Source organism: Canis aureus, chromosome 7 (assembly GCF_053574225.1).
Source record: "Canis aureus isolate CA01 chromosome 7, VMU_Caureus_v.1.0, whole genome shotgun sequence".
In the NCBI taxonomy this organism is placed as follows: domain Eukaryota; kingdom Metazoa; phylum Chordata; class Mammalia; order Carnivora; family Canidae; genus Canis; species Canis aureus.
In genome coordinates, this window is record NC_135617.1 from 2852178 (window position 1) to 2924266 (window position 72089).

The 72089-nt window shown below is 42.7% G+C and overlaps 1 long non-coding RNA gene across 2 annotated transcripts; it reads left to right on the top strand.

Annotated features, from left to right (window-relative positions):
* The first annotated feature begins 24454 nt into the window (after positions 1-24454).
* Positions 24455-46704, top strand: LOC144316963 (uncharacterized). 2 transcript variants are annotated; one of them, XR_013382792.1, is made up of 5 exons: positions 24455-24619; positions 33237-34205; positions 34698-37072; positions 39402-39746; positions 45409-46704. It is a non-coding gene; the product is annotated as an uncharacterized LOC144316963 (long non-coding RNA). The 2 variants fall into 2 exon arrangements; XR_013382791.1 differs by having other exon boundaries at positions 34698-39746.
* The last annotated feature ends 25385 nt before the right edge of the window (positions 46705-72089 follow it).

Genomic DNA, 72089 nt, shown 5'->3' on the forward strand with positions numbered 1-72089 from the left:
CCCACACAGTGAAGCTCACCCCTGAAGTCCTTCAGAATGAGGGGCATCCCTTAGCAGCTCTGGGCCCCACAAGGTTGTGCATTTTAATGATCAACCTCTGGTCACAAGGTTGTCACATTACTCCCATTGCCCAAGGACGAGATTGCAGCAGTGGGGCCTCAAGATGCTCCCCTTCCTAGGATGACTCAGACTACGTCATAAAGAAAATTGGTGATGCAGGGGAAGGTCCTCAACTTCCTGTCCCTTCCCCCCAGTACACTTGTATTTGCATCCACCCCATGCTGTTCCCTCCCCTCTCAGGAGAAGTGATGTCCTCCTCTCTGTTTAACTCCAAATCCATTCCCTACACCCTCTCCTCCCTCTCCTCCCCCTCTGTACAGCCTTCTCAGAAACCTCACCCATTTATTATTTCCTCTGGCTTAGGCTTTCCAGTCTTAATTTTAGTGCCTCTTTCCTCTCGAGAGATAAACATCTTCTATCCCAAAACAGTAAAATGAAACCACCTTGGCATGGGCTCTTTTGTCTTCTGTCTCCTCTCTCTTGTGGTCTAGCTTCATAGTCCACATCCTCTACTTCCGTCCATCATCCTCTATTCTAGACTAATCTGGCTGCTGCCCATGTGTAGCACTGAAGTTCTCTACTGAAGTTACTCCTGAACTCCTTGCTGCTGTTTTTAAGGATCACTATTCAGTCCTTGCTTCTCCCCCAGACGATCCCAGTTTATTCTCTCCTCTGCGGCTGCTTTGCCTCTACTCCTTTCTTGAACGTTGGCTTTCCTCAGAGTTCGTTCTCAGGCTGCCGCCGCGCTCACAGGACAGCTGTCCGGATTGACCTCGCTCTCTCTCACATCTTCAACTGCCACCCGTACGCAGAAGTTTCCAGAAACTATATCCCCAGCTCTCAGCTATCTTCGCAGTCTGGTCTGACGTCCCCTTGCCCCATGGAAACCTCTACTGGAGGTTGTCCCATCTCAAACAACATGAGAAAAAACCCAACTCAGCATCTCCCCCTTCTCCCTACCTTCCCCCACATCTTTACTTCTCCCTGTTACATTTAGCAGAGGTGCCACCATCCATGTTGGTTCTCCATCTGGAAAATTGTCAGGCATCCCTGAGTCCTCCCTTCCTTGCATCTTCCACCTAAAATTGGTCACTTCAAATCTCAGACTCATCCCGTCCTTGTCCTACAGGCACCCCTCCCTGGTGGACACTTATCATGGCTCTTTGTGATACAGATAGTCCTCTAGCCTTTCCTTAACTTCGGATTTCCTCACATCAATTCATTCACACGTTAACACTGAGGAGGTGGTTTTTTCTTTTTCTTTCTTTCTTTCTTTCTTTCTTTCTTTCTTTCTTTCTTTCTTCTTCTTCTTTCTTTCTTTTTTCTTTGTTTCTTTGTTTCTTTGTTTCTTTCTTTCTTTCTTTTTCTTCTTTCTTTCTTTCTTTCTTTCTTTCTTTCTTTCTTTCTTCTCTTTCTTTCTTTCTTTCTTTCTTTCTTTCTTTCTTTCTTTCAGAGAGAGAAAGGGCAAAGAGAGAATCTCAAGCAAAGCAGGGCTCAATTTCACAACCCCGGGATCATGACCTGAGCCCAAATCAAGAGATGGCCACTCACCCAATTGAGCCACGCAGGCACCCCGGATGGGTGGTTCTGAAATGCCGTCTGACCGTGCCACTCTAGTGTTCAGGCAACATGCAAAAAAAGTCTCTGCAAAGTGAGTAAACCTCTTGTTATTTCTTACCACTTCTCCTCTCTTCACATGCCTCTCTCTCTATCCTCCTCACATTTGCTCTCTGAAGCCCTCCAGAGTTACTCCCCCCCGGATTTGCCATGCCTGTGTTTGCACGTGCACCAACATTTCCCTCTGCCACCCACACCTGGTCTTTCTTTCCTGCTCTCTACATGGCTTTCAATGCCCCTGGGGTCATGAGTGATGGAGCTAGCTGCCCTCCCGGTGCTCTAGCACTCTGCACCTGCGATGGTTATAGCTTCTGGCACACACGTAGGATTTCTTACGTGCCCAACTCCTTCCCTGGTATAAGAGCTCTAGGAGGTAGGATCTGAGTCTGATTTACCTCTCTATTCCCAGAATTAGGATGAGGGCAGAGCTGGGCATGGAGGATGTGCTCTATGAACATGGGAAAGAGGCACATTTCTATGGTGGGTCCAGATAGGGGATTCATTTGGGCTGGAGGGGCCTTGCGGTGCTTCTGAGCCCTCCTCTGATTTGGAAGGCTGTGACAACTGCATGGTCTCAGTAAATCTACCCAAAGAACTATTGTAGTATCAGTCAGGGTTTCCAAGAGACTAAACATCTCCCTAATATCAAGTGTTCTGTGTAGACATAGAAGAAGTTAAATAAATGTGTGATAAATTAATGATCCAACAATTCAGTGACTCAAATATTAATTCTTTTTACTCCTAAATAGCCTTGATCAGGGAAGTACCTTATGAAAGAATGAAACATCACCTTTATTCTCTAGGGCAAAGGAGAAATCTATTTTTTTTCAAGTTTTTTTTTTTTTTTTTCTTACAGCAATCAGAATTTATCTGATGTTTGGAGATTTTTCCTATTGTGTCTGAAATGATTATTTGCTTAAACTGTTCTCAGGACACCTCACGTACTGATCCTAAATGTATTGTGTGTATGTGTGTGAGTGTATGTGTGTGTATGTACGTCTGATGCTTGTTTGTTTTCTTATGTTTGTGGAAAGGAAATACTGTATTTACATCTCACTTCAGCTTTCTCAGCACTCCCTTCCTTTAGTCCTAGGAATATGCATCATACGGAAGTTAACTCTTTCTTGACAAACCCAGAGCACGTATTCGCACAGCCCAGGAAGTCAGAATGACAACACTATGTAAGGTAAACATGTCCGCATTGAGACATTATTTCCTCAGAATTCAAGCTTCTTTTGTGGCTAATTTTATCATACTTGAATGGATGGACTTTCAAAAATTAAAATATTGGCTGAACGAATCTAAGAAAAATGCTCTGAGAAAAATTAAGACTAAAGCAGATGATTGGTTCCTAAGATTAAGAACTTGATAAACTATAATGTAGTGATCTATTGAAAAATTCATGACAAATGGGAGCAGATGTGCTAGATATAATTGATATTGAGTTGTTTGCCATCACTACATTTAAAAAAAATTCTGGGAATTTATTGAAAAAAAAATCAGTGACTGAAGATGTGTGAAGGATGCCTTCATTCCTATTGTGACTTGAATGTTATATGAAAATTGAAAAGTTATGACTGATTCTCTGAAACTGGCAGCATAAAGAGGGTGCATCTTGTATATATTATGAAAACCATAATTCTTGTCAAATGGAATACATCTCTTCTGCATAAAGTACTCAAGTATGTTAGTGAATGTGGTGTTTCTTTTTCCTCCCATATTTTGGTGTCAGGCACTCTAGACCATATTTTGTGGATACATATTCCCAAATCAAGATCTCTCTTGGCATGTAGATATGTGAGATTTTTGATTAGTATTTAAGAAAGCTGCCATATCCAAGACTGAAGAGTAGGAGGAAGCAAAAACAAAGGGAATTCTAAAAGTACAAATTCATGAATCTGAGCTACACCATAGGAGTGGGCCTGGGTCTATATTTTTTTGAGTTTCCCAGGTTATGCTGAAGCACTAGCTTCCCAAAACTTGGAACCCAGTTCTCTCTGCCTGGAATTAGTTTTCCCATCCATCAAAATGCCGTAGTGTACTAGGTACGGGTACGAAATAGTGTTCCTAGCTAGTGGCAAGGGAAAGAGCAGGTATTCCCCTCTTCTTTGCCTTACATGATAATAAGTATGTCTATGGTAGGTACATTAGCTGGAGGCAACACTCATGCCCCATTGGAACCGTCAGTTTATAGAGCTAGTGGGAAACACAGAGATTATTTGAGTGTAATTTATCCTTTTATAGTTGAGGACACATTTATATAGATATTAAGTTACTTGGCAAGATCCCATAGATAGTTCCAGAAAGGTTTGAGAAGAGAACCCAGGTCTCCTGAGACCACATTCAGTGCTTTTCTCATTTAGAGAAAAAAGAAGAAGAAAAGCTCTTAATAGTCAAGCCTCCATCTAATTTTCCATTGTCATTTCCTATCACTTTACTCTAGACACACTGTTAACTTTTTCTCAAAGATCTGGGCATTTCATAATATAGTAGACATCAGTTGTAATGCCAGCCCAGTGCCCCTTCTTCCTTATTCTGGTAAAAGTTCTTGACTTGTCATTGCGAAACCACTTATCCGTCATTCTCATCTGGTTTGAGTGGGTTCACCCCAGCCCCTGGCCTAGGAACAGGATATGACTTAAACCAGGGCAATTGAAGGCTAAGCGATTGGTTTGAGAAGGGCAGCAATCCATCCAGGTCAGTGAGAGTCAGGCAGGGACTTTGTTGGAACCGCTGGGAAAGAGCCGCTTTCTCCACTGTGGCCCTCATGATGAGCAGGAAGGAAACCATTGCTGCTGGTGGCCAGGTTTGGCAGCAGTTAGGGAGTCGCTGCCTGAGAATAAAGCAAAAACACAGAAGTATCAGTCATGTGGAAGAAAGAGACTGATTCTTGGGGTTACAACTAGAGTAAGTGGATCCAGTTATGACATTTCCACATCAATTCCTGGACTTTTTACTTATGCAGTCAATAAATCAACTTTAAAAAAATTATTTATTTATTTTAGAAAGCTAGAGAGTCCATGCACATGCAAGTGGGGGTGGAGGGAGAGGGACACAGAGAGAGAAGTAGAGGTCCCACTGAGCTTGGAGCCAGTGATGGGGCTCGATCCCACAACCCCGAGATCATGACCTGAACTGAAATCAAGAATCAGATCCTTTAAGTGACTGAGCCTCCCAGGTGCCCCCATAAATCAACTTCTGACTTAAGTCCGTTTCACTGGGTGTTTGTTCCCACAGATGAGAGAGATCCTCCTGAGATAATTGATGCTGTCACTTGGCAGCTAGCCTACCAATTCATTGCAATACCCATTTTCTGTTTTTCTTCCTATAAAGGTATTTATCAGAAAAGGCATGAAAGTCAAGTTTAACTGTTAAAAAGTAAATAAGAAAAGGCATGAAAGAGTTACCTGCAGCTGTTCTAACATTCGCACAAACCAATCGCCTGGTCAATAGCCTTGACTTGATGTCCATAAGGATAAACAAATGTCTTCATTACTTTTAAAACACTGATCTAGGCCTATGAAATGTCATTGAACAAAGGTTCATGCTTTTGGGGGGTTCATCTTTAAATCATTAAAAAAACACACACATGAAAAACTAAACATATAAATTATTCTCTGGGTTAGTAGGAGATAAGTGCTAAGTTACAAATGTTACCGATGACAAAGAAATCAGAGTAGGGCGTTCTTTTAGGGTTTCTGGACTTCACTGCAATATGGGGGGGGACATTCCCTCTCCAATATAAAGCACCAAGCAAGTCTTGGACACCCTGCTGGTGTCAACTCAATTCTGTTACTATCTACCTGGAGATAGCACCAGCTTTCTGCACGTTGGTTCAGTCCTATATAAGTGGGGGTGAGTTCACTCTCACAACCCCTCCCCTTCCCCACCCCCCCCGCTTCAGAAGCCAGTCACAAGCCCCAGGCTATTACCTGCACTTCTAACCAACCAGCTATAGATTGGAGGTTCCAATAACCCCCTCCTTAGGTACCTTTAGTTTGCTAAAGCAGCTCGCACAGAGCTCAGGGAAACCCCTATGTTTACCTGTTTATTAAAGGATATGGTACAGGTTATGAATCAACAGCCAGATGAAGAGATGCAGAGGGCAGGGTACGTGGAAAAGGTGCAGAGCTGTCATGACCTCTCCAGGCAAGCCACTCTCCCTGTATCATACCCAGAAGCTCTCTGAACCCTGTCCTTTCAGATGTTTATGGAAGCGCCATTACATAGGTTGATTAACTCCTTGGCCATTGGCTAATTCAACCTCCAGGCCCTCTGATTCTTGGAGATTAGGGGTGAGGGGAGCAGAACTGAAAATTCCAACCCTTTAATCACAGGATTGGTTCTTCTGGCACCCAGCTGCTTCCCTTGGGTGGGTCCAAAAATCACCTCATTGACATGACAAAAGACACCTTCATCCCTCTTATCACAGGAAATTCCAAGGGTTTTAGGAGCTGTGAGTGAAGAACTATGCACAAAGACCAATACTTATAAGATATACATGTGTTCATCTGAATGACCTAACTGTATATTTCTGATGGATCCACAATATTGCGCTGGTACTAGAAATGCTAGGGGTGGGATTTAAAACTGAAAATAAAACTTCATTAGAAAAGTAATAATTAAGTAAAAATTTAGTGGTGAGGGTGGGCACCTGGGGCAAGAGTGTTTTAGGTTGTCAGAGCAACCAGAGCCACGGGCAAAAGGGAGCTAGAGGTGGTCCAGGAACAGGAGGCCAGGGCTGCTGCCACAGAGCTAAGTCAGAAAGACCACAGATGTTAGATCACATTCTGTTTGCAGCCATCTGTGAGCACTTTGTCTTCTACCCAGTGAAACAGATAGCAAATAAGGTTTGTTTTATTTTGTTCTATTCTAGCAGAAGAGTGACATTATCTGATTTGGGTTTTTTCAGGAGTGCCTCTGGTGCAGTGTTGAGAGTAATCCAGGAGAAAAGGGTGGAAGTAGGGAGACGAGTTAGTAGGCCGTGGCAGATAGTGTCCCCAGATGCTCAGCTCCACACTCAGGCTTCTAAACTCTCCTCTGTGTACCATGAGTCTGGAAGCTTCAAACCACTATCCCTAGACTCTCCTGCCAGCTGGCTGCCACATATAATCTGCCAATGGAAAGGATGGTAGGAGGATGCATGTAGGAGGAAGAGAAAAGTCATTTTTTCTGCTTCTGATGGCACTTCCAGTCTTGCGGTGGTAGGAGCAGCGGGTGCTGAGCACCGAGAGGACAGAAAAGCCACGAACGGATAGGGACATGAATGCACGTGGGGGGAGTTTGGGGTAGACGTGGTGGGTGAGTAAGGAGGAAGGCAAGAGTGCGATTTTGGATATGGGGAGTGTGAGATGCCTAGTAGCTATGCAAGCGGGGATATCAGAAATGTCTGGATAGTCTGGAATTGGCTGTAGATTCAAATCTGGAAGTTAGTGATGTCATTTAAAGCTGTGAGATTGGGTGAGCTCATTGAGGAATAGATGGGGGGAAAAAAAAAGTACCACCCCTCGGATCCAGGCTCTTTGACATGAAAACTCAAGGAGGAGAAGAGAAATCAACAAAAAAGGTGGAAAAAGAGTGACCAGTGTTGTAGGATGAAGATCTCAGAGGAGAGACAGTGACCAATTTTGTCAAATGAGCCGATGAGTGAAAAAGACGAGGACGCTGAATGGACAGCTGGCTTCAGCAACACGGAGGTAACCGAGGAGCCTGACAAAAAGCAGTTTTTACAGGATGTGGGAGTGAAAAGCTTGGCGCTAGTTTATTCATTCACTGATTCATTCGAAAATATCTATTGAGCTCCCGCTCTGTGCCAATCACTGAGGATGTGAGGTGGTTAAGAAAGATGCTACCCTGGCCCCGCTGAAGTTTAAAGTATTGTCCTGTAGTGACAGGCTGTGATTTGGTGCGGAGACAGACTTCAAGACAGATTCTTAGTTTGTGTGTGCGTGTGTGTGTGTGTGCGTGCAAACACCCACACATGCTTGGAGGTCTAGAGAAAGCAAGACAGATAAGGGCCAAGGAAGTTTACCGTCAGGGCCAAAGGACCCACTGGAACAGGCGCTACCTCTGAGCTGGGACTTGCTAAATGCTATTTATCTTGTGGGTTGAAGCACCTGGCATCTTTCAAAAGGGATTATTGACTCTTTTTGTTTTTATTTGGGCAAGTATTTGACTAGGTGCCATAATTTGATTTTAATCTGATTTTATCTCCGTAGTACTTAGATAGTTTAATTGCTGGTTTGATCCAGCACCTAGAATAGGGGTTTGTGGAAAAATAACACGTTGCATTGTCATAGTAAGGGTTCTCTCTTTTGAATGCAACTGGTTATTCATAACTTTTCAAGGCCTGGGACTTGCAAAACAGTGTTTTGATCAGCTAAATGTCATTTGATAGGACATGGAAAGCAATATCTGAAACCCTAATATTCTCTTGAATAAGTTTCGGCATGAGGTCTTGTGCAAATTAAAGTAATTGAAACTGAAACAAAACTTAAGGGCTAGATGCTCTAGTGTGTGCTTCATTATGAATCCTCAATATTAGTCTCCTGTAATTCTCCAGAGCAAAGGAATCACTAGTAAGACAGTAAGAATGTTCGTGTAGCTCGGAAGTTCTTTCTTTATAAACAGGAGACCTCTTGTAAAGTACAGAGAAACTTTACTCTTGCAAATATAAAGTGCATCAATATTTCGCGTTTTTTAAATTTGATTTCTATAAAGACACCGTTAACAACCTATCGTACAGCGCGCTGGGGCCATGACAAAGTCACACTGTGATAAAGCATGTGCATTTTGTTAATTCGGGCAAGGAGATTGTCCGGCAAAGAATTTCCTTTCACAAGTATTGATATGACCCACTTTGAGCTAATCCTAGGAATATGAACACGTAGCTGGGTATAACCTACTCCTGCATTCAGAAATCTGAAATGTAAATAAATGATTTGTGCCACAAACTTGGACCTTTCAAGAACGAGATTCTGTCTTTGGGAACTTTCATCAGAAAATGGATGAATAAATGAGAAATTATAGTACTGTGTTAACAAAAAAAAAAGAAAGAAAGAAAAAAAGAAAAAGAAAGAAAAAGCTGTTAAATACCTTGATTTTGACAGAAAGCCCTGGAGAGCTTCATGGTCTGGTTTTGGCTCAGAGGATTTGAAACAATTGGTCATGACCCCCATGGTCAAGGTGTTCACCGTGTTTTCTGAGATTTCAGTCATGAAGTCCATGGAATTAGTGGCTAGAATAAAAACTTCTTAGTGTTTTGTTTACAATTCTGTTGACTTTTCCTTAGGGATATATGTATTTTTTAATGTCCTTTATGATGTGGGGAGCAAAGGCAAAGGAAAAATTAAATTTCCCTACTTCTTAGAGCCCGTTGACAAGTCCTTGAAACAGGCAGAGTGACATTCCTCTAGGGACTCAGCTGCCTTGATGTTGATACTTTGCTGAGGGCAAAAGGCAACCTTAGCCCGACCCCCAGAATCCCGTAAGTCTACTTTAACATATAAAAATTCCTTTGGAAAGTTCCTTTATCTCTAAACCCCTCAGATACGTGTTGGCGATCATCCCCCAAGCACATGGCCCACTGATACACATCTGAAGGGCCTCATGACTCTGGTTTTATTTGATGGTAATAAGTGACCTTTTCCTAATATTAGCTGGCCCCCTCGAGGTCCTGAAAACCTCGCTTCCAAAATTCCTTAGAGACTTACGCTCTCCCTAACCCCTCCCAACTTGAAGGTATATAATGGGCTACTTCTTATGACCCCAGTGCAGCTCTTTATGCCCACGGGTCCTATCCCTGTGCTTTAATAAAACCACCTCTTTGCATCGAAGACATCCCAAGAATTCCATCTTGGTCTTTGGCTCCAAACCCCAGCACTTCAAATCATTTTATTCTTGAAATGAAGATGAAAAGTTGTTTCCAGGCATATTAGGCATAATTTGAGCTCATTTCTCCCCCTCCACGGAATTTCAATCTAGAGAGTTTATTAGCTAATGAGACATAATGTTATTCCATTTGTCAAGATTAGATTTGTGAGGAAGAATCACAGAAATATCCTCCCCTTTTACCCTTTGCATCAAAGTGATTATTAATTCACACTTGGCAGGGTGTTCTGCAAGGTCAGAAGCTCTCTCGGAACAGGCCAGGAAATAGCTCTGCTCCCTTGTTCACTTAGCTGATGAAATGGAGGTAAATCAGGACTTGAGGAGGACTTTTCATTATTTAAATGGGAGTAATTTTCACTGGTTGTGTTTGGTGGCTTAGAAAGCATAACATATTCTTTTTCTTTCTTTTTTTTTTTTTTTTTAAAGATTATATTTATTTATTTGAGAGAGCACAAGCAGGGAGAAGCAGGGACCCCGATGTGGGGCTCCATCCCAGGACGTTGGGATCACGACTTGAGCTGAAGGCAGGCGCTTAACCGACTGAGCCCCCCAGGTGCCCCTAACATATTCTTTTTTGACAAGAAATATCATGAGAGCAGTTTCCAAATTTTATTTCTCAGAATTAAGGGACTCCCGTGAAGTGAGGTATGGAGAGAACCGAGGAGACGCAGGTGATTACTCTGGTTCCTCACTTCCAATTTTAACCCTTCAGCTCTTTTAAATAGGGAAATTTGAAAACAGTACCACAAAATGAATTCATCACTGTCAAAATTGGTTGGACGCCTGGAGAAGGAGGTCTTGTTAAATAGGAGAACAGCATCATGAGGAGTGGGGACCTGAACCCAGGTGCAGTAGAGCTTGCTAATTGTTCCCACAAATTCATTCTCCCCTTTTTCTTTTCAATAATAAAGCCCTGAACTCCCTGTTCTCCCCTGATGGTAGCTGGTACAAGGCCACCCAACTAGAAGCCGTGTTTCCCAGCTTTCCTCGAGCCAGCCTGGAGTCATGTGACTAAGTTCGGAGCAATAAGGTATGAGTAGAAGTGATGTGTGTACGTTCTGTATCAATTCTTTGGAAAGAAGAAGCGAGTTGCCCTATGCTCCCTGCGCCCCCTTTGCAATGGCTGGGAATAGCCACCTTAGGCTCTAGGACAGAAGCCAGGTGCTGACGATGTCAGAGCCACCCCACCAGACCTTGACGGCTGTTTTTGAACGGTGACATGGGTGGAAAATAAAATTCCATGTAGTTGAGTCCCTGCATTTTGAGGCTTTTTTGTTGCTATCGTTGTTTGGTGTTTGCTTTTTTGTGTTTTAATAGTGGCTCAGTTGTTATCCACACTAATATAGCAAAGGTCAGACAAAGAGCTGCAAGGTCAGTCTCATTAGAAAGGCTGACTTTAAAGAATTTAATCTTCAACGTAATTGAGTTTAATGTCATGTTTACTATGAAATAACATGGTATAGAAGTATATCACTCCAATCAGTGCTGTATAGGCCCAAATAGATTCCAGTCATTATTGACCTTATTATTTGAGACAGCAAAACGAAAAGCAGGATTAAAGGCCCAGACTCATCTAAACAAACAAACACGGGGCCGAGATTAAGAAGTGGAGGTGGTATTGCCACATGAATGCCTGGCAGTCAGCGTGTCCTAAGAGGAAAGCATGAAATGAAGAGAAGTTTAGGCAAAGTGGCAGCTGGGAGAAATGTTTTCATTATTTATCCCGTACTTAGGTTATATTTTTCCTAGAAGAAGCTTCTGAGACTTTACAAAATGACAGCAGGTATCTTACAGACCGCCCGCCTGGTGCTTCACAGGGGTCCTAGTGTGGTCTTTTACCCAAGGGTTTCTCAGTGCTTATGATACACCTGCCCTCATATGCCCTGCCCCTGTTCCAGAATGAGCACATTAGAACTTGAACTCCCTTTCTTCTCATAGAGATTGCTTCCCTGTCTACTGTTTACTTGTCTTTTTTTTTGGTCATTTCCCTCTAAGATTTTTTTTTGACTCTTCTTCCCCCTTCATTTGGTTAGCCAATGTCAACAAGTCCTCCTTTTCTTCCTTTAGACTGGTTTTTAGACTCACTCGTTGCTCTCTGTTCTCACACCCACCACTTGGTCTCAGACCAGAACACATCAAACCCTGGATGTAGCCCGCAACCCTCTACTTGGTCCAGTCGATTTGGTTGTAACCGAATTCTATTTCTTCCCCATGTCAAGATTGAAGAAATTGCTCTAAAAGCTGCTTTTGGCATTTCACTTCCTTCCTCAAGAACCCAGAGGAAGGGCTGCATTGGCCTATTATTGATAACCGCTATTTACCTTCTTGCCAGGCCTTCCCTAAAATGACCCTAATGAACTCATTCTGGGGTCATAGCTAAGAGCACAGGTTTTGGTGTCCTCACAAACTAGCTTCAAGTTTTAGCTTCACTACTCGCAGGCTCCGTGGTACGGCCTCGATTGAAGATCTGTAACTGATGGTGATGCCCTCTGGCAAGGCTTTTTGGGGTGTCTAAAATTGGGAAGCCTCTGTCCAACGTGTAGACTAGTATATAATACTGAATGGGCATTGTAGGGCAGCTGGGGTAGCTCAGTGGTTTAGCGCCACCTTCAGCCCAGGGCGTGATCCTGGAGACCTGGGATCGAGTCCCACGTCGGGCTCCCTGCTTGGAGCCCGCTTCTCCCTCTGCCTGTGTCTCTGCCTCTCTCATGAATAAATGAATAAAACAAAATCTTAAAAAAAGAAGAATGGGCATTGGATTCGTGTACTTACTGTCATCACCATGCTCCCTCTGCCCCGTCTTCTCCATTAGATTCCTTGCTTTCCAGCCAAACATCTTCTCTCCTCTTTCCCTGACACTTTAGTGCCTGTCACCCTCTGTTCCCAGTTGAAGTCCTACTCTCCTCATGCAGTCTTCTCTGGATTCCCATTGTTTCTCTAACTGACCAATGCATTTTCATTTATTTTCTCCAGCTACAGGTCAAGTGTACCTTGAGGGACAGGAATCATTGTTTTTCTTCTTCTTTTTTTTTTTTTTAAACTCTCTTCAGCATCTGGCTACTACTGGTCCCATATCATCCACTCAACATCTAACAACAAAGATTAAGATAGACAGATTCCAAACCGTAATATTCTAAAATAACAAACTCTTCAAAATTACTATTCTCAGCAAAATTTTGGAACACGTGTCCTAAAGTAGCCTTGATGTTCTTTTGATCCCATTTTGCCTCTTCTTGATACAACTTCCTGTGTGACATGACTCAACCGGACAGTAATCCCTAACATGGAAGCAGCTATTAGGTGAATGGGACTGAGGGAAGAGGATGAACCTGAGGGTTGAAGGGAGAAGAGGTCAAAAAAGAAAGGTACAAAGTTGAGAGAAAGGAAGGAGGGTAACGTAAGTAAGGCCAACACACGGGACTGATTCAGTGCTTTGCTGAAACCTTGATGTGGGTGGTCTCATCAAAGTCCGATCAGAAGCTTGAGCGATAGGTGTTAACGAACCTTGCCTAAGTGAAGCATAAGACTCTTAAGAAAGGGTACATTAGATCTCAAAGCTTCATTATGGATGAATGTCTATGGAGCCACCAGTCGCAGAGGCATAGTAGTCCCAGGCGCTTTAGAAAATCTCTTGATCCAAGTCCAAGGCTGAGGTCCGCTGGGACACCCAAAGCGCTGCAGGTCTGTCTGCAGGAGGGCTGGGTGGAGGGTATCTAGTTACCCTGGTGGTGGTTTATCAGAATCCCCAGTTTTGGTAAAGTCTGGGCTTTAACTTTTCCCTGTCAGTCTCTAAGACGGCCAGAAGCTCAGCTTGGTTCTGCTACTATTTTATTTTTTCTAGATCAGCAGATGACTTCAGAGCAAGAGTGGCTTTCCTTCTCTGGAATCTTGTCTTTTATTTTATTTTATTTTTTTTAAAGATTTCGTTTTTTTTATTCACAAGAGACAGAGAGGGACAGAGAGGCAGAGACACAGGCAGAGGGAGAAGCAGGCTCCATGCAGGGAGCCCAATGTGGGACTCGATCCCAGGACCCTGGGATCACGCCCTAAGCCAAAGACAGACACTCCACCGCTGAACCACTCAGGTGTCCCTGGAATCTTGTCTTTTAGGTTTTGGTCCAGTAATTCCTCGGTATCTTATTATCTCTTTGATGTTTATAAGAAGCAATTATTATTATTATCATCATACATGTTTTGTTCAGCAAGTTTCACTTGTTCTCAATAAAAGCGTGGGTCTGAATTACTTCGATCGTAATTATTAGAAGGACGCTTGTCATTGCATTTTAATAGATATAGGTGTTTAAAGGAAGTTATCCATCCTGCAGAACCGGAATTTGAATCCAATTTGTTCTCATCCTCAACTTGCTCGTTTTGCTCCGTCATTCAGACGGACAAGTGCATTTGGTACAATTTGGCTATCATGTTAATGCATCGGATAAAAGTTATAGGAAGCAGCTGTTTGCCTTTACCTCACTGTCAGCCTTGGTTCACCACGTTCCCTCCTCCAACAGCGGTAGTTACTACAGAAATAAAAGAAAGAAGATTAATAAAGGCTGCTGGCTGTTGCTGACTCTCTACATCATGCCTCAAAGAAAACTGTGCTTTTCTTTTTTTTTTTTAATCATGCACCCAGGTGGTGAAATGATGGAATCCATCTCCAAAGGGCTTAGAGCGCTTAACCAACGCGATCTCATTAATCCTCACAACACGATCCTAATGTCTCTGTTTTATAACGGGTGCAATTTACCAGTAGGAAGTAATTAACTCGACTCAAATCTTGATTTTAAAGACTCTTCTTTTTGGATCCCCTGATTGTTCTGCACACGTCGGGGCTGCCTGTCCATACTGACTACTTGGTGGTTTATCTAGTGTGACATTCAGAAGTAAGACTTTACGCGAACACTTCGTGAGACCCGGGGTAAATGATGTTCAAAGGGTGGAGCTAAAGAGATGTGTTAAAGGGATGATGTTGGGGTGGTGGTTCTGGGGCTGGGACAGAAATTTCTCCTCGTCTGATACAAAATGAAACAGGGAGTTGGAGGCAACTGAGCCACGAATCGGCCCAACACCGCCACATTACCTTCGATACGTGTAGAAAATTGTGATTAAGGGTCTTCTGCTTCCACTCTCTGGACAATTATCCTAATTCTACGCTATTGCTTTGTAGCGATAAACAGATGGGGCTCTTGGACGCTGTGCGCATTATGCTCTGAAACCAAAGAATGTGACACTTAATATTGTTTCTGGTAATGGTACCAAGGAGAACAGATGCTAACCAAAGGCTGTCAGAGTGCACCTGAGGGCAGAGAGTTTTTCCCAAACCTAAAAAGGTCAATAAAACATATTTTCTTCCACATGTTCAAAAAAGCACAGCCCCTCTTGGTCACAGCTTGCTTACGTGCCTGGCATCTGCACACGGGAAGTGCTGCATGTGGGAATCGGAATTTACCCCTGACCCCCCTGGACCTGGGACGGGAAAGGTCACGTCTCCAGAGCCCGGAAGAAGCAGGAAGCTCAGATCGCCTCTTTGCCACATCCTGGTAGTCGCAGGGCGAAGCTGCTGTCAGCGGGCCTGCGAGGTCACGGCGGGGCACCACCTTGACTGGTCCTGCGTCTGCAGCGGGGAAGGCTTGCGGGCCGCCGCCTGGGCCCAGGCCCCTGGCACAGGCCCCGACTGAACTGAGGGATGCGGGGGGGGGAGCAGGGCGACGCCGGCCCCGTCCTCTCGAGCCACGGTGCGGGCCAGCCGCGGGCCTCAGTGCGCCGCGGGCCTCGCCGAGCTGGGCCCGACCCGGCCAGTCCTGGGAGCTCAGGGTGTCGCGGCCTTGGTGGCGGGCAGCTACCCCTTCCTTCCTGCCGTCGGCCTTCTGGGTAGTTCTGCTTCTCAGAAACACATCTCTGCGGCTGCTGCGGGCCGCGTGTGGGTGCAGACAGTGGCCACCCAAGGAAGCGGAGAGAAGGGATGACCTCGTGGCAGGAGAGGCCTTGGGATAAGCTGAGCCCGCCGCATGCCCGCCTGTGAACGCGGGGAGCAGGTGAGCCTTGGCACATGGAAGCACCGAGGTGGTCGGAGAGTCGCCGGGGCCGTGCGGCCCAGTGGGGAGCTGTTAAGTACAGGCTAATGGAGCGAAGCCCTAGAGCCTCCCGGGCCCAGAGGATCCCCAGGCGGCGAAGAGCTGCGAGGCCTCTCTCCTCGCCTCTTGAGACGGCGATAGGTCAGCGGGCGCTGCAGCAGCCCCCGAGGCGGCCCATGACAGCAAGTAGCGCTGGTGTCAGCAGCAGCAGCAGACAGTGAGGAGCTACCGAATAAGACGACGTATTTTGATTTGTTTTAAAGATTTTATTTATTTATTCATGAGAGAGAGAGAGGGGTGGGGGAGGCAGAGACCCAGGCAGAGGGAGGAGCAGGCCCCATGCAGGGAGCCTGATGCGGGACTCGATCCCGGGGACCCCAGCGTGACACCCTAGGCCGAAGGCGGCGCTAAAAGCTGAGCCACCCGAGCTGCCCAAGTATTTTTGATTTTAATGTAGTTTTATGTCAAGCTGGGTTCAAGCAGGCGGCAGGGTCCCACGGCCTGGGTTCCAGTCGGTCCCTCCTATACGCCAGCCCCGGGACTATGGGCACGTTACTCCCTTGTCCTCTCTGAGGCCTGGTTTTCTGTGAAGTGGGGGTAAGACGGTACGTTCCTCATCACCGTATCATCTTTCGCAGGTGGTTTGGCATTGTAAGAAAAATGGGCAGAGAAAAATCCGTGTTAAAAAAAGTCTTTTTCTTTTCTTTTTTCTTTTCTTTTCTTTTCTTTTCTTTTCTTTTTCTTTTCTTTCTTTTCTTTTCTTTTCTATCTTTTCTTTCTTCTTTCTTTTCTTTTCTTTTCTTTTCTTTTCTTCTCTTTTCTTTCTTTTCTTTTTCTTTTCTTTTCTTCTTTTCTTTTCTTTTCTCTTTTCTTTTTTTCTTTTCCCTTTCTTTCTTTCTTTCTTTCTTTTTCTTTCTTTCTTTCTTCTTTCTTTCTTTCTTTCTTTCTTTCTTTCTTTCTTTCTTTCTTTATTCTTTCTTTCTTTCTTTTCTTTCCTTTTTTTTTTTTTTTTTTTTTTTACCAAAAGACTTCTTTTGTCCTTCAAATAGCAGTGTTCTGGGACACTTAGAATATTCTCTCCAATTTATGCAAATCTTGACTTAGAAAGCCTCATGTAATCATATAAAGTGATTGTTCAGTCCCCAGGGTCTGGATTTTGTCCTCTTCTTTTTTTTGTCCTTTCCAGAAGCCTCAGCTCAGTCACCATGGCAAAAAGGTGGCGTTTGGCAGGAGAAATTCTTCAGTTCTTTTCCGTTGACTCCGGCAAGTCAGCACGGGGACGGTGTTACTCTAAGGGTGCGTGTACCATCGGGGGATGCAGATGAACTATAACATACACACTGAGAACTTGAGCAGTGCCTGGAGAAATTTAAGCAATCTCCCATTCTCTGATGTAAAAATGGTGCTCGGTGGGTAAGGCATCTGCCTTGGGCTCAGGCCACAATCCCAGGGTGCTGGGATCAAGCCCTGCATCAGGGTCCCTGCTCAGTAGGAGCCTGCTTCTCTCTCTCCCTTTGTTTTGGTCCCTGGTCTCTGTAGCTCTCTCTCTCTCTCTCTTTTATTTTTTAAGATAGATTTATTTATTTATTTATTTATTTATTTATTTATTTATTTATTTATTTATTTTAGACAGAGAGAGAGAGAGAGAGAGAAAGAGAGGCAGAGACACAGGCAGAGGGAGAAGCAGGCTCCATGCCAGGAGCCCGACGTGGGACTCGATCCCGGGACTCCAGGATCACGCCTTGTGCCAAAGGCAGGCACTAAATCACTGAGCCCTCTGTCGCTCTCTTTTAAATAAACAAAATTAAAAGATACCCTACAGAATGGGAGAAGATATTTGCAAATGACCCATCAGATAAAGGGCTACTATCTAAGATCTATAAAGAACTTATTCAACTCAACAGCAAAGAAACAAACAATCCAATCATGAAATGGGCGAAAGACATGAACAGAAATCTCACCGAGGAAGACATAGACATGGCCAACATGCATATGAGAAAATGCTCCGCATCACTTGCCATCAGGGAAATACAAACCAAAACCACAAGGAGATCCCACCTCACTCCAGTGAGAATGGGGAACATTAACAAGGCAGGAAACAACACATGTTGGAGAGGATGTGGAGCAAGGGGAACCCTCCTGCACAGTAGGTGGGAATGTGACCTGGGGCAGCCACTCTGGGAAACTGTGTGGAGGTTCCTCAAAGAGTTAGACCTGCCTTATGACCCAGCAATTGCACTGCTGGGGATTTACCCCAAAGATACAGATGCAGTGAAACGCCGGGACACCTGCACCCTGATGTTTCTAGCAGCAATGTCCACAGTAGCCACACTGTGGAAGGAGCCTCGGTGTCCATCGACAGATGATGGATAGAGAAGCTGTGGTCTATGTGGACAATGGAATATTCCTCAGCCATTAGAAACAACAAATACCCACCATTTGCTTCGACATGGATGGACCTGGAGGGTATGGTGCTGAGTGAAGTAAGTCAATCGGAGAAGGACAAACATCATATGGTCTCATTCATTTGGGGAATATAAAAAATAGTGAAAGGGAATAGAGGGGAAGGGAGAAGAAATGGGTAGGAAATATCAGAAAGGGAGACAGAACATAAAGACTCCTAACTGGGAAATGAACTAGGGGTGGTGGAAGGGGAGGTGGGTGGGGGGTGGGGGTGACTGGGTGACGGGCACTGAGGGGGGCACTTGACGGGATGAGCACTGGGTGTTATTCTATATGTTGGCAAATTGAACACCAATAAAAAATAAATTTACTATTAAAAAATAAAATATTTAAAAAAGGAAAAAAATCTATTTAAAAAAATGATAATGGATGTATTGCAAGGTCGAATTCAAAATTCACATTAAGACTTTAAAATAAGTTCACACTTGAGGTGGGCACAATATAAAATGTGGAATGTGGAAGTCTTCCTGCCTGGCATTAAGGCGCTGTGAGGCCCTTATGGAGAAAGGCAGTGGGCTCCGCATTCCTGAGCTCAGCTTCCACCCGTCTCCACGGTGGACGACCACTACTCGTAGTCCCATTGGACTCCTGTGAGACTCATCTTGTGGAAGGAAATGGTTTTTGTTTGACTATTTTTTCTAGTGAAAAAGAGATAACTCTTTGCCTTCAACTATGTTTTTTAAAAACTAACCCAATCAGCTGAATTCTTATTAATTACTGCTGTTTACGCTTGTCGATTTGTTGTAATATTGTATACACATGTTTCTCATTCTGTTCCTCCTTCTCCTTTTTTTCATAACCAAACCAAGAATTACCATTATTCCGGTGTTTACGGGAAATATATAATTATCCCTCTAAGGCTATCTTAGGTAACTACTGCCTTTCAATGTATATTTCTTGAATTTTAGACGAATAGATGAAGAACACTTTTTTATTTTTGAAACTACACAATTTTAATTAGGCACTACAATGATTTTCCTAAGTTTACTTTTTTTTTTTTTTTTTTTGAGACAGAAAAGGAAAAGAAAAACTGACAAGTAATGCATCTCTTTGACTTGACACCTTGGATTATATTTTTAAGACATCAAATTTTTTTGTTGTTGTTTTTGGGTTTTTTTGTTTGTTTGTTTTTTTGAGTTTATTTTTTATGACATCAAATTTTTAATCACATTTGAACCGTCTCCTTATTGAGTTCTTTTTAAACAAACAGGACTTTTGATTTCTAAATCTATATTAAAAAAAGAATTTGGGACGCCTATGTGACTCAGTGGTCAAGTGTCTGCCCTCAGCCCAGGGCGTGACCCCGGGGTCCTGGGATAGAGTCCCACGTCGGGCTCCCTGCATGGAGCCTGCTTCTCCCTTTGCCTGTGTCTCTGCCTCTCTCTCTGTGTCTCTCAGGAATAAATAAATAAAATCTTAAAGAAAAAAAGAGTTTATTTGATTTTTATGGGTATAAATTGACTAAAACAGGGATTGGCAAATTTAGAGCCTTTGGGCCAGATCTGGTGTGCAGCTTGTTGGTGTACGGTCTAAGAGTTAGAATGGCTCTTACATTTTGAAGTGTTGTAGGAAAAACAAAGGACAGTATGCCACAGAGACTGTAGGTGGTCCACAAAGCCCCGGGTCTAAGGATTACATGAAATGTTGTCTTTGCATTCCTCCTACTGCGGTCCTCATCCTTTCCAGGACTCGCTGCTGCCCCGTGGAGCAGCCTCCTCATGGAGGACGGCTTCAGTTAACCAGCGCGATATCTCAGTTCTCACAGAAAAAGTTGGGTTTTTTCCTGATTGTTTCATGACTTAATACAGTAACATCTTAAATTAACTCTCTGACCTTATGCTAACTAGGATTACCCTTCCCTGATCCGGAGTAGAATCTCGATTTCTGGCCGTAATCATTCAAGACTAATTCTCCTTAGTGGGTGATAAAGGAAAGCACTGAGGTTTGGAAGACTAACTAGTCTTCGAACTCAATGACCCCACCTGCAAAGAAATCCTCTTTCATAGAACAAGACCGAAGCTCAGGCATTAACCAGTTAAAGAAAAAGTGCTTTTGCTTTTAAAATGCAGATAAAGGGACCCCTGGGTGGTGCAGCGGTTTAGCGCCTGCCTTGGGCCCAGGGTGTCATCCTGGGGTCCCAGGATCCAGTCCGAAGTCGGGCTCCCTGCATGGAGCCTGCTTCTCCCTCTGCCTGTGTCTCTGCCTCTCTCTCTCTCTCTCTCTGTGTGTCTCTCCTGAATAAATAAATAAAATCTTAAAAAAAAAATGCAGATAATGGAGAACAATCCAGGGTCTTGGGAAACTAAACTGCCACTTGTGTTGCTTTTCTCTTAAGTGGAAATGCACACCTGAAAAACAGCGTTCTCTTCCTGCAGGAAGAGAGAAAACCAGTTCTCAATTACTCTCTCGTTTCTTGTGACCAGTGGTGATTTACCCCTTGCAGTCCAGAACATGAGCTCCTGCTGACATCCTGGCCCTAAATACCTGACCTTCGTTTGTACCATTTCATGCACAGAATTCCTTCCATTAACTGAAGAATGGCAAACAGCCCCGTGCAGAGCAAAAAGCAGTAACTACAGAAAAATACGATCTAGAGCAAGGAGGTTTTGAAACAAATAATAACAATAAATTAAAAAAATATTAGATTAATATTATAAACAGTTATCAGACACTCGTCAGGCCTGTGTAAGATTATTTCTACAAGTTCTCTGAGCATTTTCTTCCTTGTTTCCAAAAATCTGAAAATAATTTTACCTACGTGTAGTATTAAATATTGTTTTTTTTTTTCCTCCAGTGATTGGTTAAATCTGTGTATTCCATTTGCAATTCTCCTGCCTGCCCAAGTCTGTTCTCATTTTGACATCAGTCTCCATGGAGCGACAAAGAAACAGAGGATTAGATGAACAGTTTTTACGTAGACAGGCAGGATTTGGGGCAGGTTCCTTAAAATTGCCTTCAGCTCTTGTGGGAACGGTACAACCAACCGCAAAGCCATTCCTGGCATATTTACTCTTGTTCGGCTCGGGAAGATTTTTGGTTGTCACATGGCCTTGGCGAAAATGCACGGCCTGGCTTCCTGGCTAAGGGGCCCCTTCCTGAGGTGCTGGCTGTAGTTCTCTGCTGACCTTTGAGGGAGGGTGGCGTCCACTTCCTGGCTGCCAGCTAGCCTCAGCCTTGGGCCTTCCTTCAAGAAAGCAAATCTCAGGGAATGGGTGTCCAGGCGGAGGAAGTCAGGGAGCAAGGCAGGGATCGTACCAAAATGAGACAGATGGAGCGTGTTCGGCTGACTTCAGGGAGCGCACTGCAAAGCTGCAGCCTCTGATCCACCCCATTTCCTTCCAGATACATGTTCAGAGCCGAGCAACACCACGGGTGACTGCCTTCAGCGCGCAAGGCCGCTTCCCACCCGGCCAAGCAACCGCCTTGGAACCAACAGGCTGGGATCCGGGCCACCTCGTGGTTGTTTAAGTGACAGTACACCTGTCTGAAGATGCGTGGGGCCGGCCGTTGTCTCTGGACGTTGGGAGTGGGGGGAGAGGGCGAAGCTGCGTCACTCCAGTTTTAACTACACATTTGCGTATGCGTGTGTGCGCACAGACACACACACACACCTGCACACAGCTGACTGGCGCGGGTCCCCCTCCAGCATTACCTCTCACCGCCGTGTTTAGAATAGTCCCTGCATCGTGGGATGTGCTCAGCGGCTGTTAGCTATTATTATTGTTGTTGTTGTTGTTCTTTTAATCACAAAAATGTTCCAGCTCTAATTTTTGTTAGAAATTAACAAATTTAAAATGAACAAAGATGGGGAGCTGCTAACGTTAGTTGTGCCAGCATTCTCTAGACCTGCCTGGATACCAAGCTCCCCTCCTGCAAATACGTCAAATATCATCTCGTGGACAGGGGGTTCTACAGAAGGTATTTTAGAAAGTGCAGGCCTAGTGGGGCCTGTGTGGAACCTCAGGCAGAGCGGGCCTTCATCCCAGAACCGCCTCTTTGCTTGTTGCATGGCCTAAGCGTGCTTCCAGGCCTCCCTGAACCGCTTTTTGGATTCTCTGGAACACGGTCGGTCACTCTAGCAGGGATGCCTCGGGGTGACCGTCGGTGATGAGTGCCCTCGTGTAGCCTCCTCTTGAATGTGACTGTATCCAGCCCACGGAATAGGGCAAAGGCGATGGGCTGTCCCTTAGATGAAGACGCAGCCTTTATCTCGGCAGCCTGGAGAGAGACCGTCCTGCTGACCTCAGAGGGGTCCATTGCTACCTTGTGAATGGCATAGAGGGGACCACACGGCAGCGCACACGGGCTGCTTATGGGATCTGGGCCTCAGTGATACAGCAGCAGGACTGTGAATCCCGCCAACACTTCAGAGTCCCCGGCAGCTCTGGCTGACTGCAGGCCGTCGCACCTGGGGGCCCACCTGGTGCACACCGACCTCACGGAGCCGGGAAGGAAGCCCATGCTCTGTTCCCTTTCTGGAACTCGCCATCACTCTCCCTCCCAAGCAGGCGACTGAAAGGGCCGGAATTGGGGCGAAGCTAGTGCAGGGTCAGATTCTGTCTTGGTGTAAAGTTTTGATATTTTATTCAGTATAGGTGCTTTCTGCATTAATTTTGATTCTTAAAAATATTGCGTTAAAATACACAGAGTTCTCAATTAGCGAATTTTGATGAGTGAGTCGCCTCCCTAAGATGTGTACTCACGGGGTGAGTGACTCACTAGCCTCGCCCCGGTCCCAGCCCTGCAAGAAGCCCAAAAGTTAACATTAATGAAGGCCTTTCCAGATGGAAATATCAGGAACAGGGGATGTATTTCTACCTGCCGGGATATTTAGCAGCTTAGTCAACCGTACCCTCCTGCAATTGTGCTAAGTTACTCAAATAGTCGGGGAAACGTTTACTTCTTCAGTTGATGTGTCACAAAATGGGTATTAGGGGTCCTAGAACATGACTGTAATATTCAGCGAAGCTACCAAATAAGGTGGGTCCTAATGGTCTTCAGAACCAAGTTGTTCTTTGCAACAAGCACTTGCTGTGCCTCCTTTCCCCCTAATTAAAGCCCAGAAAAATATCTGGATATATTAAAAAAAATACAAAAAAATGTAAACACAGATTTGGATTTTTGGAGCTTAATGCATGAATGCGTCCAACTAAGTCTTGAGTTATTGTGTCCATCGGGAGAATTGCCTGTTCTTTGACAAGTGTGAGCCTGCCTTTGGAATTCACAACACATTCCAGGAAAATCATATTCTAACTGATTTGTTGTTTACCCCGAAGAGGGTATTTTTGCACCTCATTTTTCAACTCTTGAGTTTGTTTACATGGAAGCAAAACATTCTCACGCAGGAAGAGACTAGATGCGCCGTCTCAATGAGGGGAGGCTTCTCTTTTCAGGGTCAGCAACTTCATGTCCTCAAATTTAATTATCACGAGATTATAGCCCAGTCCTTCTGGCTCCACGTCTGTGTCTCTAACCTTCCAAGGGCTCGGTGCCACTAGATATACCCCAAGATAGGCAAAGGATGGAGTCTAACTTGAAGAGCCTCGTTAACTTGTTTCCTGATGCTAATATAGAGATTCATAGCCCATTTAGGTGCATTTGAGAGAGCTCAGTTCAAAAGGTGGAACTGCCTAGACTAACAGCCTTGCCCAGTTAACTGCGACGCCTCACATCCTTGCAGCCAGGCCTGTGATGGAAGGCCTTTTACATTTAGGCAAGGTCTCAGCAAGTCATCGGACCAACTTTATCAATTTTGTAATTTGGCAAGCTTCGACCAATCAGAAACAGTATTTCTGATTTGCAGCTTACCTTGAAGCAAAATCTAAGATCCTGGCCATTAGGCAAGTTTCAGTCCGTTACAAAAGCTTAATAATTCAGAAGAATTGTTCTGAGTCTAGAGTTCTGTTCCGGACGGCTTTCCCCACCTGACCACCTGGGCCCGTGCTGTTCGACGTGGTGGCGTCAGCCACTTGTGACTCCTGAGCCCCCGCAGTTGGCTCCTCCGAGCGGAGATGTACTGTAAGCATAAAATACACCTGAGATTTTAAAGGCCGTGGAGGTAATATTTTTAGATAAAAATACCTGTTTCTTTTTACTTTCTTGAAGGGTGCCACTAGAAAGTTAAAAATCACGTATGCGGCTCTCATTCTATGTCTATTAGACGAGCACTGGCCTGGACACCTCGGAAGTAAGCGTCATGGAGAGACCCTGTGGTATACTTTGTGCATTTATACTCCCTTTGAAGTACTCCAGAAGCAACATTAATTTACATAAAACCCCTGTGAGGAGGATAGAAAAATGCCTCTTACTAACATTTCAAGGCAAATAACTTCAAAGCATATTGTCCTCATGACTGTGATTCATGAGTCAGAGAAAAACTTTGGGTTCATGCTTCGGAGAATAAAGCATTCAGGGTCGGCTCTTTCCCTCACTGCTAACTCTTCCTCAGGCCCAGTTGGAAACCAGAAAACTCTTGGGGTGGGAGCGGGGAGCGGTGTGCATTTGGGGAACTACAGGTAGGTAGTAATTTTGGCAGAACACGTCGCAGAGAGAGGGTTTTTAAGAAATGCTTGTTACACTGAGGGAAGGGGACTCACAAACGGAGGTTGAAAGCCTCGTGTTGCCAAATGACAACTGGCTGGAGGGAAGGCCGTGGCCCAAGACGGCAGTTCAACGCCTCCTCGCAGTGCCAGTGGTCGCCGTCCCTCGGTGGCATGGCTAGGACAGGTCTAGCGGCAGCGACGAAGATGGGGATCGCTGGGCAGATGCCAGGCGTGAGGAGCTAGTGCAGGGATGTAGGGTTCTGAGGTGCTAGAAAAAGGGAGAGGTCAGAGGTCTAAGGACATCAGGACACCATGCAAAACGTTGTGACAAGAATTCAATGTGTTTCAAGCCAATGAGCTTCAGGTCATTGAAAGAACTGCACCCAGGGGTGGGTGTAGGTACAGTACCGAACCTGCCAGAAGAGGAGGTGAGGTGTCAGGGGGTGGGTGGGGGGGGAAGCCCCGCACAGCAAAGCTTCGAGCAGCCACGTGCCTCTGACCTACCTCCGGCCTGAGCAGTGACGGTTCCGGATCACATCCGAATGTCTCGGTGCCAACAGGAGCGATGTCACTTGGTTGCTGATGGGATGGGAAAGGAGCCCAATGTGGATTCTGACAAATTTTCTAGGCGTTCGGGGTGTTGCTGTTTAAAATATGAACCAAGGTCCTTTATTTTTATTTATTATTATTATTTTTTGAACCAAGGTCCTTTAGTCGGTCCGTGGGGCTCTGGATTGGAGGGAAAAGGACAGAAATGAGGGGCTCTGATGCTACCGTGGCTCTTCAACACGGTTTAAGACAACAGAATGCTCCTTTTCTGACATCACCGCTGATACTGGGCATAAACTACTTGGCGATCTAGACATATGGTTAAACACTTCCCTTTTCTTTATGTTCTTTGCCTACGTGGAGGAACAGAACCAAAACTAAATATGTGGCATATAGGAAGTCATCATACGTAGGACCATCTGCTTTCACTATAACAATCTATCAAACAAGCCTAATCGAAATGATCCTGTCTCAAAATGATTGTAGGGTATCAAGCTTGAGAGCTGGTCTTTTTAACCTTAATATTATAAAGTATAGATGATGCCCAGCAGAGGAAATGCCTTCATGATCCTGTGATCCTAATCTGGGTTGAAATAATGGCTTTGGTGCCTTATTGATTTTGACCAAATGACAAAATTATCAGTTTAAGTAGCAGTTGCTTAAGAGCTGTGATCACTCTGCTGCTCTGGGGGGAATTCATGGGGTCTTCGTGCTATTATGATGCTTTGAAATCAAATTGATGACCCGTGTCTGAGCTAATAGCTGCTCTGAGACCATCCTTAATGATTTAGCGATGGAGTCCAAATTATAAGCGCAATGTTTGGTTTCCTCCAAGAATCCGAATCGTACCTTTTTCTTAAATAATCTCTGGACAGCATTGTTCTCTCTTAAAAGATGAGCTTGTCTTTACCTCATTCCCAGTTATGTGGTGAATTATAAAAATAGATACAGCTCTCAGATCTGACAATTTAATACTTTTCCTCAGTACTGGATTTATGTAGAAAATAGACATCTTCAAATTCTTGGTTATGGAACATCTGAACAAGCACAAATACTTCTATAACCCATAATTGCCAGTTTGGACCAAAAGGAAAAAAAAAAAAAAAGCATGGCTTTTTGTGGATTAAAGACTTAGATTTCAAGCACCAACTCCCCCCATCTCCCACTACCAAATCCAGCAGTCTTATAAATACAACATAAATTTGCATGCACTATAATTACTGTGGTCAATTATGCCCAAGCAAGCACATAGTTTTTCCTCAAACATTTTCATAAGCAAGGAAGAAACTGCCTTCGTGACTCATTTTTAGAGATGGCCCAACAAATTCAGGTCATGTGAGAGCTGACTTGCTGGTTTTTTTTTTTTTTTTTTTTTTTTTGCTTCCACATTTATGATGTGTTCATGTTTAGGAGAATCTAACTAAATCAACTTTCTATTACTTTGATCGGGTCCAGACGAAAAGTAACTACAAAATAGGTCAGAGTTCTTAATCCTGAGGATGTCTTTATAATAAGCAGACCTCTTGCTTACAAAGTAGTTTATGACCATATATCCTCTAATATAATGCAATTATTAAAAAAAAACAGCTTTGTGGGAGTATCCTTTACATACTATAACATTCACCCATTGTAAGCTCAGAATTAAAAGATTTTTGTAAATTTATGTAGCAATGCAAACATTACCATATTTCAGTTTTAGAACATTTCCATTATCCCTAAAACTTCCCTGGTGCACTTTTATAGGTCATCCTGCTTCTACCTCTAACTCCAAGCAAAACGTTGATTTGCATTTTCCCTCTACAAATTTCCTTTTCCTAGATATTTCATATAAATGAGTTTTACAGCAGTTATGCCTCTTGTGTCTTCTTTTTTAGGATTCATCTATGTTATACCATGTATCAGTTGTACTACCCTTTGATCGCGGAATAATATTCTATTTATGGATATTTCACATTTTAAAAAAAATCCACTTACCAGTTGATGAACATTTAAATTGTTTTCGTTTTTTGGCTGTTATGAATAATGCTGCTGTGAACATTCACTCGCGTGTCTTTGTGTGGACGTATGCATTCATTTGTCTTGCGTAGGTTCAAGAGAATTGAACTGCTTTGTCATATAGTAACTTTATGCTTAAATTTTTAAGAAACTATCAAACGTTTTCCGAAGTATCAGCGCCATTTTACTTTGCCACCAATAATACACGAGGGTTCTCATTCCTCCACATCGTTGCCAGTATTTTGTATTGTTTGTCTTTTTGATTATTATGCTAGTAGATGTAAAGTGGCATATCATATGGTTTTAACTTGCATTTTGATACTGACAAATCCCCCCCCTTTTTTTTTTGCCCATTTTTAAATTGGAATGTTTGTCTTATTACTGCGTTGTAAGTGTTCTTGACATGTTCAGGGTTCAAGTCCTTAATCAAACACATAATTGGTAAATATTTTCTTTTGGTCTGTGGCTTGCTTTTTTGTTTTCAAAAATGAAGTGCAAATGTTTGTAACCGTGATGAGGTGAAAATATTCCAAATTTTGGTGGAGTCCAATTTATCAGTTTATCAGCTTAAAAATATTCATGGGCTTTCCAGAAACCATAAGGGCACAGTCCAAAATCCACAGCACGACATACAAAGTCAGATGTGACTTCTGCGCATCACTGTAAGGCTTTAGCCCTTGACCTGATTTTGTCTCTTGTTCCATGTCCTAATCAAAATGGTATCTCTTGCACTCTCTCTCTCTCTCTCTCTCTCTTTTTTAAAAGATTTATTTATTTACTTGAGAGAGAGAGAGAGTGCATACAAGTGAGGGGAGGGTCAGAGGGAGAGAAAGAATCTCCAACAGACCGAGCCCACAGCCCTATGCAGGTTCAATCTCATGACCCTGAGCTCATGACCTGAGTGGAAATCAGGAGTTGGAGCTGAGCCGACTGAGCCACCAGGCGCCCCTCGCTGGCACTCTTTTAATTGACCATGTCATTCGGGCTCCCTGTGCCTTTGTTCAGGTTGCTCTGTCCACTCAGAACAACATCCTGCTCTCCTTTCCGGAAACTCTCTGGCTGAGTTCTCTCTGTGACTAACTCCTCTAACTAAGATAACCTGGAAAAACCCTCCCTATGACCCAGGCTGGGTTAGGTGCTCTTCCGAAATGCCTATTTCAGTCTTACCACATCTCATATTATTCTATAACTTTAAAAAAATTATATTGTCTATTCTCCTTATCCAAGAATAAAGTCCTTTAGATGAAGGGCCATATTGCAGTATTTCTTTTTATTTGTAGTGCCTTGCATAACTGCAATTGTATTATAACTACTTAATAAGTATTGATTCAGTATACTGTGTTTTGGAAGTCATCAAGAGCCTGGCTTTAAAGAAAGCCAATCGACTTAGTGGATTATAGACAAGCAAAGAAAGGCATTTATCAAACCTACATGTTCAGGGGAATAAGAAGGATTCTGGAGTCAGCATCAAACCATTTATAGTTCATATTCTGGAAAGACACTGAACTATGTGCTTTACATTCATTTTCTCTAATACTCAAAACATTCTTGTGTGAGAGAGGTAACTTGATGTTCCTGTTTTATAGGAAAGGAAAGTCAGACTAAATGCTTTGACTGAGGCCACCTAGCCACTTGTAACAGGAAATAGTACAGGTCATTTATAAACTTAGCATGAGAAGAAATCATGGCTTCAAGGAACACATTTAACAAATGTCAGCGCTGTATGCCAGGCAGCATTCAAGGAGCTATGATTTAGAAGGAAAAGAAGAGACAATGTTTTCTGCAGTCATGGAGCTTACATTCTAGGTGGTAATGGATATAATGGATGCTGCTCTAACCAACGTTTTGAAAAAGACAATTATGAGCATTCAACTCACTTGAGATAATAAAGATAGGAAACGATAAAAAAAAAAAAAAAGTGAGCCATACAGACATGGGAATACTTGTTTTATCCTTCATTTTTTTTTTCCCCTAAGTGGTAGTTGAGAAACAGGAACAGATTTTCATACACATAGGGCTTTGCCAGCAACATAGACATCATAACCTCGCCCTGGTCCTGGCCCTGGCCCTGGAGTAACTGTTTGGCCATGATATTTGTTAGAGAGACCAAACAATGTCTCTGTGTGCAGTGTATGCTGAGGAAAGGGTCAGAAGGGAAAGGAAAATTGGAAAAGGCAGGATAAGGTAGGAAAGTTGAAAATGCAGCAGGAAAGAGAGAGAGCAGAGACACATAATCACTGTCAAGACTACCAGCTGTGGTTCTGCTCTCTAAATCCTCAGGGTAGGGCCTGCCCATACTGATCATTCTTCTTCTCCTCCTCCTCCTCTTCTTCCTCTTCCTCCTCTTCTTCCTCTTCCTCCTCCTCCTCCTCCTCCTCCTCCTCCTCCTCCTCCTCCTCCTCCTCCTCCTCCTTCTTCTTCTTCTTCTTCTTCTTCTTCTTCTTCTTCTTCTTCTTCTTCTTCTTCTTCTTCTTCAATTTTACTTATTTATTCATGAGAGACACAGAGAGAGGCAGAAGGAGAAGCAGACTCCCTTCAGGGAGCCCGAAGTGGGACTTGATCCCGGGACCCCAGGATTGCCCCCTGCGCCAAAGGCAGAGGCTCAACCACTGAGCCACCCAGGTGCCCCACTGATCACTATTCCATGATTTAGGGCCTAACACAATGCCTATCACTTAACTGGTGTTCATTAAGTGTATTAGAAATATGATTTATGAAATAAGTCTATTCTTTACATCAAAAAATATATTTGTCGTTTGCTCTGATAGCCTAATCATAGGGTAAGGTTTCGGTCTCTGCCCTCAAGGGATTGCACCCAATATTTGGGGAGAGAAACATAATCAGATTATTCAAAGGAGAGTATGATAAATACTGTAACAGAGAGGTGAATAAAGTGCTATGAAAATGCTGGAAAGAGATGCTTGCTCTGTCTCAGGACTAGGGGAAGGCTTCATGGAGAGTATGGCATTTGAGCTAGGCGGGTTATTTAAGGCATGGTCCGCATATACTGAGAATGGCACAGTGGCTAGAAACAAAACACACGGACAGAAGAGGTTGGGGACACATGTGAAATTTGCAAGGTCAGTCTAAACATTTTTGTTACGGCCTGGAACACCTGGTTGGCAGTAGGGGCACGCATTGGTTCACCCCCTGCTTTGCCATCAGAGCTATCTTCTTAAAAATATGTTTTACGCTGCTAATACCCTTCTCAAAGCCACAAAGCCACTCAACCATCACAAAGTATTATGTAATATGGGTTTCCACATGCTGATGAGGTCTCTAGATAGACATGAACACGAAAGTCCCATTGTGGAAGCCCTAGTCCCCATAAGTCATTGAACTTTCATGGCCTTGGCCCCGCTTCCCCGTATCCATGACTGGTATAATCCTCACTTTCACTGAATTAGTGTAGGTCTGTGTAACCAGTGGGACACAGAGGGAATGAGGTACGCCTCTTCTAAGCTACATCATAAAATATATTGGGGCTTCTGTCTTATTCTCTCTTGGTTTACTTGCTCTGGGGAAAGCCAGTCACTATGTCCTAATGTGGCCTATGGGGGCCTCCTGGTAGCAGCTGTGTAAATGAGCCACCTTGGAGGCAGACTCTCCAGCCCTGAGCAAGCCTTCTGACGGCTGCAGCCCCAGCAGGAATCCCGACTCCAGCCTTCTACGGACTCTGAGCCAGAGCCACCAGCTAAGCCACTCCCAAATACCAGACTCGTCAGCATTTTTAGATAATAAATGTTTGTTGTTTTAAGCCACTATATTTTAGGATGATTTGTTAGGCAGTAATTGATAATTCATATATCATTGATCATAAAGTCTGGGTTAAAAGGAGCTCCAGAGATTAAGTGGGGCAGGCACTGATAACCGGGTTCAGCATTTCCCACTGACGCTGGAAGAGATTTGATCAGAGTTGGCACATGCTGGGACTTCTTTATGATCCCCAATTCCAAGAGATGTAGGGCTTAGTCCAAGCTTGCATGTTTAATTAATGATAAGAACTCCAATTTCTGACTGTAAGTCCAGGTCTCCTGTCACTATATTGTCCTATGATCCATAAAAATGATTAAATTTAATCTTTTTCATTTATAGGAGATATCTACCCACTTGCCGAAGATCAGTCACTCAGTTTGTCCAGAATTACTCATCTGGGAAGAAGATATTATAGTGTTTAGGAGAATGGAAGTTTGAATGCTAATTGTGGTGGACTGGATAACAGCCCCAGAGATATCCAGGTCCTAACCCCTGGAATCTACACAACCTTTTTTTTTTTTTTTTTAAGATTTTATTTATTTATTCATGAGACACACACACACACAGAGAGACAGACAGACAGAGAGAGAGAGAGAGAGAGAAGCAGAGACACAGGCAGAGGGAGAAGCAGGCTCCACGCAGGGAGCCTGATGTGGGACTTGATCCCAGGTCTCCAGGGTCACGCCCTGGGCCAAAGGGAGGCGCTAAACCGCTGAGCCACCCAGGCGTCCCTGGAATCTACACATCCTACCTTATATGGTGAAAGTGATTTTGCAGATGTAATTAAGTTAAGGATCTCGAGGTGGGGAGATTATCCTGTATTATCTGGATAGAATAGAATCTAAATGTGATCACAAATGTCCTCATAAGAGGGAAGCAGAAAGCTATTTGATAAAGGAGAGGAGAAAGCAATGTGATGCAAGGAGAGAAAAGATGATGTGGGGATCCCTGGGTGGCGCAGCGGTTTGGTGCCTGCCTTTGGCCCAGGGCGCGATCCTGGAGACCCGGGATCGAATCCCACATCGGGCTCCCGGTGCATGGAGCCTGCTTCTCCCTCTGCCTGTGTCTCTGCCTCTCTCTCTCTCTCTCTCATTGTGTGACTATCATAAAAAAAAAAAAAAAAAAGATGATGTGATGCATGAGCCAGGAGCCAAGGAATGAGGACAACATCCATCCTGGAAAAGACAAAGAAACAGATTCTCCCCTAGAGGCTCCAGAAGGGACCAGCCCTGCCGACCCTTTGATTTTGCCCTACTGAGATGGATTTCTTTTCTTTTCTTTCTTTTTTTTTTCCTGACATGGATTTCTGATTTCTGACCTCCAGAACTGTAACAGAATCCATTTGTGTACTACCACACAGAATATTAGTTCCAACACATCCTAATCCTGTTAGTTTGTGAAAGATCATCTTTCCAAGACTCGGTTTTGTCCTCTGTAAAATGGGAACAACAAAATGTCTATTTCACGGAGTTGCTGTTAGGTTGAATAGGATCATTCACGTAAAGGCTCCGGATAGGGCTTGGCACATGGAAAGTTCTTTATAAAGTTGGCTGCTGAGTTGGTCTAGACAGGAAGATTACAACATTTTTTTCTTTTTGCCTCCTTTTGAAAACCCAAGTAGAGTACTAAGTCGTTCTTGCAATATAGAAAGGGTTGAATATTTATTAGCTGTTCTCTTGTTACTACCCTCCCAGGCACCCTGACCCTGTTTGCTTCATCTTCTCTGATCGTCCTTTCTCAAGAGTTGACTGCAGGATGCAGAAAAGGCCAGTGGATGGAATGGCTGGAAAATAACCGACGAATGAGAGAACTAAAGAGGGGTTTGAAAGGATTTCTTTGCCTATTATCTGCTCAGAGAAAGCCACACAAAACAGTTGAAAAGTTATCCTGTTTGTAAAGCTCTCTAGAGAGGAGGTGCCCACTAACTTCCCTGGTAATTCCCCTTGGTGCCTACGAAGACTGTTCTTGATTTTCAAAGAAGCCTTTGCTGATGGCTGTAATTCTTCTGTGTAAAAAGTAACAGAATGGTTTTATTTCTGAAAGCTCCTTGACACCCAATGCTGCTTGAAAGAGTCTATCACGAAAGCCGCCCTGTGTAAGTTAGGGGGCCGTGTCTGCAGCTCAGCTTTGGGACCACTGAAGGTAGGAAGCAGCGTAGTCGTAAAAACCGTTTCTTTTCCTTATCCTGGATTCAATTTCAAAGTTTCACTAATGAAAAAGGAAAATATATATTTATTATAATAAATACATTCACTTACATTATGCTTTCCCACAACTCTGTTTTCCGTAGATGCTGATATGTTACCACGTTCTACGGATTTGGCGTTTGTATCCTGTTGTTTACACGTACTGATTGCATTTGCATAGATGCAGCGCTCTGTGGTTTCCGTCATGAGCCTTCGTGGGCAGGAACAGCTCCTGTGCCATCCTCTCAAAGGGGACATCTCCAAGCTCATCCTCTGTGCTTCATGGAACCCCTTGGGCCCTGTGATCGTCTTATGATGATAGAGATGATGCCGTCAGAAGATGAAGCCAAAGGAACCTTTTTAAAGTAGGCTCAGGTGCTGTTGGGTCTTCTTCAGGGGGTGTCTCTCCGTTTACAGAGTAGAGAACTGAGGAATCACTGCTGTGTGTATCATCATGAACAAACCCCTATGGCCAAACAGCCAAGGCCAGTGATTTTCTAAAGCCCTGCAAACCCCTGGTCCTGTTACTGCGACACGGCTGCGGAAACAAGTGAGTCTGGTTCACTGACTTGGCCTCTAACGCCAGATGGAGGACGGAAGACCAAGCTCCATCTTTTCTCTGAACGTGCCTCAACCGAGGACATTGTCCGTCTCCATCCCTGAATCCTATGTTTGCCCCCCACCACGGGCAGCAGTTTCATTAGAGGGGAGTGCGTTTTTTTTCCTAACGTAGCCTGGATGGGCAGATACGTGTTGAGCTAACAAGGTGTGGGGCCTGGTACAGGAATAAGGTCAATCTGAAGTCAGCTGACTCAGAGTTCTTTCCCTCCAATGCAGACCCAACTACCCAAATCGGAAATGGAGGCGACCTCTCTTGATTGAAGTGGCCTTGTTCAGCCAGCAGAGACCCATAGGTGAGCTAGAGCCCGCCTCCACCATTCGGAGGGTTACTGCCTCGCAGCTGCCCCCGGATGGTAGCAGCTGAACAGAACCCTAGTAGGTCTTTCCTGACAGCTTTGGGAGGAGCCACGCGCAAATAACTGTTTCCTAGTTCGATGCTCTGGTTGTCCAAGGTAGGTGAGGGATGAACAAAGGCGGATCTCGAAGGAGATAAGAAGCTCACACCAGCCCTGTGCTTCTGTAGGGAATCGACATTTAACACAGAACCTAAAATCCTCCCGGCCTTAGGGAACTCGGTTCACGGGTTCTAGAAGAAAAGACGAAACCTTCATTCATCTTTACCCTTCACGTGGAGAGATCCTGTTGCCTAACTGCCTCAACCCAAAGCCCGTAGATTTTGATGCATTTTATCTGTTTACGCAAGATCAGCTCCCACCGTAAACACTGAGTTCTGTTTATAACAGAAGGGCAGTATCTGCGGGTCGCCGAAGCAGAGAGCTCCAAGCTCTTTTTTTTTCCCTTTTCGCAGAGACTCCAGAGGAATGTGCCTTTGCACCGGCTCATAGCATCCCTAAATCATGATTAATTTAAAGCCCTTTCTCTCCCTGGTTAGGCCTGACACAAGCAACTGCTTTGCTGTCACATTGATTTTTCTGTCCTTGCAGATTCAAAGCCAGGGCTGAGTCCTCCTAACAGGGCGAGTTCTCTGACAAGGAAGTTTTGCAACCGAATTTACAGCTGGAGTCAAGCTTGTCAGTGAGGGCCAGAGGGGAACTGTCGCAATCCACTGGTTAAGTATGCATTTAATAGTGTTTATCCAAGCAAGTTTGTGATTTCTTCACTCTCTCCAACAAATATGTTATTTGTAATACCTATCTTCTCCAATCTAGGTGTTCGAAAAATGTCTCTAACGTGTGTGGGCTAGAACACATTTTGTTTTTCTGTGGGTATATTATTTAACAAGGGAAGTCTTTGAGGAACTATCAAAAACTGCTTGTCATCTTTCCAAATCATCTCTCTCTGCAGTGACCATGACTTAATCCTGAAGGAAAACAAGGTAATCTTTTCAAATAAACATTCTCAAGGATGTTTAGAGGGAACTCAATTGCTAGTATGCAGAGCCCTCCCTGTGACTGAAATAGTTATATTGAAGGAGTCCAATTACAGTAAGTTGGAGTGTTTGTAAGCATTTGGGTATTTTCAGATGATTAACAATAATAAGCTAAATTGCAAACAAAGACTCGTGCGTGTGTGTGTGTGTGTGTGTGTGTGTGTTCGAAGAGTCACTTGGGATCTTGTTGCTCAATGCTGTTGGTGGAAAATGAAGCACAGGGTACATAACCGCCTTCAGGAGTAAGGGGGGTGGTGAGGAACATTGGCAATATTTGGAACCTAGGCCCATTAGCTTTCGTGGGGCCAACCCGCTTCTGGTAAGAGTAACCAAGAGATGGAGAAACATTTGGTCATGAAGTGAAAAGAGAGCCCTGAAACCAATGCAATTGGTTGTATGCAACTTATCAGCACACTACCCTACTCTCAAGGAACTTGGCATGCAATAAAAGGGGAAAATGCAGAGTATGGATTGAATGCACAAAGCTTACGTGGCTGAGAGAGTTAATTCAACCAACACAGCCCACGGACACTAGAGTTTATCGTATTGCTGACAGCATTATTTTGTATTACAATCTCCCCCCCCCCCCAACCCCCGGTCTCTTGCCTTCTGGTCACTGAGCTCTTGAAGGACAGACGTCTTTTCATGTTCGGGCCCGAAGTCCTAGGACTTGAGACTAATCCTGGCACAGAGGAAGACAGGGAGGGGTGAGTGAATAAATTCGGTCTTGGGTTTGATATTTTTTCCTCCTATTGTTTGTGGTCCTGATGTTCTCTAATTTATCATTTGTTGCTTAAGATGCCTTACATTCAGGGCCACCTGGGAGGCCCAGTCGGTTAAGCGGCCAACTCTTGATTTCTGCTCAGGTCATGATCTCAGTGTCCTGGGATTGAGCCCCGTGTGCTCAGCGAGAAGTCTGCTTGAGATTCTCTCTCTCCCTCTCCCTTGGCGCCTCCCCCAGCTTGTGCTCTTTCAAATAAATAAATAAATCTTAAAAAAAAAGATGCCATACCTTCAAAGCGTCTTTTGAAATACGTCCCTGCTTATATGTGACATAAATATATTATTTCTTTGTTAAAAACTTATAGCACTGCCAGGCAATGGAATTACAACGTGAGCCACAGGCACAATTTTACATTTTCTAAGAGCCACATTAAAAAAGTAAAAAAAAAAAAAAAATTTAACCAAACCCATCTAGAGCATTGCCATTTCAACAATAAATTATCAATTAACAAAATTACTAGTAAGAGTCCTTGCATTCCTTTTTTCAAAGGCTTTTAAAACCCAGTGTGTGTTTTATATTTAAGAGTCATCTCAATTCAGACCTACTTTTGACTACAATGAAGGCTACCATATTTCAAGTGATCAATGAGCTCATGTAGGCGCCGTGTTGTTGAGCACAGCTCTAGAGTTGGTCTGTCGGGGTAGGGACTATTTCCCCTGCCTGACACTCAACCACTGCTACTCTGTACATTCTCGACGCCCATATTCAGAAATAATCCCATCCTCAGTGCTCCACGAAAACTGGGAGATCAACCATCCTGATTTACCCAAGGGTTTTCTGGGACACAGGACTTGGTCTCCAGCAAAGCAGAACGGCTTGTCATCCCACATGTAAACCATGCCCGTCCCATTAATGCATCTTATCCTCTTGGCCACAATGAGTGGCTCAGACGTAGAACACATAAACCGGTTGCCAGCCAGGGGATTTTGTGGGAACCACTGGGAGAAAGAGCCTTATTTTCTGCTGCAGTTACTATCTTGAGCTTCAGCTAATATTCTTTATATCACGAGGAACCTCACTGACGATAATTCCTACTTTGGAGAAAACCAGAGGTAGGGAAAAACTGAGTCTTGTTTGACTTTTTCTTTTATTTTTAGTTCCTGGATCCAGCCTTGTGTGAAGCTACTCTGCCCTTGACCTTTTCAGTAAGCCAATAAATTCTTTACCTCTACCTTCATTTTTTTTTTCTTGTTTGTTTAAACCATTCAGGTTAGATTTCCATCACTTGAAACTAGATGTTTCATAAACATAAAAGATGTTTAAAAAAAAGAGTGCAAGAAATCTACTTGGAATTCTTCAGGCTCATAAGAAACATAATTGGAGATTGTCTATTTTTCTTGCACATGGCCTTCTTGAGCTACTGGGGGGGATGTGTGTGTGCACGTGTACGTGAATATGTATGAGTGCGTGTGTGTGCATGAGTGAGTGTGTATGTGCTCTTTTTATGCAGCTTGGGAACATGGGGTCTCTTTGTGACAAAGGGGTTGAAGTTGGTGAAATAGCTACATATTGGCAATAACCTATGAGTTAGTGGGGATATTTTAAAGTAGGAAGCAAGGGAGACCTGCTGTTTGTTTTTTTCTTTTTTCTCTCCTGTCTCTTTCTCTCTTGCTCCCAAACCTTTGCACTTTGCCCCTGTTGTGGGTGCTTTGCTCCACTGTAATGACTTGCACGATGGATCAAGGTCTCATTCTAGGTGTTGGAACAATCTATACCTGGTGAGATTTCCAACGTGTGGGCTCGGGTCTCTTGGGAGATCGTAGAGTTGTGAAGTCGGGCATCTGAAAACCCATCCCTCCGTTTATCTCTTCTAAATCAAAAAGATGCTAAAAGTGAAATCCTTAGCATGTGGAAGGATTATAACATTTTTTGACAGCTCCAGGAGAAGAGTGAGCAGGTATTCCATAGATGTCATTGCGCTACTAATGCATAACTTGACAAGGTTAATGTTCTAGGTGAAGCATGGAACGTATATTATAGCATAATATTTAGATGCCATTAAACAAATTTATTTTTAAGACTATTATGTTCTTGGCGTATTTAACATCTGGTGGAGAAAACAGGCTTAGAAACACATGTCTACAGAACCATGTGTGAGTATATAAAGAGCTAAGGAACACCACTGCAGAGGAAAGGAGGAGCAGAGGTGGGGATGGTGGGCAAGGGGCCTCGAGACCATCAGAGAGGCTCCCTGCAAGCCTGGCGCCTGAAGCCTGCCACGGTGAAGGGTATCTGCTCTATTGCAAATGTCTTCACCTTTTTCAGAAGGGAGTTCCATCATTTTACAATGACAAATTTCACTTTGTTTTTCCGCATCATAGCGACCTAAGTGACAGGACCTTGACTTGTGGGGCAGAAGCATTGGGTTCTTCACTGGATTTGCTGGATTGGTTGTCGATAATGCCTGTGGGCAAAATCTCTTAAGTGTTTGCAGCTGGAGTTTCCTCATCTGTGAAGTAAGGCAGGTCAACCGATTCATCCAGAATAGGATCCTTCGCCAAGTTCAGAAACTACAAGTTCAGACACCTCTGTTTCTACCTTTACCGTCCTCCTGTGAAGAATCATTACCTGGATACCACGATCTAGAAGCAAGGCATTGCAGCCAGAAATCAAGGGAACCCAGCCTACAAGGGAAAAATTACATCTCATTTTATTTTTTACCAAAGTCAAAAGATCATCCCATCACAGCAGCGGGATTTCTTCCCGCAAATATAGCCTAGGACAGACTAGTGAAGGTTTGGCAAATCAGGTTAAGGATGGCAGGAGGAGTCTCCCCAAATGCCCCAGTCTAGGATTCCTGGATTCACAAATAAAGAATAGCGAGTTTCATCTAATGTTTAATAAATATCTCAAACTTTTCCAATCTGCAAGTAGAACAAAATGAAAAAAAAAAACCCAAACATTTTTGTATGGGCATAATTTGGAAGCCTATCAAATTCTTAAAATGCATTAAATGCATTTTAATTTTAGAATTTAGATTTTTCAAGAAATCGGCTTGCTTGTTACGTTTAATTTTATCGTGTCGGGGATGCATTGGTGCATGTAGTTATGAAGTCAGGTAGAGAGAGAGAGAGCTGGGGCCAGAGGTAGTGGGAGTCTATCTGCTATTTTGTGTTCCCCAGAGTTTAGTAGGTCTGCAGCTTGAAGATCAAAATCACCTTTACAATCACATAAGAAAATGAGACGCTAGGAAGGGAATAACTATTTATTGACCACATCGGAGCACTTAGCCTCTGACACTAGATTTTTTGGTTTTTAAACACTTTTTAAGATTTGATAATATTTGATAATATTTTAATATTTAATATTTTCATTTTTTTAGATGCTAGTGCAAATATCTCCTTATGCTTCCCGAACACATGTGGCAGTTAATATCCCCTGTATCTTAATAAGCAGAGTAATATACCTTCACCTTAAAAATCCGTAGAAGATTCTATTTGGCTTTTACAAAATGAATGTTTTTCCTCACTGCAGGTTGGACTCGGTCTTTTCCTTCTCTGCAGTAAGCATGTGGCCGAGGGGTCATGCACCGGCTGTCCTGACGCTCTTCCAGGTTCAGCTGTTTCTTCAAAGGACACCGCTGCCGGATTAAACCCCGGATGCTCCTTAGGGTGCGTCTGGAGAGCCGTCCCATTCATGGTACTGGAGTCACAGACCTTGCCACATTCATCCAAAGCCAGGTTCCAGCACCTGCCTTTGCTAATTACTGGGTGACACTCCCAGGAACATCTCGGGGACCCTCCCCTCCACCTCTGCTACGTTACACGTGGCCAGCACACCTCCGTCCTGCACCGTGCTCGGTAGAAAAGCCAATGGAAGGTATGGCCAAGCATCAAAAACAAGCGTCCCCAACCACTTCCTGCTGAGCGTGCCTGGAGCTCCCGACCACTTAGTAAGAGCTCAAGGCCTTCGCCGTCTCAGAAGCGGATGTGTCTCTAAGTTTGTCTTTCTCTCCATCTCTTGTCCCCCCTTGGTGGCCCTTCCCGCCTCCCCCCCCCCAGCTTTGGCCTCACTGTCCAGGCTGCCACAGACACCTCAGGGGCCCAGGGCTACCTGGCTGCAAAGCCAACGGGGCTCCCCTTGCGACACACTTCTGCTGCTGCACATTCTGGGCCCTTCTGCTGGGGGTTCCTCCCTTAACAACTTGCCAGGTCAAGCTGCTGAGCTGCCTACCCGCACCCCCCCCCCCCAGCAGCAAGGAACCTACAGTTGGAATATTGGGCTCCCTTCTTCCTTCACCCACAGTGGAGCCCCAGCCTGGTGGGGGCAATAACCGTGGCGGCCGGGCGGCCTGGTGGTAAGGACCATGGGGCCCCTGGCTAACCCTTTAGGACCGTGGCCCCCCACCTTTTGTCTGCTCTCCCTTGAACCTTTCGGCCCCCTGCCACATCTCTGCTCGACAGGAGAAGTGACGCTGCTCGAGCCAACGACAGGTCGTGCCCTCTACTTCCCTCATCCGGAGGCTGGTGCGGGGAAGGTCAGGCTTACCCACAGTCCAACCACTCACCCTGCCCCGGTCTCAAGCCACGTGGCAGGAGAGAGCAGGAGACCCTCCTGTGTCTGTCTGTCAGCCACTCATTTGGGGCAAACTGCAGCCCTCTGAGCTTCACTGGGAGGGGCCCGGCGAAGGCCTGCTGGCTGCTCTGAGAGGGCGGCCTGTGCTCCTGCCCTTTCAGCAAGCCTCCCGGCCCACAGTCCAAGCCGCAGGAGGGCCTTCCTCCTTTGGGAATCTCCACTGAATCATAAAACCTGGGGGAACTGTAGTCTAGCACCTTTCCCAGATTTGCTTTCCTTTGTTCACCTAAGCGCCCCTCACGTGGCGACCCAACCGCACCGGTTAGCATCCCCTGAGCCTGGCCAGGTGCCCCTGCCAGCCTGCACAACTCACCCGAGGGCTCCGTCCACGCCCAGCCCCTGCTCTGCTCTGCCCCCCCATCCCCCCACCCCCACCAGGAAACACCTGGTTCCTTTTCAAAGGCATGTTTCAGGTATGTCTTCCATTTACCTGGTAAACTTTTCTTTTGCCTGTGGACTCTGAGAAAATGACAGAAAAAACAAATTTTGGGGTCTAAAGGATCTCCTTCTGCTCTTGGGCTCTAGTGCTTGCTACGTCCCATTGGAAAAACTACTGGGGCTCTCTGGCCTCAGTTTCCTCAGCTGCAAAGGGAGCTGAGGAAACTGCAAGAGAGTGATGGTTTTCTGATGGGCGTCATTCACGTGAATGACCCAGCACAATGTCTGGCACTTTGTGGGCACTCGCCAAATATTAGCCAGTATCCCTTCTTGGAAACCTCTGCTGTTACATTTCTGTTATTTTATTTTATTTATTTTATTTTATTTTATTTTATTTTATTTTAATTTAATTTATTTTAATTTATTTTATTTTATTTATTTATTTGAGAGAGAGCAAGTATAAGCAAAGTGAGAGAGAAAGGGAGAAGCAGACTCTCTGTGAAGTGGGGAGCCTGAGGCAGGGCCCCATTCCAGGACCCTGGGATCAGGATCTAAGCTGAAGGCAGATGCTTAACTGACTGAGCCACCCAGGTGCCCCTAAATTTCTGTTTAAATAGCTGTTTGCAGAAATATATCCTGTGTTAGATGCCAAGCCAGTTAAGAGTGGGCACTATGGAGGCACCTGGGGGGCTCAGCGGTTGAGCGTCTGCCTTTGGCCCAGGGCCTGATCCCGGCGTCCCGGGATCGAGTCCCACATTGGACTCCCTGCATGGAGCCTGCTTCTCCCTCTGCCTCTCTCTCTCTCTCTCTCTCTCTCAATCTCTCTCTGTCTCTCATGAATAAATAAATAAAATCTTAAAAAAAAAAAAAAAAGCGTGGGCACCGTGGCTTATCAGCACAGGGTTTCCTGCAGCCTTGTACCTTGCTGTGTACCCGTTGGATGTGCGGGCACCTTGGATACACCAATGTGTTTCTGGGAAGGTATGAAAGATCATAGACCTGTGAAGCCTGGCTCAGTAGGTGAAAGCAGGACTGGGTACAAAGCCCAATTTCTTGAAAGCCTTTGCTGAACTCGGCAAGGTCCTTAAGGATAGGGTGGTTGCAGGGAGGAAGTGTCCATCTCTGTGTGCAGGCTTATATTATTTAGGGCCCCAGGGTGACCTCTCCCTGGGATCATGAACAAGATGAATCAGGAGAAGAGAGAACAGAGATGGGGCCAGCTGTTCTCAGATCCTAAGACATTCCAAACAAGGGGGAGAGACTTAGTTTTTCCTGATTAATCTTTGATGATTTATTCTTTGGACATCATTTAAAAGGAGCATTTTAAAGTAAATTAATTGAACTCCCATGACCTTTTACCCTACTTGTATCATCAAAAGAAACTAGATCTTGAAATTAAAAAGAATACTTGATTTATTTTCTGTGGCTTACAAACTACTGAGGAATGTCAGATTTTTTTTTTTTTAATTACAAATAAAAACTGTAGCCTTTTCAGCAGCAAGTTGAAGTATCCCGTGTAAAACATCCCAATTTTAGCAAATGGGTGTTGAGTGAGGGGTGTCATCTGCATGGATACATGATAAATATATAATCTAAGACACACAAAAATGAGATAGTATTAGTCATCTTTAAAACAGTCATTTCCCCTTTCACCATACCGACCTGATAATATTCTTGAGTTCGCGTCTCTCCAGCAATACCCAAATAAATTCTCATTAGTACAAACCAGTGTTTTTCAACATGCAGGTAGCAGTCCATTAGGGAGTTACAAAATCAGGTTTGTGGTCTTTTTTGTTTTTGTTTTTTGTTTTTGTTTGTTTGTTTTTGTTTTTTGATTAACTGAATAGAGTAGAATAGGGAATAAAATAGAATAGAAGGTATCTGAATGTGTCACATAGTAAGGATGATTTTTTTTTTTTTTTTATAAAACTTCCATTTGCCTTTCATATGGGCGTTCTGAAGTGTATTTATGCATCCAGTGAGTTGGGGTATAGCGTGTAATTCTCACTCCGAAGTGTTGAAAGCTGCTTAATCTGTCGGGCTCCTTGGTGCTTTAGTTACAAATTGGTGATTTTTCTTAAAGCTCTGGCCAATGAGATGTCAAGGGAGGTCGGCTGGGAAAGGTGGGGTTTGGGAAAAGATTCTTCCCTCAAATTATGCTACGTCGTGGAGCTACTGTCTTGTCTTCCACTGGATCTTGTCGTATCTGTAATGCTTTCTAGAGCTGGGGTACCCCACGCTGCAACCGCAAAGGGAGCCCATATGAGATCACGTGGAGTGTAGCGAAATGGAAGGAAGATGGAGGGAATCTGGGTCTTAGGTTTACTGTTAAACTGTGATATTAAATACTTCTGGAAATACTCTACCTCTGGGCTGGTTACATGAGATAATAAATCCCCGAACTGTTTAAACCACTTGGGTTAGTATTTTGTGACCCACGGCTGAAAGAACCCTGAGGGATAATGAACATCTATGTCAGGAAGCACAAGTAAACTGAACACTGGTGTTGAGGTGTGGCGGGAGGAAAGCTTGGAGAGGTAGCGGGGATCGGATCATGAAGGATGCTAAATTCCTGGACCAAACGTTGATACGGACACTGTACAGGCTTGTAGTATTGAGTATAGACCCAGGAATAGACTGTTTGGGCTCAAGTCTATGTCCTACTTATTAGCTTGAGAAAGCAATTGTTTTGAGCAGTGGGTTGGAATGCTAAGCGGTGCCATTGTCCAGTATGGATTGAAGGTTGGGAGAATGGAGACAAAAGAACTGGGGAGAAGACTGTGGTGACAAGCCAGCAGCGAGCAATGGGGACGTGCTCTGGAGATGGAAAGAAAACCCATAGGAAGGAGGCACTAAGCAGGTGGACTTGGTAGACTGGTCCTGAGCGATGGATGGGGCAGGGGAAGGACTCCAGCCCGGTACTGATTTCAGTGCTGGAATCCTTAAGTGGGGAAGGGATGTGGTGGGGTGGGGGTCAGGAGAGGGTGGGGGTAACTTCCCATGATCCCCCTCACGGGATGGCATGGACTTATAATTTCCTCATCCCAAGCCTCATTTTGTGGATGTTGGGCCAAAGTCCTGAGAAGTTAAGATCTTCTGGTTGATATGTAAATGGAAAAGCTCAGATTTAATCCCAGGCCCTTTTTAGTTCTCATCTCTTGAGAGTTACCCAGGACCAAGACAAGAAATAGAGAAATCATTGGGAGGTGAACAGGTTCTAGTGAGGAGATAGGGTTGAAACTGCAGATCCATAATACAGATAAGTAAATAAAGGAGAGAGAGTGAATAGTGCTTGAGGACAGATCTTTTCAAAATAATGTTTTTTTAATGGGAAAAAAATTAAAAAGCCAGGTGAGAAAACAAAGACAACTATTAGTGGAGACAGCGTGAGGAATGGCTGTGAGGAGAATGAGGATGGCATAGATGTAGTGAGTTCCACGGGAGAATGTGCAGCAAGAGACAGGGAGGCCTCTGGGGCCACAGTGAGGTGGGGAGGCCTCTGGGGTCACAGCGAGAGGGGGAGAGGCCTCTAGGGCCACAGCGAGACGGGGGAGGCCTCTGGGGTCACAGCGAGAGGTGGGGAGGCCTCTGGGGCCACAGTGAGACATGGGGAGGCCTCTGGGGCCACAGCGAGACATGGGGAGGCCTCTGGGGTCACAGCGAGACACGGGGAGGCCTCTGGGGTCACAGTGAGAGGTAAGGAGGCCTCTGGGGTCACAGTGAAAGGTGGGGAGGCCTCTGGGTCACTGCTTTAGAGACAAAGGGAAGCAGGGGCCAAGAAAAGAGCACCAAATACAGTAATAAATGGCTTCCTGGTGACTTTCAAGCAAGAAAACCCAATAAGCTTGACAACCCTATGGGCTAGATGATGGGATAGCGGGAGCAAGCGGAGGAGATTGTGGACCATTCATGAAAAGTCACAATGGAAAGGAAGGATTTGACACAAAGGGAAGATCTTTTCTCGTGTAGAGTAAAAAAAGTCAGGGGGGATAATGTGGGGGAATTTTAGAAAAGGAGAATAACTGGTGGAACAGAAATCTGGAGCAAGGTAGACGGAGGGGAGGGAGGAAGAGGGACCGAAGAAGGGGAGGAAGGAGATGGAGGAGGAGGAGGAAGGAGTGGTCCCCAGCAAATAGGGAGAGATTTATTTTCAGGGACGCGGGGGAAGGCATGGAGGTAATATGTGTATCAGCAGCCTTGTCATTCATTCATTTATTTATTTATTTATTTATTTATTTATTTATTTATTTTATTTATTTATTTATTTATTTTTATTTTTTAATTTTTTTTTAGCCTTGTCATTTAAAAGAGGTGGGAGTGACGAGGCCACCCACAGCGGCCCCAGGGGCTGTGGCTGTCCCGGAGCACTTGCGGCCTTACCCTGGAGGGAGCTCGCACCCGCTCCCTGCCGCGTTCCCGGTTGTGCCCCCCGTGGAAAGAGCTCAGAATTCTAGTCCTGCCTCTGCTCTAATTCGTTGGAAAGTCTTATATTTAACGATTTCATTTATTTTTTATTTATTTGACAGAGAGAGAGAGGGAGCTGGATCGCAGGACCCTGGGAGGACGGCCTGAGCAGAAGGTGGACACTTCCCTGACTGAGCCACCCGGGCACCCCGGAAAGTCTTATTTTTAAAAAAACTATGTAAATACTTAAATATTCCTTCCTTCATTCCATTAAGGGAGTTAGTTTCTTTGGTTCATATAATAGACCACCGTGCACACGTCCGCACTGTCTTGTGGTGGCGTCCACTAAGGTGATGACGAGGACGGCGGGGATGCTGAGGACGGGGACCAGTCCCAGGCAGCCGATAGCAGCAGCACGTGCACGTTGGCCTTCCTTCCCGGGGAGGGCACGTCGTGTCCCAGCTTCCCGCACACGGCCACGTGGTTTATGCCATCGGTTCTGAGGCTCCTCGGCTCGCGCCTGTGTGCAGGGCACAGGCAGACACTGCTCAGCTCAACCACTGCAAAGTGACAGAGCCAGGGTTCGGCCGGGAGCCTGGCTCCAGATGGAGGACCTTGGATCTGTGAAAGCCGTACATACACTTTGCCAAGTATCATTACAAAGGAGACAAATGATCATATTCTTTAAAAAAAATTATTTATTTATTCATGAGAGACACAGAGAGAGAGAGAGAGAGGCAGAGACACAGGCAGAGGGGGAAGCAGGCCCCATGCAGGGAGCCCGACGTGGGACTCGATTCTGGGACCCAGGGGTCATGCCCTGGGCCAAAGGCAGGCGCTAAACCGCTGAGCCACCCAGGGGTCCCCATAAATGATCATAATCTTAAAGCACAGGCTGGACAGTTTTGCACAAAAGACATGTTTAAAGTTACTTATTTTGATTACTTAACGTATCTGTTTTTCTGATCCCATCAACTCGTGACAAGACGGCATCTCCGTGATTTTATATATATATATTACATCAGATTCAAAAAAGATAAAAAATCATCTCCAGTGCCGGACAGGCTGCCGACCTAGCAAGGACTTGATCCCAACTCTGGTGGATCAGCCTCTGAGTCGGTGTGAATGCTGCGGGGCTGCTGCTTTTGATATTTCAGGGGATCTGCTGACTTTTCTTAGATATTTGATTTCCTTAGATGTCCCCTGATTTTATATATGGAGCATGCTCAGGAATGCCAAGTGCCCTTGTGCTCTAAAACCCAGGCTGAGCTTCGTTCGTAAAGTATTCTGTATGCTGCATTTATACTCTATTTCTACCCTTACCCCAGCTCCTCGATGGATTTGGGCCCAAAGAGTTGAAGCTGGTACTAAAAGCTCTGACTTTTACCTTCTTTTCATTCAGAATGTGCCAAACCATACTTCTAGGCTAGAGAGACCTTTAGTTGTTCCAATCCTAAAAATGGATCTTCTAACATTTTTTTAGTCTTATGTTTTGTTAGAAAGAAAAAAAAATCTAAAATAAACCTGTTTGTACAACAGCCTCTTCCCCTGCCCCCCGCCCCCCCATGCCTCAGGACTTTTGCTTTTTAGCATTATTACTATTATAGTTTAAGTCCCCTTTGAAGGCGGAGGCTTATCTTGGTTATCAATGTCTCCTTGAGTTTAAAAAAAATATATTAATCAGATTGTGGCACTTCTCTACTTAAAACTGTTTGTTGGTTTCTCAGTACACTGAGTAAAACAACTAACTCTGTCCATCGGTCTAAGGACCTCCATGATGTAGACTTCGCCTCATTGGAGGCCACAGCCCTGGGCCCTTGGTCTCCAGTCAGGCCTCTTTCCAGTTCTGCAAGCTCGTTCCCACCCATGCTGGTCCCTCTGTCTGGAATGTTCTTTTGCAAGGATGACTTCCTCTTGTTTGAATGCCACATCTTCAGCTATGTCTTTCCCAACTATCTTTTTTAAAAGATCTTTGTTTGAGAGACAGAGAGTGAGTGAGAGAGAGAGAGAGAGAGAGCCCAAGTGAGGGGAGAGGCAGAGGGAGAGGAGGAAGCAGACTCCCTGCTGAGCAGGGAGCCAAACAGGGGGCTTGATCCCAGGACCCCTAGGGTCATGACTTGAGCTAAAGGCAGACACTTAACCTACTGAGCCACCCAGGCGCTCCTCCAACATACTATTTAACTAGGTCGTTTCCTGTCTTCCATAAGCCCCAACTCCTTTTCTGTATTCAGCAGCAGTTTTGTTTCCTTAGATATGCTTACCACAGTTCATTTGTTTTCTTGTTTATTGCCTATCTTCTCCACTTAGTCTTGACCTCTATGAGGTCAGGAATCACATGCCCATGATATTTCTGGAGCTCAACAGAGTCCATGCCCACAGTAGAGATTCAACAGCCAGTTGTTGAATGATGTGCCACATATTTATCAACTTCAATGTGGCAGGATGGAAAGACAAAAATCGAAAAGGCAACTTGGGTCCAGGTTATAGAAGCCCTTGAGAGTGTTCTGTAGTAGGTCACCATCTACAGTAAAGCGTTTTTGAGTGGGGGACTAATGTCACTTGGCCTGTATTCTAGAAAGATTGATCTGGCAAAAACATAGTATGCTTGGTTGTAGTAGAAAAATAGCCTGGGGGAGACCAACAGTAGGAAATGGATTGACACTAAGTGGGGGCTGGAGATCCGGAATAGAGCTGCCTAAAAACTTTGATAAAGTAAAGCAGGTAGATGAGAGAAAACTTCTCCTTTTGACGGCTGCTTCATTCAAAATACATGTTTTGGGAGGGCTGTTAGGGAAAATGGAATAAAAAGTTACTTCCTGCCCAACTCTCCATCTTGAGACTTAGTTTCTGAGACACAGCTTGATGTAGTTTGGCATCATTTGGTATTTTTGTTCTATAGGGTCTTCTGGTTGTGTCTGGGGTAAGAAAGTTAAACAGTTGTTTTGTTGCTGTTGTTGTCTTTGCGATCTTCTATATCTTCCAGAACAGAGCCACAGGAGTTGAGATGCATTTGATTTTGGAATGCTTTTTTTTATGGAATCTTATGGGAAAAGAGGGCCAGGCTGCATTCCTTTGAGAGTAGCAGTGTCAGTAGATGGAATATAGGATATTGAGGGAGATCTCTTAGGCTTGGGCCTTGGCTCTATCCTGCATGAGGCAACTAAAATTGGACAAGTCATTTAGCCATTTAGCAGGGCTCCCTAGTAAGTGGGGAGAAAACCCGATTTTCTGATCCACAAAATGAGACTCACACTAAGGACTTTAAAACTATCAGCTGCTGCACACACCCCAATGACTGGGATTCACAAACACTATGCATCTCCATGTAGTTACAGACCAACATCTTAATCTCTATCTACCCAGAAATTAGTGAAAGGGGATTTATGGATGTGAAAGATAAGGAGGAAGAAAAGGAAAGAGAGAACAATGTGTCCAGATAATGGAAGAGCAGTAGTACAGAGTTCACGGGCTGCATGCCTTATTTTACAAATAAAATCATCAGGAAATTATCAGCAGAAGACACTAAATTATCAAATATTGTAATTTGTAAACATTTTTTTTTCCCTCCAGTGAGTTTGTGAGGGTGTGGTATGTCGAGAAGGCGGAGAGGATTTTGCTGTCATGCTGTCACTGCTACTGACCTCACTATTATCACTGTAAGGCAGTGGTTCCTGAGCTCTGTTGGGTCTGGGACCCTTCGGAATCTCTGATGAGAGGGAGAGACTCTAGAAAAATTCCCATGGACATCTTTACCTCCAATTGTGCTTATAAATCACCTGAGACCTGCCCCTCAAAATGGCCATTCCTGGACCCCAGGTTAAGAGACCTGGTCCATAAGGCAACAATGGAGTTTTCTGTTTATATTTCAGTGTGTTTTCTGTTTTGTTTTGCTCCATTTGGTTTTAAAGTAATTTTCAGTGGAATCGTTCCCTTGGCTCATAAGCAGTCATGAATGCCTGGCATCATGTTAGGAACTTCCTCAACCTTTAACTCCGTTAGTCCCTTCAGTAATCCTACTGAGTGATGGGCTTTGTTGTTGTTTACTTAGCATTGACTACATGACTGACCAAGCCAAATGTTTTGGGTTGCTCATGGGTGAACCTGGGGAGCCTGAGTGTACGTTCTATCAGGAGACCATTGGCTAATTTATGCCTTTGTCCACAGAGCAAGATGTATCCCTTGGGCAAGGCTGCCCTTTTCTAACAGGGATACAACACAGCACCAACCCTGGAAAGGCCCACGCAGAGTAAAGGAAGGAATAGTACTCTGACACCGGGGGTATCTTACAGTATATCAGACCACCATGAAACCCGAGGAGTTTGTGTGTGTGTGTGTGTGTGTGTGTGTGTATGTATTTTAAAAAATACAAAGTGTTCTGCTATTCAGATGTTCAAGTTGGAAGAAGAAGAACAACAGATGCCTAAATTTTATTGAGATTAGAACAAATTTCCCAAAGATTTGCTTTTCTACGTCGTTAGAATTTCTATTCCTGACCTAGAGAAGAATGCAGATATCTATTATTTATTCTGGTACCTCTTACAATAACAGATGTTTAATTCCGATAACACCTATAATGAATTCCCAGGAAGCAAGCTGTTTCTAGAACATCAAAAAGTGCACAGGTATTCCTCAAGCTAAGTGTATAAACGGTTGAAATGGTAAAATTGAAGGATTCTGTGTTTTTGATTAATGATGATATTTGGAGCAACTTTACAGAAGTGCATATACATGAAAAAGCAGATTTATTTAGGTAAAAATCAAAGTATTTATCAATAAAGCCGCCTGAGATGCTCAGCAGAAAGGCATTGTAGAGGTATAAAATATCATTATTGTGATTACCATCCCCATTAACAGCTAGCCTAGTACGTAATGATTTTCTTCAAATTGCTTTAGTGGTATTATTGGCATTGACTTTTTGGTCTTGGTTGCAATTAGGGCATTACAAGCTGCTGATTTGTATTAACTCTGGGAATTAAAAGAAAACAAACCAACCAAGCACTACCAAACCAGAAACTCTTAAGAGGGGCGAATTTTTCATGCCTCAAAGATACTTTCATATTTACTTCTAAATGTACAATTTCTTATAAATTAGCATTCCAAAAGGAAAGTTGGTCATATCAGAGAAAAACAGGAATTTTGCTAGATCTCATACTGTGTGATAACTCTGGGTAGTTATAGGTAATGACCATAGTTCAGGCTGCATTAAATTTGAATTTTAGTAAATCGTGTCAATAGAAATGACATTATCTTATTCAAAGTCAGAAAGCCCAGTGACTCTGAAATTGGTTTTTTGGAATGGGTCCATATGGTTAGTTAATGTGATTTGATACTATCTGGGTGGTGCTCTGGAAAGAAAACTTGCTTTTTCTGCAAAGAAAAACCAGATTTCAAATACTCTCATAGTTCTTTTACTGCACATTGATACTTTGTTCTATTTTCAATCCTTTATGAACATAGACATTTTGAACCATGGTGTGTTTAGATAGAGTAATAGTACACTGAAAGAATGATTATACCACCAAGTTAAAAATTCAGCTTGGTAAAAAAAAAAAAAAAAGGAAATGGTCAGCAATATAAAGTCAGGGTATCTGACTTTTAAAGGAAAATTTTTAGTCACACACATGACAGAGGGGGGAGAGAGGAGAAAGGAAAGAAAGGAAAGAAAGAAAAAGAAGAAAGAAAAGAAAAAAAAAGAAAGAAAGAAAGAAAGAAAGAAAGAAAGAAAGAAAGAAAGAAAGAAAAAGAAAGAAAGAAAAAGAAATTCTATTAGTTACAAACTGATTAAAAAAAACTGTTAGGAGAAGCACAATATAATTATAGAAATGTTAAAAGTGTCACAATGATGAACTCCCTTGTTATCAGATCTTGGATGGATGATTTTACTCCTTAAAAACTGAATTATAAGTCTTGGCAACTGAAACCCAATAGGGGAAAAACAAAACAAAACTCTCATCAAGTGGAGAGCATTGACAAATTAAAATTTCAAATTAAACAATATTTTAAGGAGAAAAAATACCTTTAATTAAAAAACTATTTTATAAAAACTTTTAAAAATAAACCAAAACCAAAAAAAAAAAAAAATTCTACCTTAGAAAATTCATTGAGATGAATTTCTTTTGCCAGTTTTAATTGCAGAAATGTTCTTAAGTTATTTAAGAAATTGGGACTTCGCACCATCAAAGTGCAATTGAGTACTCATTGTTACAGAGCAGGGAGGAAAATAAACAGGAGTGGACTTAGTACATAATTAAATGATATGTTTTTGCTACGTGGAGGCAAAATGATATCATGGAGAACCATGCAAAAGATGGTTTTACCATAATTGGTTAAAGAGAAGTAATGGGAGTTTAGGCCTCCGCTTGGCACATGGGACAGAAGCGCAACTGCAAAGAGCCTGGGCAGACGCAGTTGGCACCAGACTCCCAATGCTCAGGCGGTGAGCGAGTGTCGCATGAGAAACTTTCTTGCTTGTGTATGAGAAGCTTGTAAAAGTTCAATAGGAATAAATGCAGAGGTAAATACAAGCGAAAGATTTGAAAAATTCATTGATACTCTTTTTTTTTAAAAAAACTTATTTTATATTGTGGTTCACTATTGGACTTTATTGATAATGGATTGATGGTAAAGGTAAGTTCATCATCAAAATTTTCCCCTTTGAAGGTGACTGTACAATCCTGAAGCTTGAGGAAGACTGATAGGAATTCAACTTAATTTAGACTCCCTCTAAACTGCCAAAGTCGTTTGAAATAAAGAAGCACCCTAATAACAGCATCCTCTTTTCCTTCCTTCCGTTCCTTTTTTGTTTGTTTTGGTCTTTCCCCCTCTTCCTCCCTTCTCCCTTCCCTCTCTTCTGATCTTCCTCTCTCCCCATTTCTCTTTCTCTCCTTCCCACCCCTTTGTCCTGAAGCTGAGAAGAGCAAGGTAACACCCAGTTGTAAATTCTGAATAATCAAGATGTTATTCATCAAACTGAGAGAATTTCTAACACAAATGTAGAACACATTTTATTTTTCCTCGAGTGGGTCAGCATTAAAAACAGTTTGAGGTTCAGGATATTGGGCTGTGTTTTTTTGTTTTTGTTTTTTTCCCCACTGATTTACTCAGATTCTGCTCATGTAAAGACTCAGAAATTGATATGAAATTAGAATCCACTATTCTTCAAAGATCTAGATGTTCTTGGAAACAACTTCCACTGGAAAAATTAACTCTTTAAAGACGTAAATTCAGTTCAGTTCAATAAATAATATTTGGGAGCATGCTATGTGTAAGACACTACCCTAAGCCTTGGGGGTAAAAAGATAAATTGGATGTTATTTCAGTGCTGAGGAATTTAGAATCTGGTGTGGGACACTAGCAGGAAAAGGGGAACATGATAATATTTTCCAAATTTTCAAAAACGTATTTGTATATTTTGTGCTAATCTACTGTTTTTTTTTTTACTGCTTTTTATAAAAGATTTCTAGCATTTTTTTTAAACTAGAGTTTTGAGCTTATGAAAGCAATATTTCTGTTTTCTTTAATTTCACAATGAGAGAGAAGAGGCATCATTATTACATATACTTTTAGCAAGATGAAAATATCCTCAGGCTGGGACTAATGGATAACAGCGAAAACAAAATAAAAAGTGAAACACTGGTGAAAGAGGGACTGAACATCACACAGACACATTAGTGGTGTTGAATGACAAATGATAACAGTGTTGGGTCGGTTTCGGGAATAGTGGCAGGGGGTAGAAATGAAGAACCCGGATAGCCATGGGTGGTGTGAGTCACTAAGGGGATTTTCCTGAAACTTTTCTTTTTCTTTGCATTAAAAATAAATACATAAGCCCAAATAGTGCAGATTTAAAAAAAGAGAGAGAGAAAACTATAATCCTTAGAATAACATGGTCCTTAATTGCTGTGCTTTGATTTAAAAAATGCTCAGTATTAATGGAAGGAGGACTATTTAAGTCATGCTTAAGAAAACAGGACACATGACTTAGTACCACAGCTATTCAGAGCCAAAAAACAAAACAAAACAAACAAGTGAACCATCAAAAAACTACCTTCCTGCTATGTCTACTTATGCAATGAGATGTGTATAAGGGCAAGAATATTTGTGAGGTGGGTGGTGGAATGAGAGTGGTGAGCCTAGACTGTCCTCTTTAGATCTGAGTGCATAAAGTATGTCTTGATGGATGCTAATACCACGGGGAAGAAGCCTGTGGTCAAATAGGCTTGAAGGACGTTGGGACAAATAAAGTTCAACAGACTTGTTTTCCGTAGGACTTACTTTGGATTTTAATATGCCGATGCGCCCCGTACCTGGCCAGAGGAGGACTATAGTACCAACGTTCCCAAATGCATTCATCGATGGAATACATTTAGAAGAGCTCACAGGGAAATAGGTCCTTGGGTCACAGTTTTTGGAATTTCTATGTTTAGTACTGAGCATGTGGAAATCACAATTCTCACTCTTGATTTTAAGAGAAAAGAAATGAAGCCAAATTAATTATCTCTTGGGCCCAACATGGAGTTAGGTTAGGTGTTGTCTAGTTTATTCTGATCTTTTTCCTGGCCATGCACCCCATTCCTGTTCCCAACGGGGTAGATTAGGAAACAGGATCCGAGAGGGTAAGTATAGAGTCCCAGTAAACTGGTAAGACTTAGGCAGGGATTAAAATTTACAATTTTTTTTTTTAAAGCTTCATTCTGGAAAACTTGAATTACACTGAAGTAAGTGAAATAAGGCACAGATTGGATCATGTGATCAATTCATTGCCGAATTCAAGGGGCACCTACCTGTGAAACTCTGGTAGCATAGGTGATGAAGCAGACGTGGGAACTTCTTGGGAACTTAACATTTGGTGGGAAAGGTAGACCCATGACCAAGTAACTTCAATGCGATATGGTAAGTGATTGAAAGAGGTACACACGCTCTTTGCTTTTGTTCCTGATATTATCTCTCCTTGAAGAACAGTAAACCTGAGCCCTCATCTGCACCCTTTCACACATATCAGAGGCATTAAGATTGGATTCCAATGTGTGTTCCCTGGGAAACGTTTTCTAGACATCTTGCCTCCTTCCTAGCTGGAGTTAGTTGTTCTCTACACTACGTTCCCATAGCACTTTCCTTTCCCTCCATCAAAACCCTTATTTTCAAAGTAGGAGTTGAGATGAGGTCTGTTCATCTTCCTCCTGCATTGGGGAGTTGTTGGGGGATCATGTTGTCTTAGACATTCCTATAACCACCACTGCCCCAAACAGTGCTTTGCACAATGCAGGCACTCAACAAATGTTTTGTTCATTGCCTGGTTATTTTCGAAATAAAATGAAACTTATTTATCTTTAATTTTACCATTGTTTAAAAATCATTAATAACCTAAACTGGAGGATTAAGAAAATTTTTTAAGATTTTATTTTTTTAAGTAATCTCCATACCCAATGTGGAGCTTGAACGCATAACCCCATGATCAAGAATAGCATGCCCTACTGATTGAGCTAGCCAGGCACCCCCAAGAAAACTTTGAGAGGCCAAAAAGGATAGAATGTTCTTCCTATTTAATTTATTTTATATTTTGTACCTCCCTCTGTTTTCTCATTAAGTCATAGAATATGAGGACAAGTCAGAGGAAATAGAACAGGGACTATCTAACTCATTAGGAAACCCACAAGAGCCTTCTCATGAACTAATAGTCCGGTTCGATTACCAGGCAATTTTAGCAATTACAGAGAGAAAACAAAGGCTAAAAAAAGTCCCTTACAGAGCCTTTAGCACCAGTCTTTTTTGAAATCTTGAGTTGTAGACAAGTCCCAGGGTGTGTCAGTCAAGCCTGGGAAAAAAAAGAAGATTATTTTAATCAGTAATAATTACATTAGCAAGAATAAAGGCATTTATTTCAGCCAAATCTTGTCCAAATTTTGTGGACTTTGAAAAACATTTAAATATATGAAAGGATCTTTCTTATCTGTTTGTCATTTGAAATTAGTTGGTTATTTAAAAAAGAAAAATCCATTGAAGGAGGGAATCATAACAATATACAGGACTCTTACCCGTGTAGGATGGTGGCGAGCCTAGTGACTTGGGGGTTCGTCAATTATCAAACCCACATCATGCAAGACATGTTTAAAACTGTAAATATATTGCCTCATGTTTCCAGCCTCTAAAGAGAGGGCGTATAAACAAGTCAAAGTCTCAGGGTAAGTACGGGAACACACAACCAATTTTCTTTCAAGGAAACAGTTGGGGCTGGAAAGGGTTGTCAAACCTGTAACCATTTCGGATTTACTTAAGCCAGATTTTAAACCTAGATAATCTCTGAGAGAATTATTTAAAGCAGGGGTGAGCACATTTTTCCTGCAAAGAGGCAGACAATAGATACAGGCTCTGTTGGCGCCACCGTCTTGAGAGCGACCCTTTGGCTCACGCAGGGCCCAAATAGCCATGGACCACACGTAAATGAATCACCCACTGTATTTAACAAAACCTAATTTACAAAGGCAGCCAGTGGGCCTGATGCAAAGCATCGTCACTGCTCTGCGTCCAGATGACCTGTGGGAAGTGGCTGGACGTAGGCGTAGACACCCAGTACTTGGTGTGCGGGACCAGCGGTCTCCTTCCTCTGAGAAACGCTCAGCCACACTCACTGCGATGGAGGAGTTCGGGCACACTCTTGTTTGATTGAGAGTCTTCTTTTCTTGAGCAAGAGTCTTACTCTTTATTTCATGGAGTCAACAAATTTGTCTTTGGCCTAAAGTGGTCAGAGTTGTACCACCGTTTCTTGCTCCTTGCGAGGGTCTTGCTTGTACAAATGAGTAGGCGCGGGGCTCTGGGGCTGGAGAGAGGCTGGGAAGGGGGTAGGGAGAGCAGCTGCTTGTGCATGTAGCTGGTTAGGCCAAGGTGAGGACCCCCGACCTCTTCCTGGGGGAGGCTCTGTGGGCTTGCGCAGCTGGTGAAAGCAGAGAGTCTCCCAGATAGAGGTGACTGTCGACGAGGAATCATCTTCCCTTGTAGAATGGCCCATAGAGCTCTCCAGGCAGTGCCACTCTTGGGGGGCCCTTTGGCCTGCTTGCCCCAAGTACAGACCACAGGTCGTAAACGCGGTGGCTTCTCCATGCTGGGCTGGAGCTCACTCGGGCTTGCCTGTTCTCTAAGTGGCGTAAACATCCTAATCTCTCTGGAAAGCTTCTGTAAAGGAGACTACTTTGTTTCTGATAGTCACCGCTGGTCCCCCGAGCAGCATGATCTTGGGAAAATTTCAGCAAAAATGAGCAGAAGCCACCTCAGATGGGCCTGTCTCTTCTTGTCACTTAGATCATGGCCTGGTCCGACCGGCTCTGTGTCCGCTCATCCTCTCTCCTGGGGCAGGTGCGTTTCTGTTTCAAGCTCTGAGCAATCAGCAGCCCCCCCATGATCGCAGGGGCATGCTGTGACGGGGTTGTGACTGGGTGGACCCCCACACAGGATAGTCCTGGTCGACGGTCCGGTCAGCCGCTCCCAGATGCACACGGCTTGGCACATCAGGGGTTTATTGAAACGACTCTGCGGTGTGTGAAGCCGCAGTTCAGTTGGTGTTGAGTGTCTCCCTGGGCACTCCCCCTGAAAACAAAAACTGGGCTGATGGCACAGCAACAAGTGACTAATACGCATCCAACATGAGGGTGACTAAGGCAAGTTGAAATACAAGCTGGAAAGAGCTCTAATCATTTGTAGGTCTTCCTGTATGATTATTTAAACTTGTTCCAGTTAATGAGATCTGTCAATGCTGATTGGGTTAGTGGTTTAAAAAAAAAAAGACAGATCTGCTTCGCTGAATCTGAATATGAGTTGTGCCATGGAATAACAGATGGTGATGTATTAAGTGATTTCCAAGTGAGAGTATTAAGACAGGCTTCTTCTTTGATCCCTACAACGAAACCATGAGGTAGGTAGTGACCCCATCTTGCAATGAGGAAAACCGAGGCTTACAAAGGTCAGATAACAAGTTCTTGGCCACACCAGTGGCAATGATGCAGCCAGGAGCAAAATCTATGGAAGCACCAGAAGCAATCCTCATTACCTGAGAAGAATAGATGGATCCCCAACTTACCTTTTTTTCCGGTGGGGACCAGGGTGGTAGTGTCCTCATGAATTTTACGTCTTTGCTGAATGCATTTGCAAATGCACAATACAGGGTTTATTTGACAACCTTAGTCAATAGTTTATCCTCAAGAGCAGCGGATTTTAATCAGGGGCAATCCCCCCCCACCCCCCACCCCACCCCCAGCACATTTGGGAATGTCTGGAGACATTTTTGGTTGTTACCACTAGGTGGGAGCTGCTACTGGCATATTGTGCTTTGAGGCCAAGGTTGCAGATTGCTGCTGAACATCCTATAAGCTACAGGACAGTCTTCTCCCAATAAAGAGTTATTTTATTGAGAGAATAAATGTCAGTAGTGCCAAGTTTGAGAAACCCTACTCTCGATGCTCTGGAAACTAAAAGCAAATCCTTGGAAAGGTTGAGAGCTTGGACAAGCAGTGCTGTACATCTCTACGGAGGATTTTCTCCATCTGCAGCAGCTCTCACGTGTCAGCTCCCCTAGTACCTGTCCTCAGCAGGACTAGTCACTGGGATGTCACCGAATATTATAAAAGAGCTAAACTGATATCAAAGTGGTGCCCCAGTGCTTCCGAGAAGTGGACTTCAGCACCATGTTCCCCAGTTCTTCTTCCATGTTCCTTGGCAGCCATGTTCTTTTTTTTCGTACACTGAACGCTTTTTCCAAAAATTGGCAACTTCTAAAACTATGCCTCTTCTTTTGAAACACAGCATTTGCTTGTTTAAGTGCTCCATATAGCCAGAGTTCCAAATGCAGGGGTTTTCACATTTGTTTCTCATCATTTTTGACAATTAGCCTCCCTTATTTCGATAAACATCTCACTCTTAAAGAGTAGTTCTTAAGTACCATTTATCTTTTCCTGGGTGGAGTAAAGATTTCCCATGAACAAGCATTTCACATTTTTCTTTGCAAAATGTTTTTCCAAGTGTTTAACTTTGTGGGCAAACCTACAGGGTAGACCAAAAAAAAAAAAAAAAAAAAAAAGATGTTTTGAGAGTTGAAAGTCTTCTCTAAGGTCTTAATGCTCATTCTTTAGCTTCCACATTAAGGAAAGCCCCCGGCCTCTGAAAACAGTCTTGACTTAGCGCTGTGGCTATGGCTTCCCTTCAACACAGGCTAATAACATTCTTGTTGGTAATCATCCAAGATATAGAATATTTTAACCTATTTCTATAAATACGCGAGTTCGATAGTCTTTTACTATATGAATAATTTCAGAAATTCAAGACAAAATAAGGAAAAGTTAAAATGATTAATTTATAAATTTTATTAGAAACAAGTAAACAATGGCCAGTGTGTCATTCCTTTTAGCAACTAGTACGTTTAATCAAATACCATCATTCCTAAGTCCCGGAAAAGTGTGGAAATGGCTGAGTATTTTATTTTATTTTATTTTATTTTATTTTATTTTATTTTATTTTATTTTATTTTATTTATTTATTTATTTATTTTATAAATTTATTTTTTATTGGTGTTCAATTTGCCAACGTATAGAATAACACCCAATGCTCATCCTGTCAAGTGCCCCCCTCAGTGCCCGTCACCCAGTCACCCCTACCCCCCACCCACCTCCCCTTCCATCACCCCTAGTTCATTTCCCAGAGTTAGGAGTCTCTTATGTTCTGTCTCCCTCTTTGATATTTCCCACTCATTTTTCTCCTTTCCCCTTCATTCCCTTTCACTATTTTTTATATTCCCCAAATGAATGAGACCATATAATGTTTGTCCTTCTCTGATTGACTTATTTCACTTTTAAAAGTCATGTCTGGGATCACCCCTAGATTATGAAATTACCATTTTCAAGGCACTCTTGCATTGGTTTTTTGAGAGACCGCCTCTAAACCAGAAGGGAACTGGCTTACCAAGAGACAAGGTACTTGTGATCTGCATGTAGACAATAAAACCACAGTCTACCTACTTCATCCCGACATCACTAAAATCAAAGCCATGACATTGAGTCGTTCTCCTGTCCCTATCTTAGAGGTGACTTTTGTGTCTATATTCCTTTTGAAGAGAAAGGAATTCCAACATTCAAAATATTATGTTAACTTGATCTTATTATGAATGGGCACACTGAACAATACTCGCCTAGGGCCTTGCCCCCAGAGTAGGCCCTGACAATAACAAACGAAGGAAATGCCTTTAAGCTTATAAATTTGGGAGATTGGTTTAGACTGAGTGGTAATCTTTGGCCCCACTGCCCTGACAGCCGAGAAACAGGGTTCCTATGTTTGCGTTGTTTTCCTCACTAAATCAAAGTTGTAAGTGTGTGTGTGTGTGTGTGCATGCATGTGTGTGTGTGTGTGTGAGTGTCTACAAAATGTACAACCACTATGTGGCTCATAGGCAAACTCAGGCAAGAGGTATAATATGTGCCATGGTTGGGTATATCATTTATTTGTTCTCCAAGGAACTTCTCATTAAAAACGAATTGCTGATTTTCTCAGTCTACCTTGTAAACTGCTGCAGCTCCTCCCTCTTCTCTTCCTCCAGTTCTTTCTCCTCTTCTTACTCTTTCTCCTTCTTCCTCCTCCTTCTCTTTCCTCCTCCTTCTTCCTCATCTTCTTCTTTTTCTTCTTCTCCTTCCTCTTCCTCTTCTTCTTCTCACTGGCAGCCAAAATGAGGAAATGTAAGGAGAGACCTAATCTTTACCTCCATCATAGTGTGAATTTTATGAAGAGGTACTTTATAGTCTGGATTTCTTGGTTTGTGATTTTATTGGCTTGCACAGTAGGCTGCTCCTCCCTGGAGAAATTAAGTCTTCAGATTTCTGGTTGGCAAAGTCTTTGAGTCCCTCTGCTGTGTTCCCCTTCGGGGATGGAAATGTCTCAGGTTGGTCTACAATGACTTCTCACTACTGTTCCAGGGGAAACTGCCAATTGGCAACCAGACATGAGTGGTCTGGACAATTAGCAGGCTTCTGTTCAGTCGTTGGTCTTATTGACTGCAAAGCAAGCATGTCACTTGGATGAGATAGGAATTCAGGCATGTGAAGTAACTGGCCTGGATCCAGTGACAATACCAAAGGTGGCTGGGGGCAGTGCTTTAGTTCCCTACCCCAATCTCCATAACATACCCTCCAAACACATCAAATGTCTAAAAATCTAAATCAAAACAAACAGTGAGCTTGCTATGCATGCAAATTCAAGACAAACATATAATCCTCCTCTTCCAAAATGTAAGCTCTTTTTACACAGTAATGCTGCAACTAGTCATGATAATAGCTTAGAAGGGAATATTTTCCAGATTAAAAAAGAAAAAAAAAAAGAATTATGGTTGTCATACTTGTTCCCTGATATTTCTTAGTCATACTCAGCTTCCTTGGATCATGTAGCTTCTGAAACAAAATGTTTCCAAACCTGAAAAACCTACAGAAGTCTTATAGTTTTGGAGGTTATAAGAAGCTGAGCAAACACTCTGACTAGAGACATCTTGGATAACCAGAAGAGACATTTAGGATTAAACTAGATTATTAACAGATGGTTGGTAAGCATGTAGAAAAAGAAGCCGTGATTGTTCAGAAATTCCATGGCTTCATTGAAAACAAATCATACCAACGAAACACCATTTCCTATTTAAATGAGCTTTGTGAGTGGTAGATTACAAAATGCTACAGGTATGTTTTATTTCAGTAGGATATTTGATAGAGTTTCATTGAGGTGGTTTTGGTATAATAAAACAATCTTTGGATTTAGAATCAGAAAACTGACCCAACTCTCCCATTTATCAGTTCCATAAGCTTTCACAAGTCACATAGCTTTTCTGAAGCTAGCTTTACTTCATCTCTAAAATAAGCATATCGATTTATGTATTTTCAATGAAAATTACTGGTTTCTTGAGAACAAGGTTAAGAATTGTGGCTTGGATGAAACTGTAGTTAGGTGGACTCACAGTAAGACAAAAAACTAAGCTCATGTCAATTATACTTCGATTACTAAAAAATAATAATAATTAGGCGAAAAGACCGTTGGTCAGTAGATCAATGTCAACTTTATATAAGGGTCCTAGTGAGTGTCCCTCACAACTCTAAATTCTATCCTGCTCCACATATTATCAATATGCCGTAGAAATAAAGAATTAATAATTCTTAACGCCATACGTAAGTATGAGAGGATACCTTCCAATTATAGAATCCAGTCATCAAAATATTTTACATCTGTAAAACTGAGCTAAAACACAATACCAGGTTTATTGTGCATAAGCATATTATTATGCACAGACATATTCTTCAAATTATAAAGTATCAGTAACATTATTACAAGATGAGAGGTGACTATAATAACAGTTCAAGAAACAAAGCACTGAGGAATGTAATTGAATATAAGCCAAATGGGTGAAAAATTCAGATGATTTTCAGAGTTCTCTCCTTTCTCCACTTGTGCAAATATTTCACTTATTTCAATGAAACAAACACTCCTTGCTTTTTCTCAGTCCCTGCCCTTGCAGGACGCACACTTAACCGGGAGGAATTATACTACAATACAATCCATGTTGTGAGAAAGATATGTAAAAGGGATGGTTGGAGCTGAGAAAAGGATGAGTGAGATTTTTTGCAGGTGTGCATATGTATGTTTAGATGTGAATGCACCTATACAGGTCAGTGGAAGCTAGAGAGGCAGGATCTGCTGAGTCGGGTCCTGAGGAATTAATTGGAGTTATCTATTTGGACAACGTGGGGAAAGACATCTCAGATAAAGGAGACAATGGCATGGAAATGAAGGCATGTTTTAGGAGTATTACAAGTTTTATATGGCCGAAACATAGATTTGTGAGTTGTGTTTAAGGCAGGTTACAAAAAGCTTTTAATTAACAAAATATTTGATCTTCATCTTGCAGGTGAAGTGAAAATATCATGAATTTGAAGTTGGTGGCAATATTGGATTTATGGTGGAGAAAAACAGCTCTAAGGGCTCAGGGCTTCATTGACTGAAGCAGGGAAACATGTTAAGAAGTAGGAAAGTCAGAAGTCTTTGATCGCAAGGGATAGAAATCTAACTTGATCTAGTTTGAACATAATAGAGAATTGATTGGATCCTGTATTCAAGGGTAGATGCAAACTGCCCTTACCAATTACTCCATATGGATCAGTGCCTTGAGTGCCATTTGGATTTTCTTTTTTTATATCTTGTCTTCTCTTCATGTCAGCTTCCTTCTCTCATACAAGGTATTTTTAAAATTTATTTTTAATTTTTTTTTATTAGGCTTAATCTGTGACTACAGGAGGCTGTCTTGCCAGAGTTTCAAAAATCTTATGTAAGGGCTCTGTTGGCTGAGTTTCAGTCAAGTGCTGCTCATCCATGGAAATATCACTGAGGCCATGAGACAGGGTGTAGATAGGCTTGGGGCTCACCTGCCTATTCAATACCTAGTTCCAACCTCTTAATTGATAACAGAACCCTGAATTTGTTCAGGATGTAGTGGGCCCAGCATCATGCAATTGATCATGATTTGTTTAAGCTGAGCATTACAATCTTATTCTGTTTTTTCAACTTTTTTTTTTTTTTTTCTTCACTGGAGGTATCCTCAAAACCTACTTCAATCCAATGAGATTTGTGTGTTGTAGGAGTTTCTAAAAACTCATTGGTACTCCACTCTTGCACCTTGGCTCTTGATGAAAGGCACTGGACTTGATGGGGAGCCACTTTCCTTCTGCTTTTTCTTCTTGGCCTCAGAACAGATATAATGCTTTGAGTCATAGTAGCCAACTAGTGACGATGAATTGCTATTTATGTGGAAAAGCCAAGGGAATGGCAAAGACTATAGGTCTCAATTTTTTGAGCCACCATCACTAATGTAAGAACTACCTACCTCCAGCATTCTCATTATGTGAGAAAAACAAACTGGGTTTGTTTGAGCTACTGTTGAACAGTTATGGTTAATTGCAACCAAATGCCTTGCTAAGTGTTATGCAGTACTTCCAGTCAAATACTGTGGCCAGGGAGGTAATGTCAAGCAAGAAATTGGCATCTACTATTCAGAGCATGTGTACAATAGGATGGGACCCATTTCTCCCAAAAGAGAGAGCAGGTGTATCACAGAAACAGTCACTGTGGGAATCACTGTAAATGGGACAGAAACTCCAACCTGAATTTGCCGCAGGGATATTTGGAAGAATGACTGCCTTAACCCAGCCATAGACTCTGGACAAAGACAGAGGAAATGGGGCTGCAGAGAAAAGGGAGTTGGTAAAGGGCATGCACAAGGGGGAAATCAAGGGGAAAGTGCAGTATATGTGTGTAGTGGCTTAGTGCTAAAGAGCACACGTAAGTAGAAGACAGTGATGACAGGAAACTCTAGGCAGGTGACATTTTAATCAGCAGGGATGGAAGCATAGTATCAAATTTAAGGAATGTTAAAGAATCTGCAATCTCTCTCTCTCTCATTGTCATCTGTCATCCAGCTTGCTAGATATCAAGGTAATTATCTCTTCTCCGAATTTCACTTTTAACAAGGTATAAGTAATTCACAAAGAAGCATACATTATTAGAAGATAAAATAAATGCAAGATAAATAAAAATTGAAGCAAAGGGAAAGTCAACACAAGACAATAAGAGGAAATGTGCACAAAACATGCATGGACACATGAAGTCCTGTATGCATGCGTGGGCAGACCCAGTAGGGATAGTTGAATAAGGTATGGTGAGGAGGGACTCCTAAATCATGATTTAGATTTTCTATCAGCAAGCTAGGGTAGGAATCACTTACAATTGATGTAATGTCCATGCTATTAAAGCAAATGAGGTATCTATATGAAGCATCACTATTTCTTTTTTTTAATTTTTTTTAAATTTTATTTATTTATGATAGTCACAGGAGAGAGAGAGAGAGAGAGGCAGAGACACAGGCAGAGGGAGAAGCAGGCTCCATGCACCGGGAGCCCAATGTGGGATTCGATCCTGGGTCTCCAGGATCGCGCCCTGGGCCAAAGGCAGGCGCCAAACCGCTGTGCCACCCAGGGATCCCAGCATCACTATTTCTTATAGGCAACCAGAGGGTGGTTTCTCCCACAAAGGCCTTCATGCAACTATACTTACCGTAAATCTGGGGACAGATTTTATAGAAGTGTTTATCATAGTATCCCCCAGTATGGGATGATGATACCATGTCGAGTACGAGTATACTGAACAAGTATCAAGTATATTGGACCTTACGTTCAATATAAATTGACCTTTGGGTTTGGAGCCAGGTAAGCTAACGGCTCTGTGCTACTCTATGATGGTCAAGTGTGTCTGGGAATCTAGGATCAGTTCTGGGACATATTTTACAGAAGGCAATTACCATTCGTGCAGCACCCAGTACATGTTGTATTCTTGGTCAATGCTTGCTGAATGAATGCATGTTTGAATGAATGCGTGACCATTTATAAGAACAGGATCTATTTCACTTGTATAAGAGAGGCTGGTTTCCCCCTCTCCATGCAATTGCTTGTCAATTACCTGTCTTTTGATTAAAATGTGAGTTTCACAAGGGCAGGAATTTTGTCTTATTTGTCTTTACCCAATCATGCAGTGTCTGGTAGTCAAACAATAATAGTTTATTGAAGAAATAAATGACTGAGTAAGCATGTCTCAGAAAACCAGGAGGATCTGTAATCTTATCTCAGGATGGTTTTAACTCAGGTTAAGGGCAAAACATAAAGTAACCCTAAGGTTTTGAGGCAAGATGTTTATCACTGAAAAAACCACCAGGAATAAATGTTTAGAGGGTATTTGTGCTTATTTTTGTGGCATGTAGACCTATGTTCTCTCAGGTGCAGTAAATAGAGCTCAACAGGGCCCATATTCTTTCCCTGCCTTCCAGAATCTTATCAGGGCAGGTGTGCTGTGGTCCTCCACCTGATGTCCTCTGCTTGTGTACTGGAGTAGAGGATGCTTGTTGGTGCGGGTGTTAGGGGAGAAGGTACGCATCCAATTTCCTTGTCACCCTGATTACTGATCCTCCCGATGGAAGATTTAATGAAAAGAAAGAAGAACTAGCATCTTCCAAGTTTTTCAAAATATTCTCCATCTTTAGAGACAGCACACATTTGTGATTAGAGTCTAGGCTCTGGAGCCACAAGATCTGAGTTAAAATTTTGACTTCACCACTTCCATATTGTATGGCACTGGGCCAACTACTTAACTATTTGTACTTCAGTTTTCTCAGTGATAAAGGAGAAATAATGATAATTCTCACGTCAGAGGGTTGTGAGGATTAAACAGATGAGTTCATGCAAAGCAGTTAAAAGTGACTGTCACATAGTCCTCAGGAGATATTAGTAATATTATCATTGTTCCTGGATGTTTTCTTTTTGTTGACTTTTCCATGTTTAATATAAAAATATTCATAATTAAAAATAAAATAAAAATATATGTCACATACCAAGTATGTCCAAGGCATTATCAGACTATATAGGGATTACCAACATTGCCTTCTAAGACCTTATAACCTACTTGTTGAGGCAACGTACAAAATTCACAAAAAATGGGAATACAGAGAAATAGAAGTAGGAACATGTACAACAAGGCAAGCAATATCACAGGGTGGTAGCTTACTGCTTGGCAAACCACATACATATACGGACAATGGGTTTTTAATGCGTATGTTTACTGAATGAGAAAAGTTGGTAACGTTTATGATCATTTATTTTGATATTCCTTTTTAGCATATGCTGGGAGAGCAGCAACTTAAAAGAAAAAAAAAATCAAAATGTGAAAAGCAGAGCAAGCAGAGATTAAGGTAGACCTGAAGTCTCCAAAGGTATGAAAAATTACAGATGATGTGGGCCATTAATAAATGAGTGAAACATAAAGCAGGCTTCCAGCATTTGTGAAGAATTACTCTTGGAAGCAGATAGGATGAAAATGTGGTATGAGTTTATGAGGAGTTTATGTATGTATCTGATCCTGGGCCAGGAACAGATTCCAAGCATATCCACAGAGTTGGTCGCACATGTGAATGTCCTGGGAAACTCAGCCATAATTCTATTTCCCCAAGTTGCTCAGCCCCTGACTGAAATGTTCTTGGAAACATAAATATGCAGAACACTGAAGAAATCAGAGCGAGTTATAGGATTGTTTTTCTACAGAGAAATGTTTTCATCTTTGTAGAAAATAGGGTTAGGATTTCCCAAGATTTGTTCATCATATTCTGATTAAAATCCTAATAGTATTAAGAGCCATTTACCTTTCCACTAACACAATTTAATAGCTTCCATCTTATGCAAAATTACAGTTTGTGTTACACACAAAGGAAACAGAAAGAAGTGGAAAGAGCCAGGCATCAGCAGAGTTAAACTGGAGAGCCCAGCCACAAAATTCCAAGTATTTTAATAGACGTTCTTGGTTTTCCCTGGGTTTTAAGGAAAATTTTGCTACTTTTGCAACAGAAATCGCATTAGTTTTTTAGAGGCTAGTCTATTTGGAATCAGAGGTTCACAAAGCCTTGAGGTGAGAGGAAGCTTTTGAAATCCCACCTGCACGGAAATCTTTCCCGCAGCCTTGCTGACAGTTGTTTATCCAATTTCTAGCTGAGTCCGTCCCGTGATTTAGTAAGTACCTTATTAGGGCACAAGTCAGCCCATTCTATTGTTGAATACATCGGATGGCAAAAAAAAAAAAAAAAATGTTTTTCCTTATATAATTCAAATTCTATTCACCTTTTCAGCCTCTGAAAATTTGTAAGATTATGTTTCCATTAAAATCCAAATTATGCTGACTTAGAGTCCCTGTGAGCCCTTGTAAGAAATTGAGGTTTTGGTGATTGTTTGTTTGTTTGTTTGTTTGAATTCGCTTCTCAGAAATTTTTTTTTCATTCCTCCAGTATGTTAATTTACACGTGACCTCAGTTCTAGCCCAATTCTTCATTTTGGTCCTCTTCAATCTGCTATGCTACTGGCTTAAACCCAGATGGTCCTGGGTAGCCCGGGTGGCTCAGTGATTTAGCACTGCCTTCAGCCCAGGGCCTGATCCTGGAGACCCGGGATCGAGTCCTGCATCAGGCTTCCTGCTGGAATCTGCTTCTCCCTCAGCCTGGGTCTGCCTCTCTCTCTGTGTCTCTCATGAATAAATAAATAAAATCTTAAAAAAAAAAAGAAAAGAAAAGAAATTGGTTGGAAGGAGTGTAGGTGGCTTCCAGAATCAGGCTTGCAAAATAGGCCGTGACCTGTAGCCGTTAGGCTGAAGGAATAGCTCGGGTCCAGCTGCAGCTGGGATCTGGCTAGAAAGGTGCCCCTGGAGCAGTCACATCTGGACACCTGTGTCACCACCACTGCCAGACTCTCTGTTCCTTTTACCTTTAGATCTGAAACCAGGGCTGTGTAGTAGAGATTTCCATGACAATGAAAGTGTATCTTTACTATTCAACAAGCAGCTCCTAGCAACATGTGGCTATTGAGTATTTGAAATGTGTCTGAAGAACTAAATTTTTAATCTTAAACTAATTTTAATTAAAATGAATTTAAATAGCCACATGTGACTATTACCATGTTGGACAGCACAGCTCTAATCCATCAGAGCCTATTTATTTTATTTTATGTATTTATTCATGAGAGACTGAGAGAGAGAGAGAGAGAGGCAGAGACACAGGCAGAGGGAGAAGCAGGCTCCATGCAGGGAGCCCCACGTGGGACCCCATCCCAGGACCTCGGGATCACGTCCTGGGCAGAAGGCAGGCACTAAACCAATGAGCCACCCTGGGATCCCCATCAGAGCCTATTATCTTGGAATCTCCATCGAAATTTTCCCAGGAGTCATTTTTCCAGGTGCAGAAAGTGCCACCTGGACTTCTTTCCCTGGCTCCTAGATCTCTCTCCTTGGCTTATGTGAGAAATCACACAACTTCAGTGGGTCAGTGGATCATATAGAGAATGCCCTCCCAAAAAGCATTGTCCATCTACCACCGCCTAAGGATGGCTTCAATGGGCCCTTCCATCATTTGTCAAGGCCAGCAGCACCTAGCGATGGGGATAATGAAAAGGGCAGTGGATTGATCCATGTCCATAGGGTCTCACTTAAATGTTAGGGCTCTAAAGCCATACTTCCTAGATGTGAATTCGAGCTCCACCATTTACCAGCTCAGTGATCTTAAGTAAGTTATTTAGCTAAGGTATTTTGCCTCAGAATCCTTGAGGATATGATTAGAGCACTTAACCCTAACAGTAGATGATAAATTTGTATAAAGCACAGGAGAGCACCTGGTACATAGTAAGCTCTCAATGAATATTGGCTATTATCGTCATCAATGCCACAGACACACAAATGATTTGCAATGAAAGATCCAGTGGATACTAATCATGAAAGCATGAATGAGTATGTCTACCAAAGTACTGTGAGTCATAATATGAGCTCAAAAAGGTAAAGACACCAAAAGACATTGTGAAGCCTGGTGGCCTGACTCCTAGGGGGCAACACGTACCTTCTTAAATAGTCAGGAATCGAGACTACGTTGCAAGATATTGCCTTCTAAAAACAAGCAGCAAAATACTTAATGACGAGACTTCTAGTCTGTATGTTGAAAGATTAAAAAAACTTTAAAGTCTGCAGATTTAGGGTTGAGAGTGTGGAAACACATACAATGAAGGAAACACTGCCAATGAGGCTCATCTGTGCTGACTCCGAGAAACACATTAGTGGCTTCAGGAATTATTCCTCTCATTATATTGAGGGTTTTTATTTTTATAAAAACAGAAACCAAAAATGCAGAAAAGAACTCCAGTGCTCAGATTAATACATGGAGCACTGCAGTGGTGAAAGAAACTATGCTCGTCTTGTGTTTAGACATTTATTTCAGTCTTGAACTCTACTTAGACCTCACTGTGGGCCTTCAGCAACCAGTATTTGGCAGCAGAGTCTTGTCTTAGGCAAGATTTTTCTTTCTTCCTTTGCAAAAAGGAAGAAAGAAAAAAATACCTAATAATCCTAATCTCTCCAAAATAATTTCCTTTCTTTCTAAAAAGATAAAAAAAAAAACTTTGCTTCCTTTGCTTTCTTTCTAAAAAGAATTTTTAAAAATAGGAATCTTTGCTATACTTTTTGTGTGAGTCTCTAGAAGACATTGTATTATCTAGGCAGCACAATTTTCCATCTGGTTTTAAAAACAAATATTTTATTTTAGTTTCCTATCATGTATGTTATAGGCAGCAAATAAAAGAGTTATATAATATGACTTATTCCACACACACATAAAAAATCAACCTGGAGATCCTGCTTCTTCATATGAGATCAATAAAAGTGCCCCCACATGCATGTGCATATAAATTTTCAAGTCTTTTACACATGTGTTTCTCAAATGCCACTAGCTCATAGAAAATAACAAATCTCCTACTTTTCTAGAAACCAAATCAATAAGACATGGAATCTTCATCAGTCAAGAGCCAAGTACTTTGAAGTATTCATACATACCAGCTGGAAGAAACATACCACGGCTACACTTAAACCTAAACACGTGCACTGCATGATAGGACTGCTAAATTGGATATATTAAGGTTCACAATTTCTTGGAGGCAACTGTATGTATTTAGACAATTTCTAGGATGATAGAAAGTGAAAAAATAAGTTATCTAAACTGATACTTTCATGTCTTTTGTAACTGATTTTCTAAAAGAACATGACTTGCTATGTACATTTTTAAAATAGGATGTATGTTTTGAGTTGATTTCCTGATAGTGGCAATGAGTTTTCCTCAACACATGTGTGTAGTGGTTCTGTGAATAATGGCACACATTGACGAGACAGCTGGCCGAGGAGAGAACATTTATTCATGTAGAGATACCACGGTCATATGACAATGAACCCACGAAAGCTTCACAGCAGCACCATGACACACCCAACCATATGAATAAATCTGAGTGGGGAATAGTTATACTTGGCTTGTGTTATTCATGATCCTCTTTGGGGATGAAAAAATCCAGAAAAACCTGCCTTTATACACAGAATTTTCTGCTTTGAAACTACTAGAGCCAACAAAGAGTGCTCTAAGGGGGTCACTTCATCCTAAAGGGCAAATAGTCAAGGGACGTAATGGGGAAGAGACCAAGGAGGCCTCATTTCTCTATCCTCTTCCACTGAGCAGCATTGAAGTACCTTCCCATCCTGCTTTGTGTTAAAGACATGGGGTTTCTTATCTCATTAGTGTACCTTTGAAAGACATTGGGCAATGCAGCGAGACCATTGCAACTGATGGTTCTTCTTCCCTAGATTTCTCTCTACATAAACCCTGAACGTAAAATTTATTAAAAACAAAAATCCCCTGTGAAACTGCTTCTTCAATTTACCTGCAAATCTCTTCTTCCCTCCCCTGTCTCATTTCTCACAAACACTAGCTTGCTACAGTAGTCCCTTGTTACTAAAGGAAGGGATTGGGATACAATTCAAATGAATTAATATTCTTTGATAAATAAGAAAGAAAATCTCAGAGATTAATAAAGACCTCGAGGGCCATTTTCTCTTATTTTGGAAATAAATTAATAAGGGCATATTTTCAAGGAGAATTATATAAGCAAGCATATGTTGTATTAAAACACAGGGACCTGGTAGAAATGCAAACAAAAAAGAATCTTCTAAGTGAATAGCAAGCTTGGGGGATGCAAGACCAAGTCTAAAAGGCTTTCCAAAGCACACAACCAGAGTCTCTTCATTAGATGTATTTATGCAATGCTTTAACAATTATTTAGAGAGTAAAAGTTTTAGATGGTGAGGTGGCTATTTCCTTTATAAAACCACAAGTAGATTGTTTTGCTTGGATGTCTGATTGACTAATTTCTCTCCTTTCACAACTCATGTTCTCATCCGCATACGCAAACAAACAAAAATACAGGCCACACAACTTGGTATGATATCGATGTCACAGTTGAGTGTGAATAACCAATTTTGGCAATCCTTTTGTAATCTGATCACAGTGATGTCTTAATCCAGAGGTTTTTGTTTTGTTTTGCTTTGTTTTCTTAAAACACAGACATTTAGTATCAGGTTTAACCGTTACCTATTCTTGAGTAGGAACAAAATGCAAGTAGTCCTTCGAACCACACTTCTAAGTGTCTGACCAACCCTAGAAATATCCTCGTACTCCAAAGAAAAGTATGGTCAAAATATTAAATCTATTCTTTAGAAGGTCACTGGAGGTTTATGTTCTATCTTTTCCTCTCATGAAAATCTCTGGTGCCTGATGCCTCATGCTGAGGACCAGTAGACAAAAGCATGGTGGCGGATCAAAGTTGCAGTTCAAGCCCTGAAAGAGAATTTTTATTAAAATGGACAACAGATGTGAACAAAGAAAAGAAATAGATCAAAGATGTGAACTCCATTCGTGAGCTTATTTGCAAACACAAAGCATGTACGTTTTTGTTATTTTTGACTTTTATCAATGCAGCCTTTTGAGTAGAGGAGGAAATAACACCCCCCAAAATAAATAAATAAATAAAATAAAGAAGGGAGTGGGCCGTTACGGAATAAAAAGAGTTGTATCTGAAGAATGGATTTAAAAGAAAGCAAGTCCACACACATTTTTGAGCACCTTATTGAGCACGCTGAGGGGACAGACAATGCAACATAATTATGATCTCCACTTTGGGAAGTCCGGAGTAATATGGAATTTAGAAAAATCCCAATTACAAAATTAATATAAGAGAAATGAGAGAATTGTAGAGGATACAAAGTAAATTACTCATTATTTCCGTTTATACAAACCATCCATATCCTTTTCAAAATATTTGACTTACTTTTATATTCAAAGAAGGATCTGAGCAA